Raw genomic sequence first — 72,089 nt, forward strand, 5'->3', positions numbered from 1 at the left:
ACAAGCGGAAGTGTTTGGAGCAAACGTATTCCTTTTAGAACGAAAGGGCTATAATTGTAAGTTAAGTAGGATGTGATAGAAGAAGGGTTCTAGCGTCTAAACTGAAGGACAATCAGATAAATTACACTAGCCTCTGATCTAAAGGACACTCAGAATAATGAAACTAGCCTTTTATTTCAATTTAATTAGCCTCTGAACTAAGTGAAAATCAGATGAAATCTCATGTTGCAAATAAGAGCACCTGAACCAAAGGAGAATCAGAAGAATTTTATTAGCCTCTGATCTGAAGGACACTCAGATTAATGTAACTAGCCATTTACGTGAATTTAATTAGCCTTTGAACTAAGTGACACTCAGAATAAATTTCATAGTGCAAATAAAAGCATCTCAACGGAAGGTGAATCAGAAAATTTAACTAGCCTCTGATCTAAAGGACACTCAGATTAATTAAAGTTAATACTGAAGAGATAGTAAGTTGCCTCTAAAGTCACAGGCACTCATGTTAAATATCATAATTGCAATAGGCGCCTTTTAACTCACTGACACTCTGAATGTTATGAAAAGTGAATAATGACTCTGCGAACTCGTGAACATAAATGTTATTTTTAAGGATTCACAACTTTGTTTGAAATTAAAGCAAAACCTGGCGACACTGAGTTGGGTGGCGACCAATGAAACCCCTTCCTCCGCGAAGGTAATACCGGCAATATATGTAAGTCCGGGGGGACCAGGTGCCTGTGCAATTACTTCGAAAAGTTACATGTGTGTGAAACCATAAAATTTAAAACCGTTCAAACAAGCATGTGTAGTAGTGCAATAGTTAGCGTGACAAATGATCGGCTGTGGGTTTCCTACCATACAGTTTGGGGAAGAACAGGGAAAACCGAAAAGAAAATTTAACTTCCGCTACATCCGGTTGAATATGGCCATTTACCCTTTTTTGGGAGGGTTTTGGGGGTTTGTTTGTAAGTATCCAGACGTGTTACAAGTGATTGGTTGTGGGTTTGCTATAATACAGGTTGGGAACAATAGGAAACCCGGAAAAAAATTGATCTTCCTCTACTTCCGGTAGAAATATGGTCATTAACCCCTTTTTTGAGGGTTTTTGAGGGTTTTGGGGGTTTGTAGGTATCCAGACGCGTGACAAATGATCGGCTGTGGGTTTCCTACCATACAGTTTGGGAAGAACAGAAAACCCGAAAAGAAATTGAACTTCCGCTACATCCGGTTGATATATTGCCATTTACCCTTTTTTGGGAGGGTTTTGTGGGTTTGTTTTTAAGTATCCAGACGTGTTACAAGTGATTGGTTGTTGGTTTCCTATAATACAGGTTGGGAATAATAGGAAACCCGGAAAAAAATTGATCTTCCTCTACTTCCGGTAGAAATATGGCCATTAACCCCGTTTCTGAGGGTTTTTGGAGGTTTGTAGGTATCCGGACGCGTGACAAATGATCGGCTGTGGGTTTCCTACCATACAGTTTGGGAAGAACAGAAAACCCGAAAAGAAATTGATCTTCCACTGCATCCGGTTGAAATATGGCCATTTACCCTTTTTTGGGAGGGGTTTGTTTGTAAGTATCCAGACGTGTTTCAAGTGATTGGTTGTGGGTTTGCTATAATACAGGTTGGGAACAATAGGAAACCCGGAAAAAAAATGATCTTCCTTTACTTCCGGTAGAAATATGGCCATTAACCCCTTTTTTGAGGGTTTTTGAGGGTTTTGGGGGTTTGTAGGTATCTGGACGTGTGACAAATGATCGGCTGTGGGTTTCCTATCATACAGTTTGGGAAGAACAGAAAACCCGAAAAGAAATTGAACTTCCGCTACATCCGGGTTAGGGTTAGGGTATTAGGTTTGTACGATGCACCTTTTGAAAAGATGCACCTCCTGCACCTATTGAACTTTATACTATGACATTTTTTAAAGTTCATATTTTAGACGTATTTCAATGTTCAAAGTCATGATGATAAATTGATCGATTGACTGATGCAGTGATGAATAAGTTCTCTTACCTTGAAAATCATTATAAATAAATGATTGATTGACTGATGCAGTGATGACTAACTTTTCCAACCTTGAAAGTCATGATGACTAAATTATAGATTGACTGATGTAGTGATGTCTAACTTTTCCAACACTGAAAGTCTTGATGAGTGAATGACTGATTGACTGATGATGTGATGAATAAGTTTTCTTTCCTTGAAAAGCATGATGTCTAAATGATTGATTGACTGATGCAGTGATGACTAAATGTTCCAACTTTGAAAGTCATGATGACTAAATGATAGATGGACTGATGCAGTGATGACTTACTTTTCCAACCTTGTAAGTCTTGATGAGTGAATGACTGATTGACTGATGAAGTGATGAATACGTTTTTCATCGTTAAAAGTACTGGTGACTAAGTGACTGATTGACTTATGAAGTGATGTCTAAATTGTTAACGTTGAAAGTACTGATTACTAAGTGACTGATTGACTGATGAAGTGATGAATAAATTTTTCAAATTTCATCACCCTAGATGACCTAATTAACAAGTTGATCCTACTGTTTCAAGTCAATTATTGCTTGAGATATGACATTTTGAACCGGAAGTGATATCGGAAAACGAATGACACCATCGAATTTGGCCATTTGACATTTGTTCTTGAAAAAAAAAATTCATCACCCTAGATGACCTAATTAACAAGTTGTTCCTACATTTTCAAGTCAATTATTGCATGAGATATGAGATTTCGAACCGGAAGTGATACAGAAAAATGAATGACACCATCGAATTTGGACACTTGACATTTGTTCTTGAAAAAAAATTTTCATGACCCTAGATGACCTAATAAACAAGTTGATCCTACTTTTAAAAGTCAATTATTGCTTGAGATATTACATTTTGAACCGGAAGTGATATCGAAAAATGAATGACACCATCGAATTTTACCATTTGACATTTGTACTTGAAAAAAAATATTCATGACCCTGGATGACTAATTAACAAGTTGATCCTACTTTTAAAAGTCAATTATTGCTTGAGATATGACATTTTGAATCGGAAGTGATATCGAAAAATGAATGACACCATCGAATTTGGCCATTTGACATTTGTTCTTGAAAAAAAATATTCATGACCCTAGATGACCTAATTAACAAGTTGATCCTACTTTTAAAAGTCAATTATTGCTTGAGATATGACATTTTGAACCGGAAGGGATATTGAAAAATGAATGAACCATCGAATTTGGCCAGTTCACATTTGTTCTTGAAAAAAAATTTTCTTCACCGTAGAAAACCTAATTAACAAGTTGATCCTACTTTTAAAAGTCAATTCTTGCTTGAGATATGACATTTCAAACCGGAAGTGATATCGAAAACTGAATGACACCATCGAATTTGGCTACTTGACATTTGTTCTTGAAAAAAAATTTTCATGACCCTAGATGACCTAATAAACAAGATGATCCTACTTTTAAAAGTTAATTATTGCTTGAGATATGACACTTCGAACCGGAAGTGATATCGAAAAATGAATGACACCATCGAATTTGACCATTTTACATTTGTTCTTGAAAAAAAATATTCATCACCCTAGATGACCTAATTAACAAGATGATCCTACTTTTAAAAGTCGATTATTGCTTGAGATATGACATTTCGAACCGGAAGTGATATCGAAAAAGGAATGACACCATCGAATTTGGCCAGTTCACATTTGTTCTTGAAAAAAAATTTCATGACCCTAGATGACCTAATTAACAAGTTGATCATACTTTTAAAAGTCAAATATTGCTTGAGATATTAGGGTTAGGGTTTAGGGTTAGGGTTAGGGTTAGGGTTAGGGTCCGCGTTATCCCGTATAGAGGCCCTCGAGTTTCCTATACAAAGACCAGGCCTTTAACGTAAAATCCCATATAGTGGCTTGCGGTCCCATATAGTGGCTTGCACACAGGGTTAGGGTTAGGGTTAGGGTTAGGGTTAGGAACATGCTGCACAGTGGCCTCCCATATGGGGGCTCCACAGCTATACAGTGGATCTGATTTTTTTTGTGCTTTGGGGGCTCCACGTTTATACTGTGGCTCTGGAATGTAATACCTGGGCTCTGAAAAACAACGGGAATTGCTGCATAGAGGCTCTCACTAAGCCAGAGTGGCTCTCAAAAGGCCCTTTTTTCAAGGGCGTGCCCTGGGCGACCCTTGACCTTGACCTTGATGAAACCTTTGCCAAAAAATTCAGTGGGCCTTATGGAACAACTTTTCCATTTGGACCTTCGTGATCAGACCGCAGACTAAAAAGTTGCAAAATTTTTCTAACCCATGTTAGGCTTAAGAGGATTATGTTACAAAGTGGCTCTTTGGATTGAAAAGGGGACTAAGAGGGGTTTCTTGGGGACTTTTTTTTGATGGGACTTGTTTGGCTTCTTAAGAACTGTTCATGATAAAAAACTGGACTCTGTTCGGCTTTAGGGTAGCTGGGAATTTGAGTTTAATTGAGACAGAAAGTCCAATAGCCTGTTTTGAGTGCACGTAACCTTGGTCCTTTATGTGCCTGGCGGTATTTTTTTGATGGGACTTGTTTGTCATTGAGGGAAGTGTCGATGATAAAAAATTCGATTGCTTTCAGCTAAAGATGACGTGAGAAGTAGCGATTATTAGATGCAGGAGCAGCTGTAGTCTGTGTCTTGGGTTCGGTGCAGTGACCCAAACGGTCGGAGGAGGGGCGCGGTGAAGGCAACTCATTAGTCTTGTCGAGAACTGTTGTTGTGAAAAGGTTCGATGTTTTTCGGCCAAAATTGGCGCCGGAAATGGGCCTAATTGCAGTGCAGTACCAAGTGTTTGCTGTATGGTGGCTCTGGGTTAGAATGGGTTAGAATGGGTTAGAATCCTACCCCACAATGTCATATGGTGGCTCTGTCATAGTGAAAAGTAGGCCCAGGAAGTTCAGGCCTAATGTTAGGCCCTAACCCATGGGGTAGAGAGCCACTGCAACGCAAAAGCCACTGTCGCACCACAAGTTTACTGGCAAAAATCCAAAGTGCAGAAAAACGAGAGCCCCTGTCCAGCAGTGTGGGTTAGCCTAATAAAATAATAATAATAATAATTATTATAATAATAAAACGTCTTCGTCTAACCCACGGGGTCAGAGCCACTGTACAGCGAAAACAAAATTTTGCGTACGGCCATCTGTACGTCTGTCATGGGTTAGAAAGCCGCTGTACGACATAATACAATAATAATAATAATAATGATGATAATGATAAAACGTCTGTGTCTAACCCATGGGTGCAGAGCCACTGTACAGCGAAAACAATTTTTTGCGTGCGGTCATATGTACGTCTGTCTGACCTTTGAGTTAGAGGGCCACTGTACAATATAATGGTAAAAACAGTTAGTGAAAAGTGTGTGTGTGTGTTTTTGTTTGTGTCTGCCTTTGTCTGTCAATGCCTGTTTTTCAGTCTATGTGTAGATATGCATGTATGTATGTATCTGTCTAGCTATCAGTCTGTATGTCTGTCTGTCCGTCTGTTTGTCTATCAATGTATTTGCTCGGTGAGGACAGTCCATGTCAGGTAGCTCAGTTGGTTAGAGCGCCCCAGACACGTATGTACAATGTCGTCCTGGAGAGGTCTCAGGTTCGAATCCTGATCTGGCACTTGTCTGTATAGCTAACTATCAGTCTGTCTGTCTGTCTGTCTATTGGTTAGAACATAGGATAGCCCATAGGAGAGCCACTGTACAGCATGATGGGTTAGAACATAGGAGAGCCACTGTACAGCATGATGGGTTAGAACAGAGGAGAGCCACTGTACAACATGATGGGTTAGAACATTGGAGAGCCACTGTACAACATGATGGGTTAGAACAGAGGAGAGCCACTGTACAACATGATGGGTTAGAACAGAGGAGAGCCACTGTACAGCATCATGGGTTAGAACATAGGAGAGCCACTGTACAACATCATGGGTTAGAAGTTAAAAACAGTCAGTGAAACGTGTGCGTGTTTGTGTGTGTGCTTGTGTGTGTCTGCCTTTGTCTCTCAATGTTTGTTTGTTAGTCTGTGTGTATTTGTTAGTCTGTGTGTGTATGCATGTGTCTGTCTGTCTAGCTATCAGTCTGTATGTCAGTCTGTCCGTCTGTATGTCTATCAATGTATGTGTGTGTACGTGTCTGTCTAGCTTTAGGTCTGTATGTCTATCTGTCCGTCTGTTTGTCTATCAATGTGTCTCTGTGTCAGTCAGTCTATCAGGAAAGTGTCATGCACTCATAGAGCCTCTGTCTTACAAAATGGGTTAGCCAAGCATGTTAGTATTAATAGTTAAAAGGCTAAGATATCTAAAAGCAACTATGAAATAAAGAGTGTCAAAATACGAAAGCCCCTGTACAACATAGTGGGTTAGGAAAGGAATTAGGTCAAATATTACGTCTGTTTGTTTGAAAAATATACATATGAATACATTTCTGTAATCAGCTCGAAGAGACGGAAAGAATGGTGTATTACATGACCCATATCTATAGAAAAAGTGTTTTCACTGACAAAATCGGACGATGTATGTATCAGTGAGTGATTTTTTTTCGACATTTTTGTTTTAGCTGCAATCGTGTTTATTTTGCAGGGAATCATGTTCAAGCCATCTCGAACCTTAACCTAACCATAATCCGACGAAACATGAGCATTTGAGGATATAGTGTTAAAAGGTGAGAGCCACTGTACAACAGAATGGGTTAGAAAAGTTTCCAGCAAAGAGTGCCAGTGTATGTGCCCAAGTGCAGAAAAATGAGAGCCCCTGCGCAACAAAATGGGTTAGAAATAGGGAGAGCCACTGTACAACAAAATGGGTTAGACCAAAATGTGTCCAAGTGTAACAATTGTAAGAGCCACTGCGCAGCAAATGGGTTAGACATAATTGAGAGCCACTATGCAGCAATATGGGTTAGGGTTAGAAATTGTTAAAGTGTAAAAAAGTGAGAGCCCCTGCCAGACAAAAGGGTTAGGGTTAGGAATAGATAGGAAATGAGAGCCACTGTACAACGCAACGTTTTGGGCTTGTCATACTGTGGCTCTACATAGCCACTATATGACACTGGGTTACTTTGCTACACTGTGGCTCTTAGGGCCACAGTAAGACAACATTTAGGTTTGTTGTACAATGGCTCACGGAGCCACAGTAAGACAACATTTAGGTGGGGGGTTTAGGGTTAGGATCCATTTGGGTTTGCTTTGTCGTGGCTCCTGGGGCCACTATAAGACCTTTTGGGGTTTGCTATATTGTGGCTCTTATAGACACTGTAAAGCACTGTGACCTTCAGAATGTCAAAGTGTCTTACCAGGGCTGTAGTGGAGCCCTCATACAACACATAATGTCACAGTGTCGTACGGTGGCTTCCAGAGCCATTGTATAATAAACTAATGCTGTATCAGGGCTCTTGAAGCCATCATAGGACACTGTGACATTCAATGTCATACAGTAGCTCCAGGAGCCACAGCAGAACAAATAGTACATGTAGTTGTACAGTGGCTCTCATATCAGAATTAGATAGGACAGGAGCCACAGTATGACAAAACCCTTAACCCTAACTTGTCGCTTGGTGGCTCTGGTGGACTTGTACTTTTTTCTGGGTTTGCCCATTTGTTGCACAGTGGCTCTGGCCGAACCTAAGCGATGGCCTTACTTTGAGTGCGTTTCCGGCGTTGTTGCAGTCGTGCTTGAACCTTGATCCCCACGTATGTTTGAGTCAGGACTATGGCCCGTACAACCCTGAAGGAGGTTTTGATCCTGACCGCTCCCTTCGCACAGGAGTCCAGTCTAAAAGTGGTGAATTATTAGTGCCAAAAGTTGACAAAAAACACCCCTGGGGCGAAAGTGGGTCATACTACAAGGTTGAAAATAGCAGGGATTGGTGTCAGGTATGTACTGAATCGATCCCCCCACTTTAAATCCAAATCTGAGACATGAGCTTTTGGCCCGAAACCTCCAACTTCAAACTCGCGTTATATGGGGGCTTGTGCCACAGGGGCTCTCTAACCCAACCCTAACCCACCGGGTCAAGGTCATGCAGGGCCACCATACAGCAAGAGATATATAGAGCCCCTGTGCAACGCAAAGGGATAGGACCTGGGTTAGAAAATAAATTCAAAAGTTCCAAGTGCAACAAAATGGGAGCCACTGTCCAACAAAGCGGGTTAGGACAAAAATGTGGCAATTATTTTGCTTTTTGGTGAATTTTTTCTTCGAAAAATGTGAAAAGGGTTAGTTTGGGGACTATTGGTTTGTAGTACGGAAGAAGATGAAATAAGATGCTCTACTTGCTTGTTTTAACTAGCTTCCCATGTTTTGACTTATCAAAGGAGTTAAGATAGAGGAAAACTGAGTTCAAAATCGAATTTAGTGACCTCAAATGAGTCAGAAATGTTCTTATTTTCTGAGCCATCGCCTTTGCGTGACACCTTTACAGGTAGTCAAAGTTGGTAGCCCCTGTATCACAAACATAGAGCCACCGTGCAACAAATGGGGTAGAAAATGACGACTTTCAAGGCTCGGAATTAGGTATTTTTAAATGTTTTTTCGAGACCAGATTGGTGATTTTGGATAGTCAGGCAACAACTGAACAGGGTGGAAACGGATTTTCAAATTTTTTGTTCGAGCCTTTGCAGGGGCGACCATTTTTTTACTGCGTTGAGATAATTAAAAATCGACTTCAAAATCGAGTTCAGTGACCTGAAAACCCCCGGAAAAGTGCTACACCGAAGAAACCATCGACGTCCTTGACCTATTTCTTGCCCGAGCCCCCATGTAACATTTCTAACCTATATAGTGGCTTGTTGTTCCTATTCAAAGGCCCCAGGTGACATGTAGGCATAGCGGTTGACCTTGACCTTGGGGATGTCCTCGTCCTTAATTTCTGGACAGTTTTGGACGTGCTCTTTCAAGGGTGGGTGTCCTTTTTGGGATTGGGGTAGAAACAAAAAAGTTGCCAAATATGACCAGATTTTTCTAACCCGTTGGTACTATATAGCGGCTTGGAGGCCCGTCCTATACAAAGGCTTTTCTACTAAGTTGTCTCCCTTCGAATTGTTCCCCTTGATTGAAATGGGGTAGAATTATTTCCTATACAAAGGCCTTCGTATTAAATTGTCTCCCTTCAAATTGTTCCCCTTAGTTGCCGTCGGGGTAGAATTACCTCCTATACAAAAGCCCTCAAAAATTATTTCTCTTTGATTATCGCCCTTGCAAACCTCTGGGGTAGGTATGTCCTATACAAAGGCCCAATTACTCGTGGGAGATAACAGACTTGGTTAGTCGGGGTTGGGGTCGGGGTTGGGGTCGTGGTCGGGGTCGTGGTTGGGGTCGGGGTCGTGGTCGGGGTCGTGGTCGGGGTCAAGGTCAGGTTCATGGTAGTGTTCGGGCTGCTAATGATTTTACATGTATTGTTTTAAGTGGCAAGATGAACCTTGGCGTGAGTTGACCTTGATCTTGACCTAGACCTACTTTCACATTTCTGTAGCTACAGCCTTCAAATTTAGACCACATGCATAGTTTTGTGTTCCGAAATAAAATTTGACCTTGATTTTGACCTAGTGACCTACTTTCACATTTCTCAAGCTACGGCCTTCAAATTTGGACCACATGCATAGCTTTGTGTACCGAAACAAACTTTGACCTTGTTATTGACCTAGTGACCTACTTTCATATTTTTGAAGGTATAGGCTTCAAATTTGGACCACATGCATAGTTTTGTGTTTCGAAATAAAATTTGACCTTGATTTTAACCTAGTGACCTACTTTCACATTTCTCAAGCTACTGCCTTCAAATTTGGACCACATGCATAGCTTTGTGTACCGAAATGAACTTTGATCTTGAGATTGACCTATTGACCTACTGTGACATTTCTGAAGCTACAGGCTTCAAATTTGGACTGCATGCATATTTTTGTGTTCTGAACTGAAATTTGACATTGATTTTTACCTAGTATCTTCTTTCACATTTCTCAAGCTACAGCCTCCAAATTTGAAGCACATGCATAGTTCTGTCTACCGAAATGAACTTTGACCTTGTAAAAAATGATCTCGTAACCTACTTTCACATTTCTCAAGCCACAGTTTTCAAATTTGGACCACATGCACAGTGTTTTGTAACGAAATGAAATTTAACCTTGATTTTGATCTTGAGCTAGTCTTAAAATTTGGAACATTTAAAAATGGCTCAGCGGTCAGAAACCAAGATCACTCTGTGATTTCTTGTTAGGTTAATAGATTAAAGGTCAAGGTCAGATTGGACCAGAACAGTAGAACTTTTGTTACCAGTGAGTTTATAATTTCTGTTCCTTGTGATGAATACATCAAGGGGGGGGGGGGGGGGGGGGGCATTTCGTGTTCGACGAGCTCTTGTTTGTAATTGTTTTTGTAATGGTACGTTTCGTTACTATTGTTGACAATGAAATGAAATCGTTCAAATTTTTTCCACAGTTTGCATATTGCAGGAGCAAAGTCGTATTGATTTTGTAGCCTCTCATAGCTAACAAGTTTTGCCTATATCTTAAAAGTATTGTAATGAGAGTCAGCACATTGCATAATCTCTGAAAAAAAAATCGATTCAGTTTTCTTTGGTCGAAAACTGCTTCGATAGAAAATCGTCCTTAGATAATTAATCTGTAGCCATTAATGTTTTGTTAAAATTTATACCGACGATAAATAAATATTTGTAATATTAAATAAAATGGTATACTTAATGGTACGGCCAAAGAAGTCTTAATTAAAGCTTGTATTGTAAGTCGAAATGTTGGTAAAATGTAAGTCAGTCTTAGTATGAGTAGTACTACCATGCCACATCATTATGATTTTGATGTGATCATTTACAATAGGCAAAATGGACAAGAGAAATCTCTCTTAGAAGATACATGACTCTTACTTTTCTTTTCTTTATGTCAGTTTTATTATACTTCTTTAAAAAGAGGTATAAGTTTGTGCTGCAAAATTAGTCTATCAGTGTTTGGTAGCCCTTTGAAAATTGTCTTATTTATGATATATAGGAATAGTATTTATGCTTATATGGCCTATAAGTAGATCGCGCGTGCGGTGTCGCAGCAATTTCGCCTATATGATCTTTTTTCTTTCTATATAAAACACAAAGTAAACGTAATTCATACCCCTTTGAACAGGCATATGCAATCGTTATGTATTCAGAAATTTATCATGCTCACAGGTTTAATTATAGTAATTGTAAAAATTCAGAAAAGTACTGATTACATATGATTAATTGAAAAAAGGTGTAATCGTTATATGATCACAATTTATGATTATGTATACATAAATACGTTTTTCAATACTGGGCTAGACTAAATGATTTATGAAGAATTAACTAATAATGATATGGAGTTTAGGTAAAACAAACAGATGTTTCCAACGCTTTTTTGCATTAGTGACATTCATTTCGTAAAAGGTGCGAAAGTTACGTCATCATTGCTTAGTGATAACCTGCCGCTGGGAGAATGTTCCTTAAATGACGTCCCAGTTATTCCGTCCGGTGTATATAATGTAAATATAAGAAATTAAACTATTTTTTCAGTGTACATGCGAAATGAACGACAGAAAAGGATCGGCAATTTAAGCATGAATCGCTAGCATGATTTGCCGAACCTATTCTGTCGTTCATTTCGCATGAAAAGCTAGAAAAATCATTTCATTTCTTAAGTGAATAAGACTAGAGAGGTTTTATACATGTATTCTGGTTGGATAATATCAGGAATGATCATACAAAACATTACAAAACAGGCACGTAACGTCACCGCGCTAAGGCGTCGTTCATCATAACGCTATTATAGATATTACACTTCTCCTTTTAATTAAAGATTGATTCTCTAAATTCTAACAAAAGTTTGAATTTTAAACAGAACACTACTATTTTTTCTTAATCTATTACCGGCAAGTGTAATCGATTTTTATGTAGATTAACGTAATATGTCCCTTTGACATCTTTAAATTTCTTTTAGATAATGCAGAGGTCTTATGCCATTATATAAATGTCTCTTCTGCAGAGATATATAACATTTGATCACAAATCGCGTTCTAAAAAAGTTCTTTTGATAGTTTGTTTACAAAGTCATTGTATCGACTTGGTTCTCCTCCGAAAAGTTTCGGCAATTCCCGTTTCAATCGAATTCCAGTGGCTGGTGTTTCTCTGGATCTATTTGCTGTGGCTGGCTGTTGTGGTTCATCTTAGCGTCTCCGTGTATTGTTCGGCCCTCGGCGGGTGCGTTGTACTTCTTCCCTTCAGGTGTCGTCTGTTTGTTTGCCCTTGATATTATTCGTAATTTTAAAATGTGTAGCATCTCTATAAATCCCGCGCTCTTTTGTTACCCTCCGTGCAGTTATACTCGATCCATCGAATGTCGCCTCATATGCTGTAGACCACTTATTCTTTTTGTGTTATCGTAATAATACGATATCTCCGATGTTCTTGGTTGCTGATTACGTTTCAGCTATTTCTGCTTATAGTGGTGATCTCTGTGCGTGATCTCGTGCTTCATTTTCACTGGAACCTGTCCCTGATTTCGAGCTATGTCAAGTTTTGTTCTAAACTTCCTTTCAATCAAGGCTTCATATGTTGTATATCCTGTCGCAGAATGCGATGTTGATCTGTAACCAATCAACATGTCTTAAATGGCATCGATACTTTTTTCTGTCATGCGCATGCGCTATCTGTTCTTTTTTGTTTAACATTCTCATGAAACTTTCGGCTTCTCTACTCTGTTTGCTCTATGGTGTGCTGGTATTATTTTCTAATGTTCATATCCCATTTCTTTGGCAAAGTGTGCAAACTTTGCTGAATAGAATGGTGGTCTATTATCACACTCTACTCTTCTCGGAACACCATGATTAGTAAATATTTTCCTTAATCGTTCCGCTGTGTCACTAAAAGATGTGAATATTGTCTACTCTACTTCCGGGTATCGTGTTCTTTTATCCATTACAACAAGGTTGTAGCGTTCGTCTGGAAAAGGTCCTTCAAATCTACAACTACTGTATTCAATCTCACGGAGCTCCGATGGTTTGATTGTTTCTTGCCTGTGTTCTTTTGTTGTGATTTGGCATCGATGTCATTCAAGACATGTTGATGGGTTACAGATCATCAACACCGCACCCTGCGAGAGGATATACACTTGATGAAAAGGAAGGTTAGAATAAAACATTTACCAGCAGTATGTTCTACAAGTACGTTTAACTCTGTAAGTCAATATCTAGCCCTCGGCATCTGTTTAGTTTTGTTAATCCTAGATGATCCATTCCGTGACCTGCATTTATCACTTCATTCTGCAGAGTTGCCGGTATAACTATTTGTCTGTTTCTGAAAATTAATCCCTCAGCAATACTTGATTAATTTCTGCTTAATTTCCGGGGGTTTTCTGCGTTTTCCCACTCATTGCTCTGTATCCTCTTTAGAACATCTTGTAATCTAACATCTTTACTCGTTTCAACTTGAATTTACGTCATTATGACAGCATGCTCCGACTAAACTACTACCCGGATCACTTGATCTGTTCCATCGTTGTATTTTTCTGGAAGTGGGTGTCGTGATAGGTAATCTAATGGGTCTGCTTTGCTTTTCCTGGTTCATTCATCAACTCATTTTGCATTTCCATCTGCCATTTCTCTATTTGTGGTGGTTGTTTGATCATAGTTTTGTTGAGCATTGGTAACAGCGGCTAATGGGAAGTAATAATAATAATAATAATAATAATAACTTTATTTAAAGAAGGTAACACATAAAGATATATAACAGTGTTAGAACATATTAAACATCTTAAATTTCAATGTGGCCTTCTATAATATTAATAAAAACAGTTCAACACACAAAAATAGATTAAAACCGATTATCTAATTATAATATAAGACAGAATTAGAATGATAAACATTTAAATACAGTATTCACTCTTGACAAACACTCCATTTAATTAGAAAAAAATATGTATACAATCATAAAAAGTAAAATCACTCAGATATGCATTCACCCATTAAAAGAAAATAAATAAATAGCAATTGCAGAAAAAAAAGTTGTAGCTTATTCGGGTCCTAATAAGTATCTTTTGAACTTGCTTTTGAAAGAAGTAAGTGAATCCACACAACGAATATTTTGTGGAATGATATTCCATACTTTAGCACTATTATAGCCAAATGATCTTTTCATATAATTCGTGCGACATTTAGGTACTAAAATATCATTATGTACAACTGATCTAAGGCCATAAATTTCATTGCTGGAAAATGTTACAATATCAGATATGTAAGATTGTACCAGACTTTTTATAGTTTTAAATATCATTACTCCAGTATGGTATTTGCACCGATCAGAAAATTTCATCCATCCGAGTTCTTTTAACATTTCAGATTTATTTGTCTGCAGTTCTTTATTTAAAACAATCCTAGCAACTCTTCATTGAAGTGCAAAAATCTTATTTAATGAGCCTTTACTGCATGTAGACCAAATTGTACAGCAGTAATCTAAAACAGACAAAATATATGCATTGCAGAATAATTTTTTCATATCCTCTGTTAAAAAATATACAATCCTCTTCAATAGTGCTATTTTTGAATTAACTTTCAAACATATTTTATCTATTTGTATATTCCACGAAAGTGTATTGTCGATATAGATTCCTAAAACTTTTTGAACTGTGACATTTTCTATGATAGATCCACCAATAGTTAAGTTCAAATTGCTGCAGTTGCGCTTCTTGTGTTTTGTACTTATAAGCATACATTTTGTTTTTGATGGGTGTAACAGCATGTTGTTTGAAAAACACCATTTTTCGATTTTATCTAAATTTTCTTGGAGTTTACTTTCAACAATTTTCATATCATAATCAGATTCATATATTGTCGAGTCATCAGCGTATAGATCAATATTACCTTCGTTTGTTGATAATGCTATGTCATTGATATAAAGTAAAAATAACAGGGGACCGAGAATTGACCCTTGTGGAACGCCGGAACTAACTGTCATTTGTTCGGATCTGAAGTTACCAACTTTAATCAACTGTTTCCTGTTGGATAAATACGACTGGAATAATTTAATTGTACTATCTGTAAATTTATATAATCTTAGTTTATGTAGTAAAATAGAGTGATCAACAAGATCAAATGCTTTCCTTAAGTCAAGAAATACAGCACCTACGTATTTTCCAGAATCTACATCTTTTAACCAGGCATCTATTAATCGCGTAAGATTACTTGCTTTGTTTACTTGTGTTTTTCTCACACCAGCATGCCGAAATTTTGCATAACATGGTGTGTGTATTTAAGTTGAACATCAATATGTGCATATGGTTACATAACAGATGAAACGGACAAGTAATGTTTACAAAATGCTGACTGATCACACTCATTGCACAGAAATTAACTCTACCAAGTAATGAAACTGGTAAATAACGTGTCAAATCGATTTGCAATCAAATAATGCATGTTGCTGTTTGAAATAAGCTAGCATACTCCATAAATATATTTAAATTAGATGTTGCATAGCTGATGCGTTTTTGAAAGAAATTACTTTTTACTTAGCCGGTAAAAATCATTCACTTAATTTTGATATTTGATCTGAACTCTTATTTACGGCTTAAGTATGCGATTCATGTCCTTAAAGGGCGTAAATGAAATAAAAATTCATACCGAAGTGTATCTATCGATCAGTCTTTATGTATATAATGTCATTTAATGTCGAATTGTGCTATGCATGTACTTATTCATAGGGGGAGGGGGTTGGGGTCTGTAACTACTTAACTATATAATGCAACTGAAACGTTCATGTAAGTATTACGTGTTGGTTTTACAAACATATACTCTCATAAATACAGAATTAGAAACCGAAAGTATACACAGCGTCCCTAATATGTCACGCAAAAAATTACCTTCTGTTGAATTGTTTTTGATGAAACTTTGCACGGATGTTTTTTGGATGGTCCTCTACCAAAGTTGTTCAAACAGTTTCGCTTGGTTGCACCTATGGGCCGCTAGAGCTAAAAATAGAAAAATCTTCAAATGACATCTTCTCCTCAACCAATGGTCCGAATTTAAAACAATTTCACACAAATGGTTCTTAAGTCACCCTCTGCTAATAATGTTCAAATTATTTGGATTCGTTAAAAACTGACACTGTCTTCCATTTTACGGCTTAAGTATGCGATTCATGTCCTTAAAGGGCGTAAATGAAATAAAAATTCATACCGAAGTGTATCTATCGATCAGTCTTTATGTATATAATGTCATTTAATGTCGAATTGTGCTATGCATGTACTTATTCATAGGGGGAGGGGGTTGGGGTCTGTAACTACTTAACTATATAATGCAACTGAAACGTTCATGTAAGTATTACGTGTTGGTTTTACAAACATATACTCTCATAAATACAAAATTAGAAACCGAAAGTATACACAGCGTCCCTAATATGTCACGCAAAAAATTACCTTCTGTTGAATTCCTATAGAAGTCCCGCGAAGAAATGTTCCTGCCGATTTAAAAATGTCGATGAGGTGAGACAGGAAGGGCTATAGGTTTACCCCCCCGACAGTCTGTCCGTGTTTCTGTCCATCCGCCAAATCTTCTGATTTCATATTTTGACAGCTTATTAATTGTAGTTTGCGATGATATATGGGTTTCAATGAGTTATAAGTTTAGAAAGTATAGTAAATGGATATAAGCGGTCGCTTCATTATACCCCCATTTCCGCCGTCCTGGACTAATTCATAATGGCAATCACATTTTTTAAAGAAATAAAACGTACAAGCGGGGACAATGCTTGCTATGTACAATAATTGTATATTAGGATGCGTGAACATGTAACATAAGTTACAGTACGGACACGAAAATCAACCCCTTATTAGCTCACCTGAGCACAAAGTGCTCATAGTGAGGTATTGTGATCACGCTGTGTCCGTCGTCCGTCGTGCGTGCGCCAAGTCGTCCGTCGTCAACAATTGTTTTTAAACGACATCTCCAAAACCACTGAATTGTTTTTGATGCAACTTTGCACGGATGTTTTTGGATGGTCCTCTACCAAAGTTGTTCAAACAGTTTCGCTTGGTTGCACCTATGGGCCGCTAGAGCTAAAAATAGAAAAATCTTCAAATGACATCTTCTCCTCAACCAATGGTCCGAATTTAAAACAATTTCACACAAATGGTTCTTAAGTCACCCTCTGCTAATAATGTTCAAATTATTTGGATTCGTTAAAAACATGGCCGCTAGAGGGCGTGGTCACCTTTCCCTATATATATATATATATATATATATATATATATATATATATAGTGAAGTCTTCTTGTGTGAAACTGCTTGCCCGATTTTCAAATATCTTTACACAAATGGTCCTTGTGTGACTCTACCAAGATTGTTGAAATTATTCCGATTTGTCAAAAATCATGGCCGCCAGAGGGCGTGGTCGCTTTTCCCTATATGTATAAAGTGAAAACTTCGTTTGACCCTCTACCAAGATTGTTCAAATTATTCCGACTGGTCAAACACGTCGCCACATTTCCTTATAGGTATACAGGTGAAAACTTTTAAAAAATTCTTGTGCGAAACTATTAGCCCGATTTTAAAATAATTTTGTTCTTGCTTTACTCTCTTCCAATATTGTTCAGATTAATTGGATTCGTTAGAAAACATGATCACTAGAGGGCGTGGTCACTTTTCCTTTTATGTATACAGTGGAAGCTTTTAAAATCTTTTTTTGTGATTAACTGTTAGCCCGATTTAAAAGTAATTTTACGCAAATGCTTCTTGTGTGACTTTCTACCAAGATTGTTCAAACTTTTCTGTGTCGTCAAAAAACATGGCTGCCATAGGACATGGTCACTTTTCATCTACAATTTCTTTAAACAGCATCTTCTTCAATATAGCTGAATGGATTTTAAAGAAACTTTATAAAAAGATATTTGGGAAGCTCTCTTTCACAGTTGTTCCAATAGTTCTTGTTCATTGAATATATGGGTCTTCATTGTTAAAAATAGATGTTCAGCTATCAGTCTTTAAAAATATTTTTCTCTAGTGCCTTGATATAGGCTAACATAGAAGAAACCAAACTTTATACTAGTTACACAAACACTCTTGAAGCCTTGTACACAGGTGAGCGCTTTAGGGTCAATGACACTCTTGATTTTATTTTCTAATCTTCACCTTGGAGCATGGGACCAGCTGGGGCCAGTATTATCATCGTACGACCATATTTTTGTCTGAACAAAGTTTTTTAAAGACATTATGGCCCGGACACGAAAAAGGAACTGACCCTATTTTTGAATTTTGACCTTGACATTGGAGCTAAGTACCTGTGTCATGTGTGCGACACATCGTCTTATGATGGTGAACATTTGTGCCAAGTTATTTTAGAATCCCTTAGTGCATAAAGAAGTTATGGTACTGACATAAATAATTGACCCTTTTTTACCTTTCACCTCTTTATGTCATTGACTTTGAAGAGAAAAGAAAAAGAAGGACATTAACTACATATTGCGTGCGTGAGTGCGTGCGTGTGAAGTTTGAGAGAGGTAGGTTTAATAGTAATTGCAGGACCAAATTTATGAGGACACACATACAAACAGACCGGACAGACAAACATTATGGTGATTCCCTCTCCTTTAAACGTTTTTTGTGGGTTAAAATTATGAAGAAATATTACAGGAGCAAGGGAAACGCCGATATTTGATAATAAAATCAGTTGTTTACATGCATACAAATCGCAAACATTTGTACAGTATTGCAAGAAAACAAGCATACAGTCAGATCCGCTTACAGGTATTGAAATAATTGGAGGTTTTAGCAATGATTTTATTTAATTTTATCAAACTAGCATTGTTTCTTTATGCACAAAATGGTCAGATTTATATGTAGATTCTTCTTCAAACAAAAAATATGTACTTTTGACGCCAACAATGTGCAATTTCTGGACAAAATCAGTAAAAAATCGTTTGTTTTTGTTTTGTTTTTAGCTCACATGCCACAAAGTGACAAGGTGAGCTTTTGTGATCACGCAATGTCCGTCGTCCGTGCGTGCGTCCGTCCGTGCGTCCATAAACTTTTGCTTGTGACCACTCTAGAGGTCACATTTTTCATTGGATCTTTATGAAAGTTGGTCAGAATGTTTATCTTGATGATATCTAGGATGAGTTTGAAACCGGATCACCTGTGGTCCAAAACTAGGTCAGTAGGTCTAAAAATAGAAAATCCTTGTGATCTCTCTAGAGGCCATACTTTTCAATGGATCTTCATGAAAGTTAGTCAGAATATTTACCTTGATGATATCTAGGTCGACTTTGAAACTGGGTTACGTGCCAAAACTAGGTCAGTAGGTCAAATAATAAAAAATACCTTGTGACCTCTCTAGAGGCCACGTTTTTCATGGGATCTGTATGAAAGTTGGTCTGAATGTTCATCTTGATGATATCTAGGTCAGGTTTGAAACTGAGTCAACTACAATCAAAAACTAGGTCAGTAGGTCTAAAAATAGAAAAACCTTGTGACCTCTCTAGAGGCCATACTTTTGAATGGATCTTCATGGAAATTGGTCAGACTGTCCACCTTGATGATATCTAGGTCAGGTTTGAAACTGAGTTACGTGTGATGAAAAACTAGGTCAGTAGGTCAAATAATATAAAACCTTGTGACCTCTCTAGAGGCCAAATTTTCATGGGATCTGTATGAAAATTGGTCTGAATGTTCATCTTGATGATATCTAGGATAAGTTTGAAACTGAGTCAACTGCGGTCAAAAACTAGGTCAGTAGTTCTAAAAATAGAAAAACCTTTTGACCTCTCTAGAGGCCAAATTTTTCAATGGATCTTCATGAAAATTGGTCTGAATGTTCACCTTGATGATATATAGATAAAAGTCGAAACTGGGTTACATGCTTCAAAAACTAGGTCGGTAGATATAAAAATAGAAAAAACTTGTGACCTCTCTAGTGACCATACTTTTCATGAAATCTTCATGAAAATTGGTGAGAATGTTCATCTTGATGATATTTAGGTCAAGTTCAAAACTGGGTCACGTGCCTTCAAAAACTAGGTCATTAGGTCAAATAATAGAAAAACATTGTGACTTCTCTAGAGGCCATAGTTTTCAATGGATCTTCATGAAAATTGGTCAGATTTTTTATCTTGATAATATCTACGTCAAGTTCAAAACTGGGTCACATGAGCTCAAAAACTAGGTCACTGTGTCAAATAATAGTCATACTCAGTTCAAAACTAGGTCATGTGGGGACAGGTGAGCGATTCAGGACCACCATGGTCCTCTTGTTTGCTATATTTTTACCTGAAGTCAGACTAAAAGATTATAGAAAGAAACGTGTTCGGCTTCCAATGAAATATGAAATAAAAATATACACACCAACAAAGCACATTAATTACTTTAAAATACGTTTTCCAATTTTTAGCGATCAGATTATAGTTTTGATCTGTCGCAACAGGAAAAGGGGGAATACAGTCGTTTATAGGGTGTAACCGTGTGAGGTTATATAAAGACCATTTGTGTGAAATTATTTCAAATCGGGCAAGCAGTTTCATACAAGAAATTTTAGAAGTTTCCACTATATACATATAGGGTCAAGTAACTATGCCCCCTGGTAGACATATTTTTTGGAACAATCATAATAATTTGAACAACCTTAATAGAGATAAGGACCATTTATGTAAACAATTTTTGAAACTGGACCAGCGGTTTGAGAGGAGGTGGTGTTAAATGATTTTTCTATTTATAGCTCTGGCAGCCCCTTTTTTGCAACCAAGCGGAACCGTTTGAACAATTTTGAAAGAGGAATTCCCAAGGAATTTCCAGGCCAACTTTCATCAACTTCCACCTTATGGTTTCAGAGAGATTTTGTTTGAAGACAAGTTTATTCAAACCATGTGACCCCTGGGGCGGGGCCATTTCTAACCCAGGTGGATAATTTAACAATCTTGGTAAAGGAATATTATATGATAATATTTACCAAATATCAAAGACCTAGGCCCTTTTTTTGTACACGGAGTTTTCCCTATATAAGTCTATATAAGTCTGAGGCGGGCTGTATTTGATCCTAGGAGGATAGTTCGAAATATCTTGGTAGAGGACTTCTAGATAACGCTACATACAAAATACCAAAGCCCTCGACCCTGTAGAATTGAACAAGAAGATTTTCAAAACTATTTTCCTATATAAGTCTCTGTTAACCATGTAAATCTCTGTAACGATGTGATCCCAAGGCGGGGTCGTATTTGGCGCTAGGAGATTAAGTTGAACATTCTTGGCTAAGGACCACTAGATGATGCTACGTACCAAATATCAAAGTCCTAGGCCCTGTAGTTTTTGACAAGAAGATTTTCAAAAAAAATTCTTTTGGTTGCCGTGACAACCAGAGTTATGAATGAATTCATTTGCAAAGAAGACTACCCAAGGTACATCCCTGGGAAGTTTCATCAAAACTGGCCTTGCGGTTTCGGAGGAGATGTTATTTAGAGGGAAGTGTAGACGGACGACGGACGAACGGACGCTGGGGGTGAGCGATCACAATAGCTAACCCGAGCACTTTGTGCTCAGGTAAGTTAAAAAGACGGCTGCTGGTCCTTTTTTGTTTTATGAAAGACTTTCTCCTCATTGTGTAGGTTTGTTTTCCAAGGCGATTCGTGGATGACAAAAGTGTTAAGGTAAGCCCCCTTGTTAAAACTTTGAAACCAAATTAAGAGACATGCACATTTTTCAACCCGCCGATCTGTAAATTAGGTTTAATGCTTGTACTTACTAGTATAATGTGAAGCAGAATTTTGAAGGACTGGAAGTAGAAACGGGGACAAATTGGCGAGCAAATAGACAAAACGAAATAAGGTGCATTTTATGTGTCGTGAAGAAAATTATTATTTTAAAACTTACCTCTCGATCCATCTTTAATTACTGACACATGGACAAAGTACAATGATATTCTCTGATATACTCCACATCTTCTTCTATCTGTCAACAAGGTTTTATCAAAGTTATCTTGATTTTTTAGGAAGACAGAATAAAACACATCTTTACTGACAGGAACGGGTTGAGAATCATATAAGATAAAATGATGTGCAGTTCTCTATACTGCATTCCATCTTCGTACATTTTTTTCAGGATAATATCTCTTAATTTGAATCTGTACTTTTCATTTGTAGGCAAATTGTGGCACATCTTTTTGTCTGAATTATGTGTTGCTATTGGACCTCAAATATTTAACGTAATAACACATTAAAAGAAATACGAAATCTCACCATGGTCCTCTTTTACGCTTACAAAATATAACATTGTTAAGTTATCGCGGGATCCAGATTTTCGGGGTACGAACATTACAGAGACGTACGGGCATGAGGGCGATGAGAAATTCTATAACCGCTCTAAATCTGAACATAAGGGTAACAGCAAAAAGAGTAATATATAGAGGATATTTGTTTGTTTTGAGTGAATATGGAATATATCTCACTGAGAAGCGAGAAAATTTCAAATATTTAATAAAATAAAAAGAAAATGTGTTTGTTTTTCGTGAATATTGAATGTGAAATGTGAACATTTTCTCACTTCGAGGTGAGATATATTCAATATTCACGAAAAACAAACACATTTTCTTTTTATTTTATGCTCATTTACGTTGAGATGTGCATTTTGCAGCAATTTTTAATCTCAGCCCGGGAAACAGACGCGCGTGAACAGAAATGATGTCAGACGTGTTGTGACGTTAAAAAGACGCACACAACATAAATAAAATCTGGAAAGTAGATCCATCGGAAGCACCGAGAACAAGGCAAACAGTGAAAATTGCAGACTCGGTTTGATTGAGTCTGTTCATGAGCAGTAATGTAAAATGCAACACTGCCCTAGATAAAGTTCCATTTTATTTCATTTTTTGCTGCATAACGTTATGAAATTCTCATTAAGTAAAATAATTTGAATCGAGAAATATACTATTAAGAACAAAGTGAGACTACAATTTTCATCGTGTTTTAAGCAAATAATTTAAAATTCATACACAATGTATGAGGGGGCGGAGCTATATCTCTCACAGTGTGAAAATATAGCTTTCATATTTTCACAGTGTGAGTGATGAAATATAAAAATATTTAACTGATAGAATACAGTATTTCATTAGTTAGCATAAAAGAAAAAAACAAATATTTTTGTTGCATCAGACTGAATACTAGTGGATAGATCGTCTGCATGTTAAAACAGTATTCAACAAAGCATACTGCCCTCATTTATCTTATCATAACACCTCGTGAAGCTATAAATTAGCTGAAAGTAGCATACATTTACAATTTTATTACCTGTCACCATTTGCAGGTCGAAGTTGACTGAAAGACGTTATGGCGAAGTTCTTAGAAGGTACAAAGCAAAAACTGGTATCTACTTTCAAATACGTGACTAGAACTACATGCAATGAGTGTCAGATGCCATGCGAGTCAGAGGTATTTGAATGCAAAAAATGTGAACAACGGCTATGTGGAGAATGCTATGAGTCTCATGAATTTGAAGACGGAGAAAGCAGTAGCGACAACGATGACGACGACCAGCAAACATGTAATACATGCCAGAGGAGCGGACAAGATAACTTCCTGTCCTCATTTTGCAGGGACTGTCATAAAGACATGTGCTCTGACTGTGTAGAGAGACATCGTAGTAATGGTGAAACTCAACACCATAGAATCTTTACTGAGGCTGTATCATCGCCGACGGCACAGTAAGTTTCACTAGAAAGCATGTGTATAATAATCATTATTCTAATTTTAGAAGGTTTTATGGTAGTTGATGGGAGTTTTTTTTATTTTTACTGTTCAGTATCTCCAGTTTTAAGATTGTACTTATATAGTTCTGTAAGTCTATTTTGAATTAAAGTTTGAACTTAGGTTAAGTTCTTGTTGTAAAAAGCTTATAACTGCTAACGATAAATAATGATTAAGTTCATTTATGCAGTAGACTTCATGTCATGTTTTTGAAATAATTCTTTGATTCAATTTTATGACAGTTTTGTAAGGTTGTTTGACCTTCTGTTATTGTACTTATAAGGGCATACGGAAACATGCTCCTCCTAAAATCTTTAAATAGATCAATTTGTACAGCTCATATATTGAAAATATGACATTTCTTTCATTTAGTTATGCCTTGCTTCGAAGAAGATAAAGAATTTCTTGCATACCAGACGGGGATTTCCGGTATTTTTACCGTTGCTGGAAAAATCCATCTTACACCCCGGGGTGTAAGATGACTCTCGTGCTTTAAATGACGTATTACGAACTACATATATGTAGAAGATTTATGTAGTTATTTATATTTTATTTCGAAAAACGGAATTAAAATCCAATACCTTGACAGTTCCTCTTTGTTCCTGATAGTATATTTCTCGATTCAAAACACGTTATTTTATTTAAGAAATAATAAATCTGTTCCTATATTTTTTCATTTAATAAAATATGGGCAGAAGTTTGGATGCGTAATAATTAAATCACGAGTACGTAGCACGAGTGATTTAATTTTTCCCATCCAAACGACTGCCAATGTTTTATTAATTGATAAAATTATTGGAACATATTTATTATTTCGATTCTAACAACGCAAATAATTCGCATTTTACAGTACTACATTTTCAGCGTAATACGTCATTCGGGTCATATGCTGTTACTATTTACCCCGTATGATTAGAAAATGTTGCATAGCCAATGGAACGTATAGATATTTGTTTCTTTTTTATCATAATTTCGAGAAGTATTCATAAATTAGTAATCTAACAGCTCGCAAACTAATTATGAACAGAATCATCAAATTAGGCAAGTTGACCCTGTGTTACGAGTGACGAGCTTAACTTTTATATGACGTCACATCATTATGACGTCATACTTTATGTCATACATTTATGACGTCACCGCTGAATCATAATTTAGCTAATCGCTCGTAGAGATCAGAACGTGTTTTACGGACCTATACATAAGTCAGTATGACTTTTTATTATATTTGTTTTTGAAATGCTATTTTCAACCGTTTGGCCCTGGAATAATTCGTATGTAATGGAACTGAAGTAGAATCTCTTATGTTACAATCATAGGGGGGTGAAATGTAACAGCCAACCATATTTTATGGTAGATTCATGTATAGGCGATTTCGCTATATGTTTATATAGCAATTGCTGCGGATCGTGTTAGAATAAAAATTCATAACGTTACGCTGGAACTGATAAAACAAAACCGGAACTAAACATTGTTATTTATCTTTGAAGCGTCATGACGTCTTGCCTGTTTACGGACGTTGATTTCCCGCGCTTTGTTTAAATACTCTGCTATAAGAAATAGTTCTAAAAAGAAAGCCGTTCCACTGATTTTATTTATTATTATATCTTAATATTGGTATGCAAGAAAAAGATTCTTTCACTGGTTATAGGTGCAGATGGGAATATCCGGCTCTCGGGTAACTGTTTAGGTGGTAACTCGGTAGGAACCTCGTTACCGCCTAAACAGTTACCCTCGAGGCCGGAAATTCCCATCTGCACCTATAACAAGTGAAAGAATCTTATAAGCTTTTATACATGTCCGCCGGTCAGTACGTTCATAGACATTATAACTAGAAAACTTCAAAGAATCATTATATGTGGTCGTCAGCAGATGATCCCTGTTGGTTTGAAGATTAATACATCAAGTTAAGACTGATTTTTAGACGATTTTCGTACAATAAATACAGAAGGTTTACACCTACATTAGTCAAAGTTCATCGAATGATGGTCTGTGGTTAGGAGATAATCCTACTGTTTTAAGGTCACAGTGACATTTAGACAGTAAAAGGTTTCTTCTCAATAATCGGAGAAGTCTTACACGTACTGTAATTATCCTTCATAGGATAATTGCCAGTAGTCATTAGATGACTAAGTAGGTCGAAGGTACAGGAGACAATGACCTTTAAAAAAAGGAAACAGTTTTCTCTCAATAACTGGAGAAGGTCTGGACATAAAGTAGGATATTGTCTGTTGTCAGAAATAACCCTTTTGTTTAAGAGAGGTCAAAGAAAAAGGTCACATAGACCATCATCTGCTAAGTTACCGGAGAAAACTGTGGCAAATAGAAATCAGACTTAGCGTTAATGTCTATTTATTTAGGAGTCATCGGGCCCGTCTTATCAAGATACTTACAAGATTTTTTGTCGTATCTTTCTCGTAAGTCTCTCGCAACGTTCTCGTAAATATGAACCTCGCAAGTTTCTCGTAAAGTTACGATGTTGATACGACGGCCCACAAGGTCCAAGCTAGTTCCATTACGTACATCTAGTTATCTCTCCTGACAGATCACACAAACAGCCAAAGGCAACGTATATTTAAAGTCAGCGTAACCGAGGTAGATTTCAGACAAGATTGTAAACACAAAGATGATTTAGTCGAAAAGAAAATATTATATATCTTAATAGCAAACTTTCTCTTGTACTTTGTTTTATGTTAACGCGATATATTGTTTCGAGAGCATTTCACATTACCTGAAGAAAGACATTCATTGAACAATAATTTTTTGATATTGGTGAAGTCACAGTTTTATTACTTAACTGGTGCACTTTATACAATTACCGGTTATACCTGTACCGGAAACAGTTATTTAGAAGCACAGAATCTAAGGATACTAGTAATTCTTAGTGCCGTATAATGGTGTCCGATTAGGGTCATCGCCGCATATTGCGAGTTCGCAACAGCAAAATACGACACTACATAATACATGAATACTGCATTTTGTAACCGATCTTTATACTTCGCCAGAGTCTTTATCAGCTTAAAATCTTAAATTGTAAATTGGTCACTAGGATGAAAAACTAGGTCACAAGGTCAGGTTGTTTTTAAAAACATTTGTAGCTAAACCATCTGTAGATGGTGTCTGTCTGAAACGGTGTGAACCCCTTGTTCTACTGTCGTTAAGCTGAAGTGCTTCAGCTGCCCCGGAGACTTCTACCCGATGATGATGAATTTTGAATAACATTGAGAGTCTTGCCACGTAACGCCGGTGTTCGAGTGACTCCCAGCCTGTCTTTTACCATCTTTGACATGCGACCTTGTGTATGGTCCGTGTATGCTGAATGGACAAACCTGGCGGCATTATGTTGGACATACTCCAGTTTGTGTTTCAGTGCTTGAGGCTTTGTGTTTCATACGGCGGACGAATACTCAAGGGTTGGCCTGACCATAGCTGTGTATGCAGTGCTCTTCACTTGCTTGCTGCAGTCACCAATGTTGCGGCGAATGGAACCTAGGGATCTGTTGGTTTTGCTAGTCGTGATGTCCACGTGCTTCTGCCAGCTCAGATCTTTACTAAATGTGTCTCCTAGGTATTTGCTGCTGTCGGTGGTCTGCAGGACTTAGACGTGTACAATGTATGTGGTGTTGATCGCTCTGTTCTTGTTGGTACATGTTCTGATGACAGTGCACTTTTCCGGGTGACATGGCATCTGCCAATCCTGTTCCCATTTCTCAAGTGCTGCGAAATCCTTCTGTAGGCGGTCAGCGTCTTGTTGGGACTTAATTTCCCGAGAAAGAAGGCTGTCGTCAGCGAACAGCTTGGTGTCAAACGAGGTTATACAGTCAGGAAGGTCATGACTGTACGTCAGGAAGAGTAGGGGTCCCAGCACAGTGCCTTGGGGTACGCCTGATAAAATAAATCTTTCACTGACGACATCTCTCCTTCAAACAGGACTTTTTTTCCGAATGCTTAGGAACAACTGGATCCATCTGACTATATTCCTTCGTATTCCGTAGTAGACCAGTTTGTACATGAGGCGTTGGTGGGGTACTCTGTCGAACACTTTAGTGAAATCCAGCAGTGTCACGCCGACTTGGTTCTTGCAATTCAGTTTACTGGCGGTCGATCGCATTGTTCCAGTAAGTTGGGTCTCGCATAATCTTTTGGCACGAAAACCCGTGTTGGCAGTCCTGAAGTACTTTATTCAGCTTGTAGAAACGTATGATTGAGCTATGGATGATGTGTCCCATTATCTTAGAAACCACTGATGTCAGTGACACCGAACTGTAATTGCAGGGTAAGTGCGTTCCTCCCTTCTTGAATACAGGGACGACATGTGCGTCTTTTCAGTCTTGGGGAACTGTACCATGGTCATGGGGAAATTGATATAACCTGGTTATGACTGGTGCTCGTTCGTCTGTGGCCAGCCTGAGTAGTGCTGAGCAGATAATATCTGGCCCCGATGCTTTGCGAGTGTTCAGTTGTGACAGCTGTTTATGTACTCCGGTGGTGTTAAATAAGATTTCATTAAGTGGAAGTGAGTGGAAGGGGCCTGGTCCTTTATTCTTCCCTGATGAATACTGATTGAAATTGTGTGTTTAGGATTTCTGCTTTACTTTTGCTATTACTGTGGATGATACCATCTTGGTTCTTCAGTGGTACTACTCCAATAGATTCCTGTTTCTTGGCATTCACATAGCTCCAAAAAACGTTTCGGTTTGTCAGTCTGATTAGTTGTCAACATATCTTTCATGTAGTGTTTGTGGGCAGATCAAATTTCCCATTGAGTCGTGGTTTTGAGATCAGCATACCTGGACCAATCAGCTGGACTTCGTGTACGTTTGGCCTTCTTATATGCCCGGAATTTGCGCTTGGAGAGTCGGCGTAGTTTCGTGTTTATCCAGGGGTTGGTGAACCTTGATGCTGTTCTGCGGTTAGGAACATATTTCTTTTTGAAGGAGTCTGTGGCGTTCTTGATCGAGCGCCACATCTCTTCCACTGTCTGGAACTTTGCTGACATGAAATATTTGTTTCTAAATGCAGCGAGGATGTCCTTGATCCCCTTGATCCCCTTGATCTCCCCACTCAACCATGTTTCTGTGCCGAGGATTATGCCTGATTCTGATGTTTCAATAAGGGTGGTGATATACTTGCTCGTTTTCCTTTCACTTTGGAAATTGATGGCCAAGATTCTCAAGGATTTCATGTTTTTCTGTCCTTGGACCGGACATTAAACAATAAAGAATTCTGGGCTTTGATGGCTGTTTCGGATAATAAAAAATACCAAGCCTATATTGGGTTTTGAATGGTGAATTACTTTTAAATCCTCCTGGATTTTCTGAAAGTGTGTTTTTATGAAAGGATAACCTCTCATGAGAAAGAAAAGTATCATCCTCAAATTTTCATGTCTCTTTCTTGAAAAACAAAATTGCCGCCGTTTTTACCTTCTAAATATTAAAGAAGAATGGTTTAAATGTATATGTGTGCACAGTTACCTTATTTTTAATGATACTTCTAAGCTCAGATACAATGTCAACGTTTTTTTTATCAATTTTATAGATCATTTCAGCCATTGTGTATTTCAAAGTGGTCGCCATCTGCTTCAAAAGACCCTGATTTTTTTCATTATTTTTCTAACATTGCATCTTGAATAAACAAAGGATTAGTTTTGGCTCGGTATAATGGCTAATTTATGATATGTGGTATATTCAAGATATTTAAAACGTTTAACATCCCTATATAACTGCTGTAATTTACACCACATACATCTATGTTGTACAAATATATGTTTTTGTTTTAAAATAAAGTACATACTTACTTTTGCTGATGTTCAGAAGACTTTGGTGGTGAAACAATCAGAGGTCAGTTTCTCATACCACCCATTTTTGACTGAATTCGAGCCTGGTATCTGCTAGATATGACCATAAACAGATAAAATATCAAGAGTAAGCAGTGTCTTACCTTTCATTTGGTACCATTTGACAACTTCACTGACTAAAACTTACCAAGAAATAATTGTATAACTTTCATATATGAATTCCAATTTTTAGCGAAATTTTGGTCATACTTTTACAATCTCATTAATATTCATATATATGCTAATTAATGTACATAAAATAACTAGAAATGAGATGGCAATGGTTTAGGAGCATTTTGATAATCTTTAGGTTCTTATATATCTAAAATTGACCAAGATATGATGATACAATGGATTATCGTGTTCAGGGGTCAATTTCTTACCCCTCCCACTTATGACTGAAGTCAAGCCTGGTATCTGCTAGATATGACCATAAACAGATAAAATATTAAGGGCACAGTGTCTTACCTTTCATTTGGTACCATTTGACTACTTCACTGACTAAAACTTGCCAAGAAATAATTTGTATAACTTAAATATATGTCCATTTATTTGCGAAATTTTGTCATATTTTTAGCTTACCTGAGTTTTTCTGATCACTCGATGTCCGGCGTCCGTCATCTGTCTGTCTGTCGTCTGTCAACATTTAGCTTGTGTATGCGATAGAGGCTGTATTTTTCAACTGATCTTCATGAAATTTGATCAGAATAATAGTCTTGATAAAATCTAGGATGAGTTCGAAAATGGGTTATCTGGGGTCAAAAACTAGGTCATTAGATCAAATCAAAGAAAAACCTTATGTATGCGATAGAGGCTGTATTTTTCAATTGATCTTCATGAATTTTGGTCAGAATAATTATCGTAATAAAATCTAGGCCGAGTTTGAAAATGGGTCATCTGGGTCAAAAACTAGGTCACTAGGTCAAATCAAAGAAAAACCTTGTGTATGCGATAGAGGCTGTATTTTTTAATTAATCTTCATGAATTTTGGTCAAAATGATTGCCTTGATAAAATCTAGGTCAAGTTTGAATATGGGTTATCTGAAGTTAAAAACTAGGTCACTAGATCAAATCAAAGGAAAAGCTTGTATATGCGATAGAGGCTGTATTTTTCAATTGATCTTTCTGAAATTTGGTCAAAATGATAATCTTAATAAAATCTAGTCCGTTTTTGAAAATGGGTCATCTGGGGTCAAAAATTAGGTCACTAGGTCAAATCAAAGAAAAATATTGTGTATGCAATAGAGGCTATATTTTCCAATTGATCTTCCTGAAATTAAGTCAAAATGATTGCCTTGATAAAATCTAGGTCAAAATTGAATATGGGTCATCTAGGGTCAAAAAGTAGGTCACTAGGTCAAATCAAAGAAAAACCTTGTGTATGCGATAGAGGCTGTATTTTTCAATTGATCTTCATGAAATTTGGTCAGAATGATAGCCTTGATGAAATCTAGGTCAAATTCGAATATGGGTGATCTGGGATCAAAAGGTAGGTCACTAGGTCAAATCAAAGAAAATACTTATTTATACTCAAGATTTTTGCTCCAATTTTAATGATTATTGGTCAGAATATTTTTTGCCATGAAATCACTAGGTCAGACATGTTTATACTGTTATGGTGTGTTTCTCAGGTGAGCGACCTAGGGCCATCCTGGCCCTCTTGTTTACATACTCATTAATATTCATAAATATGCAAATTAGTTAATTTACATAAAGTAACTGAAAAGGGAGGACAGTGCTTTAGGAACATGTTAATACTATTCGGGTTCTTATATACCTAAAATCAACCAAGATGTATAGTTCTTATTAGTTATATCACTAAATTCAATGGCCGCCATTTTGAATTCAAGATGGCCGCCAAAATATTGACATGAAAATTTGAGGATAATACGTTTCTTAAAAGAGAAGGTTCATAGAACAAAATAAACTCAATTTCAAAATATCCAGGATTTAAAAGTAGACCCCTAGTTTTAACCATTGAAAACCCACTATTAACGCAAATAGACTATATCAATAATTTTAAAGGTCATCAGGTATGTAAAATTCATATATTTTGATATATTTAGGCAAAAAATGATGCGCAAACCATTGTTTAAATCAGCAATTGTCCTAACTCCATGGACTTAGAAACCTTGTTACATAACTCCATGGACTTAGAACCCTTGGAACATAATCGACAAAAACAAGATGTTTTGTTATAAAAATGATATAAATAGTGCAACTACACGCAATTCGGTAATATGACTGTTTAAATCGTATACAATCTATAGCTGCAATTATTTTGGGAAATGTCGCATTTCACCGATATTTTACAATATGGCTCCAAACACGTGAGCCAGACATTTTTCGCTATACATACTGATGATTATAGGCACTTTGCAGTATATTCGACAAAAATAGACTACGCTTTGGGTACCTTTTTGAAGGAATTCCACAATGGAATAATAAGTTAATTGCATGTTTCTTACAAAAGCAATTCGGATTTAGATGTATATTGCTAGTTCCATTAAAATAATGGTTATATACACTGATGTTGATAAAATTTCAGGCAAAACAGCAAGGTGGAAGCACGGAAAAGAAAGCAAAGAATGACAAACAGGTAAATACCGCTTTTCAAATGTTAACATAAGTAGTTGTAGTCAATTTGCTGAAGAAGATAATGAAAGTTAATGCTATAACAATTTCATAATCTCATTTAGCCATACCTTATGTGTATTAATAGCATTACCGAGCGCATTAAAATTAAAAACTTTATTTCAATCTCATTGGAAAAAAACATTTTGAATTGTTTTCCGCCGCCAAGGTGTGCAAAACATAATCTTCAAAATTGATATTGTTCTAAATGTTGCATGGAATATGAAATGCAAGGAAAAAAATATAAGTTGGCCATGATGGCCATATATCGCTCACATGAGATAAATTGCTTGCTTGAACAAATTTCCCTTCTAAAGCTAAAAAACTAGTTGAGTAGGTCATGGTAAAGATTAATCAAGATAACTGCTGAAATCTGTTAAAAATTATACAGGTTGTCCAAATCTCTTAGCTGTAGCTTCAAAAACAAGAAATTAGGTCAGTAGGTCTGGGTGAAGTATATTTAAGATGAGTATTGAAATCTGTATCAAAAGTTATACACGTGGTCCAAATTTCTATGCTGTACCTTCAAAAACAAGAAAGTAGGTTAGTAGGTCACAATTAAGACTATTCAATATGAGTACTGAAATCTGTATCAAGCGTTATACAGGTGGTCCAAATCTCTTTGCTGTAGCTTCAAAAACAAGAATGTTGGTCAGTAGGTCAAGGTAAAGAATATTAAAGATGAGTATTGAAATCTGTATCAAAAATTATACATGTGGTCCAAACTTCTATGCCATTGCTTCAAAAACAGAGAAGTCTATGTAAAACAAGGGACCACCTGGGCGTGACCTATAATGACCCCAACGGTCATAACTTGAACAATCCTGATAGAGAACCAAATGAGCATGTCATATACCAAATATCTAAGCTCTAGGCCTTATGGTTCCAGAAATGTTTTAAAGATTTTTCCTATAAAAGCCAATGTAAAAAATTGGTGACCCCAGGGCCATTCAATTTTGACCCCAGGGTCATGACTTGAACAAAATTGATAGTTGACTACTACACAATACTTAAAACTAAATATCTAAGGTTTGGGGCTTATGCTTCTGGATAAGAAGATTTTTAAATATTTCCCCATAAAAGTCAATGTAAAACAAGGGACTCCTTGGGCGTGGCATATTTTGACCCCAGGGTCATGATATGAACATTCTTGGTAGAGAACTACTAGAGCATGCCACATACTTAATATCTAAGCTCTGGGCCTTATGGTTTAAGACAATATTTTTAAAGTGTTTTCCCTATACAAGTATATTAAATCCATGTGCCCCGGGGCAGGGCCAGTTTTAACCCCAGAGGAATAATTTGAACAATCTTGGTAAAGGACTACTACACAATGCTACATACCAAATATCAAAGCCCGAGGCCATGTGGTTTTGTACATGAAGATTTTCAAAGTGTTCCCTATAAAGTTTATATAAACCATGTGACCCCCAGGGCGGGGCCATATTTGACCCTAGGGTGATAATTTGAACCATCTTGGTAGAGGACCACTAGATTATGCTACGTACAAAACATCAAAGCCCTAGGCCCTGTGGTTTTGGACAAGAAGATTTTCAAAGTTTTTCTCTCTATAAGTCTATATAAACCTTTGACGCTAGGGCGGGCCATATTTGACCCTAGTAACATAATTTGATCAATCTTGGTAGAGGCCCACTAGATGATGCTACATACCAAATATCAAAGCCCTGGACCCTGTGGTTTTGGACAAGAAGATTTTCAAAGTTTTTCAAATATAAGTCTATGTAAACCATGTGACCCCAAGGGCGGGACCTTATTTGACTCTAGGGGGATACTTTGAACAATCTTGGTAGAGGAACAATAGGTGATGCTACACAGGGTTTCAGAAATCCGGAGCCCGGGGGTTACCAGAAAATTCTACTAATTTTTTTCAGAGCGTGCCCGCCGGGCTACCTTGAAACCCTATATCAAGTAGCCCGGAAATAAATACTCTAGTCTTCATGCAAAATTTTGACAGTTATCTTTAATCCTCTTGTTTATCGACTGATACACACCGGAGGCATTAATTTTCTTACCACATATTGTCACAGTCTGCAAATAATTAACAGTTTTAATCATACCCGGAGGCAAATGTTTGTGTGCACACAATATTTTAGACTGATCCAATAGCATCTGAGCCGCTGATCCGTAGTGTTCAAAACAATATGCAAACCTGTCTTAGAATTACGTCATTTTACCGCCACCTGCCAAATTGTACTTTCGTTTTCGCTGACCTCAATATTTATTGAGTTTTGAGAGGATATTCAGGGATCAGTGACATTTTATTATGAGGGAGTTTACTGCTTACATCGACTTAATGATTTTTGATTTAAATACTTGCACAGAATGCATGAAAAAATCGACCATAATTTAGCAAGAAATCGGCGAGTTCATATCAGAAATTATACAGGGTTTTGGACAAACATAAATTCGGATAAGGGATTACACAGTGCCTAGAAAGAGAGAGACGTAATTTACTCGGACTTAGTCCTTTTATTAAAGTGCTTATTTAAAGATGTTATTAAAAGATGTAAAGAATCACACAGAATTATTATATTGCAATTAATAAGAATTTTTGCCTATAAAATTTGATTAATTTTCTTTTTATGACTGTCATGTTGAAATAATTAAAGGGAGAAGAATTCCCAGTTTAAATAGTTTTATCTTCTAAAGTGAAAAAAGGAGAAAAATGAGAAAAAATGAGTGATGATTGGTATTTTAGAGATCAAAACCCATAACAACATATGCGTATGGCTAGAATTATGAAATCCTTAATTAATTTAAGCATTCCATCCGAACTGTAGACTGTAGTATACAAGTACTTACCAAATAATCCAAAACGGACATTGCCAAATAAACTAAATTAAACTAAAATGTTTGGGCTACCTCACAACCAAACAAAAATATTGGTAGTAAAATGGGCTACCAGTAAATTTGCAGATTTCTGAAACCCTTTGCTACATACAAAATATCAAAGCCCTAGGACATATGGTTTTGGACAAGAAAATGTTTAAGTTTTGCTTTTCGGTTGCCATGGCAACCAGAGTTCTATATGGATTTCAATACTTTAACATTTTTAAAGAAGACCTTCCAAGGAACATCCCTGTGAAGTTTCATCAAAATTAGCCTGGTGGTTTAGGAGGAGATGGTGTTTTAAGGAAAGTGTTGACGGACGGACGACGGACGAACGCCGGACGTTGAGCGATCACAATAGCTCACCCTGAGCACTTTGTGCTCAGGTAAGCTAATAAAGGTTAATCAGAGCACAAACTCGAATATTTGTTTAGCAGTAGTCATCTGCTACTACAATATTCTAAATTTCAAGCTTCAAGTAGCCACTATTTATAAATACGTTTAGCTAACTGCATCAAAGTTCACGATCTGAAAAAGAACGAATAAAAGCCGAAAACAAATGATCATGGGTAAAATATTTGGCTCAACTGGAGACAACTCCGTTAAAAGTTTGTTATAAGCATCCTTACTGCGGGTAGATTTTGGTATCATTTTACTTGCTCAGTGAACTGCTATTTGAAAAAAAAACTAGCGATCAAATAAAAAATGCCCTGCGGAAATTGTGATATTTCTGTAACAAACAGGTGTGTCCTTTACATACAAGCCTGTCCGGCTAACTTAGCCTAGCTTTTTGCGAAAAGACAGTCTGGTTCTTTAACGTGCCCGGTGTATAGCAGCGGTACACGCAAAGCCGTCTTTTCTGGGAAAAACCAGCACTGGCCTCACTTGTAAGGTGGGAGACACTCAAGAGAATCTCAGAAATTTCCAGTACCTAGACCGATAACCGGACACTGGACATCTATATTGAAAGTCAAGCGTGTTACCACTAGACCACCGGGCCACCTTTAAAAGTATTAGTGGTAAAACAAGCTCTCTTTTTAACTATGGCAACATTTTAACATAAATCAATTGCATCATAGTATTATAAACATGGAATTTTTGTAATAATAAAATGTACTTTTATAGACAAAATAACAAATATAAAACAGACTTTATAATACCTAAACTGATAAAATTATTCATGTAATGTAAACAACTACATATGCCTTTTCTTATCCAATTGCTGCCTACGTCAGTCAACTGAACCGGAAAGAACCTGTATGTAGGTAACACAGGCCTGTTTTGAGAACAAACTGCTGCCTAAGACAGTCAAATTGTCCAAAACAGATAAAATAACGTAGAAAATAACAGTTAGAATGACAATATGAACTGTCAGTTAGAGCATAAGTCCCAATACAAATACACAATACTGTTAGGTCAAAATGCCGCTGGAGTCAGTCACAATGACTTTGCAAATTAAAGTATTTAGCTTAAACACTTCATTAATGCAAACTCAAAGCTCAGGACATAAATAGCTGGCCAAACTGCCATTTTAAACAACAAAATTATCATTGCTGCCTGAGTCAGTCAATGAAATGGTTTGTTCATACTATGATACTAATACAGTTTGAGACACTTAAGAGTACTAAATATTGTCTGTGTATCTTACTATGGCATTAACAACAAAGTTTGCCTGTACCAGTTGCAAAACACAAAAACCTGAATGAAATAACATAACTCACAGCAACAAGGTAACAAAGGACAGTCCTGAATTCCCTAGAACTGAACACAATTAGGCCGCAAATATGACTGGAAGGCATTTGGGTGTCATCTTCCAATTTTACGTATTTGTCAATCTGTGAAGTTGTATGAATGGGCTAGTGTTGCACCTCCAATGCAAAAGCTGTGAGGTGTGTACTTTGGGTCTAAACCTATCTTAGTAATGCATTTTTATTAAAATGTGACTAAATTGTTTGGTTGTGATCGGTATTCCCGATTCATTAAGAAAAAATGACCCGCTTTGTTTGGGTCGCCCTTTCAGGAATGCGTGTTTCGCAAGAACAGGACATTATTTTGTTCGCTTATGTGGCATTTAAGTAATAGTGAAAGGCGAAGAAAAGTGTTTGAAATGATTAAGGGAAACACCTAAATTAACCGGTTTGCCTTTTTTTCGTCTTAACTGAGATGTCTGTGACCAAAATATAGTGGTTCGCCATACTTGAAGTGCTTATTTCGCCTACACGAAAAAGTGCAAGAAATGCAAGTGTGAACATAGCTTGCTCTAGAGTAATGTTGTAGGCAGTGTTGAATAAGTTAGGTAATACAGCAATCAATTTCCTCAAAATCTCTATTGTTATTGGTTGTCTTTTGTCAGAACTTGGTGAAAAATATTTACATCATAAAAGGACACGTTTTACTAAGAAACTGTGAGTGTGACTTGTACTGCTTGCTCCCTGTATTTTATTTATATAATTAAAGGCTGATACTCTAGAGCATATCCTGGTGCATTTCGTGCCTGTGGAATGGCAGTTCGCTATGTAACTTGTTAATATGTTGTTTGTTTGAAATTATTGCCTCAGGTTGGGTACGGTAATAACTGATGTGAAATAATAGAAATGTTTAAAAGCTGTTCGATAAGAATATCTCGTGCTTTAAGCCAAAGATCCTTCTAATAAAGAGCTGACCACTTGTTTCAATGATGTTTGAGTAATGCCTTTGGAACACGTATGGCTACCCTGTCTGCGAAAGGGGCGTTCTTCAGGAATTATTCTGTATACGAGAAAGCATATTTTGTTAAAGTGTTCAGTTTTCCCGGCTCGTGCTCTGAGCATACGAGGATATTGTGTTTCATACAAGCATGAACCATACGTCTTACTAGGTACATGATTTGAGTATCCTTACAAGACTGATTGTTTATGATATGTACAATAGCACTATTGTCAGAATGTAATACAATGCATTTGTTTGCCAGTTGAAAGCCCCATAATTCAAGGGCCAACGTTACAGGAAAAATATCCTTGTACGTAATATGCGAATTAGCCAACGTTATGGGCCAAGTCCCGTAAGCACACTGTGTGTTTAAAATAGCTCCATACCCAATTGCCCCTGAAGCATCTGTAAACAGATGTAAAGCCTCATAAGTTAACCATTTCTGATCAAGTAAAATGTGCTTCCCATTGAAATATTCGATGAAATAGCACCAAGCTGCCAATCGCGCATCCCTTCTTCAGTTATAGATATACTATAGTGGGGTTTACAAACACCTTTGTAGGGATCAGTTAAACGTCTGACGAAAGCCCTACCTGGCACACTACTTTGCAGCAGAAGTTAAGCAGACGTAAAAGGGGATTAAAAATCTCATACTTTAATTTTCCTACGCGATTTGTAAGACACCAGTAAGTGGTGAAGTATAGTAAGTTTGTCTTTAGGTAACCTAGCTTCGATTTTGTTAGAATCAAGTTCCAGATCCATGAATGTGATCACAGCTATTGCTGTGACCGTTTTCTCGTGTTTTATAGGAACTCCAATAGCTCTGCTTAAATCGAGAAATACCCTCAAATCAGCTTCACATTTGTTAGAATCTTTGGGTCCCATAATAAGCAAATCATCCAGAATATGCAGGATGTGAGGAATTGAAAGCTTCCACTATCCACTTCAAACCTGAACTAAAACGATCAAAGATGGCAGAGGAAGAGCTAGTACCCATGGCGAACGGTCATAAAAGTATGAAATCATTGCATTTGAAACCCAGAAGTGGATAGTCAGTCGGATTAATGGGTATGATACGGTAAGCAGAGTCTATATCTGTCTAAGCCATCAGGCAGCCCTGTCCCTAATCCTTTACCATGGCAACTGCTGGGTCACAAGTTGAGTACTGGACTGTGGCAAGATTTGGTTACAGAATTACCAAGTGGATAGCTTAAATGGTGAATTAACCTGTAAGCGTTTGGCTCCTTTTTAGGGACTACTTCTATAGGGCTTACCCGAAAAGGTTGAAGGTGCTACTGAACTGAAAGGCTCCTCTACCCTCTTTTAAAGCTACTTCTTTTTTCCGATTTTGCAGATACCACTTCAGGTAACTCAGAGCAAGGGAAGTTCTCCATACTTCAACACAGCTGCAGTTTCCAAAGGATATTTCATAGAGTATATGGCAACACATCTCATGAATGATGTTGTCCATTGATGAATATTGCAGATTGTTTTGTTGTTGTTTTTGTTTGGTAGTAGGAAGGATGTTGGTGTTTGGATTCCCCCTGAAATTATTGAACTGCAGTTGAATGGACGAATGGTCTTGGTCATGACAAACGTTGATAGGTAATAAGGCTCCAAAGTCCACATACTTGTGTTTCCAAATATTCCTTTGAAGTTTTTATTTATTTGTGTTCAAATTGGGGCATGTAATGTGGAAAACGACTGTCACATGATACCTGTTAATGAATTCGTATGGTTTTCCAGCACTCTGTCAAGTAAATTGTCTTCGCTGTCTGATGAAATGTTCTGGACATCGGCCTCCTTATCTGAAGTGTCTCAATCAGAAGAACCACTAGATATAATTGGAGACGGTGACCTTTTCTTGCGTTTGGAAGGGCCTCTTTCTTTGCCTTTAAGAATAAGATGTATCAACACTACTAGTGTCATTGTCTACGACTGGTTTACTTGGAGCTTGAGCAGCTCCTTTAAGTCCCTTAATTTCCTTTGAATGTACATTTGTCACTTCTTTAGTTGTATCACTGACCACGACTGGTAGAGGACAGCATGGCGATGTCGTTTCGCTTTGGTCGCATTTGCTGTCTTTCTCTTCCCAGGCAAACCTGGAATAAGAACTTTCAAATGAAACATGGTTTTGCTTTAAAGATTGCTTTTATCTTAACAAGCCAGAGTAATCTTCATTTTTATGTATATGATTGTCTTAAATAAACACTGGCCTATATATACAATAATAAATGATAAATGACAAATAGTTTGAGGTAAATGCTAAAGTCCCAGCCTGGGTACCAGTCAAAGTAAAAAATACTCCGGTACGAGCAAGGGCATGCCTCTGGTACTGGCCCGGAAAAGCTTAAATAACATAAAATAGCCTGAAAAAAGGATGACCTCGGGTACCAGCCCGGAAAACTCTCGGGTACCTGCCCGGAAAAATCTCGGGTACATGCTCGGAAAATCTCGGATACCTGCCCGGAAAATCTTTGATACCATAAAAAAGTTTTAGGAAATGGAATGCCCTCAGGTACCTGCCCGGAAAAAATCTCGGGGTCGCTAGCCAAGATATATACAAACACAATAATCACACAATTTATGTATCATAAAAGTTCGTGCTCCAGTCCGGAATTATTTAAAAGGTTAATTTCAAAACTGGCGAAACCACGGGTTCATGCCCGGATAGATTTTTCAACATAATATATTTAATAAACAATATGCACAAATGCATACATCATAAAACCTTTAAGCCTTTTCAAATGTTTAAAATTATCGGGAACATACCCCGAAATGTTGGTTCAAAACACTCAGCAAAACGAATGCCTCGGGAAGAACCTGTAAACTCAAGTTCAACAGCCCGGAATGTTAATATCTACGGCACACACTAATTGAAATAAGTAAGCTACACTCAACTACCTTAATTTGACACGAAGGACTTCTGACGTCTGCTATGCCCTTAAATTCGAATACAGTTTCTTGTTGCCTTCAACTGATAAATGCGTAAGGTCAGGTGAAAAGCTTCTTCAACCAAAATCCTTTTTAACGCCAGAGGGACGAAGAGATCTCTTTCAAAGAATGGTCCATTATCCTGTTTAATTCATCGACTTTGTCAACTTGATATTTAGTCGGTCTCAATGCAGGGACTCTGTATAAAGTTTGGCATACGACAACGTCTGGCATTCTACCCTAAAGTGATATCTCTACTTCCACTCTGCTGATATTTATCTTTCAACCACCTAGGAGGTTGATAAGCCAATCTACCCTTGAATACCTAGAGATGTTTTGAGAGATAACATTGATTTTGCAGTTTTTTGTTTGGGATATTGTTATTAATTAGTGACATATGACATCAAATATGTGTTAATTGGTATGGAATTTGCACTCTTTGTAAGTAAATTGAAGTAGCTACACAACAAAAAAACAAAGACAAATATCAAACAAGGAATGCCACGCACCAAAAACGCAGCCGCCTCAAAACGAAACCCACAGCACGCAGACGCGTGCACCACACACACACAGCCAACACATTAGGACAAAACGAACAAACAAAGGAACACACACACACACACACACACACACACAAAGCCAACACATCAGGACAAAACGAACAAACAAAGGAACACAGCGGGGCACCGCCTTGGAACGTTCAGTGGCAAAAACACCACTGGGGAGCTTAAATCGGTTTATGGTGCGCACCCAACCTCACTCTTACCCCCACCATGTTCCAAAGACACGGGACAGTGTAAATAAAAGTAATCCCCTCCAGGTGAATCTCTTACACACGTAATGGAAACAAAAAGGCGTAGCATGTAAAACACAAAAATGCTCGTGTATAAATATATAAAAAACAAACCTTAAGAACCAAAAACGTATGTACTCAATGCCTTTTCAGAAGACAGAGCAACAAGAGAAACACCCTTAAGGGCCCGACGAAACAGGCCAGAAGACAAATATCAAAACAGTTCAGTCCTGGTAGGATTTATAAACTGCTTATCATAGAGTCCCCGCCCCCCCCCCCCCCCCAACACCCCCCCCCCCTCTTCCGTCAGACACAATCAAAGAGGGAAGCGTAGTGTCCAACTATAAACGGGTTGAACACTAAACATGCGGTATGTCTCAAAACAGTTGGGTCGTAACCTCTTTTAATAAAACGTTTTATAATTTTACCAAATACATTTGGAAAATTACCATGACCCAATATCTTACGAAGTTTGTAAACCACATCCCCATAAAAAACGGGTTTAGAAATACCTTCTCGCAGAAGTGTCTTTAAATTACTATTGAATTTTAAAACTAAATCAGAATTACGATAGTAAAATTTAGCAAAATATTTACGCAATTTACGCAAAGCCAATTTCATGCAGCTGTGTAGTACAGTCATTTTTAACAGACTGTTGAATTAAAGACGCAATACAAATGACCATAATCTCTCATCAGATTTTGTTTTGGCTAAACAACATTTATAAAATTCTAAATTTATCATGCACAGATCTAAACAACAAATAAGAAAGAACAATTCTTAAAAATATTTTTAAATAAATATTATTGTCATTTTCTAACACTGATTTTACTCAGTTATATGCATACAGGCAATCAAAACGCATCAAAATAAAATTTCTCATAAAAAATAGTGTATGTATTTTGAAGATGTTATACAATGAAAATAAGTGAATATTTCAACTCTCTTAGACAGAAACTGTAAGTTTGAAAATGGGGTTATTTTGGACTAATTTTCAGATATGAAAATTTGAATTTTGAAACAATTTTGTAGAGTTTCTGAAGTGTCAAAATGATTATGTTATTATTAACAGTTTATTCTATAGATCAAGATTAACACCAAATAAATAAATAAATAAATACCCACGAAGATGATTTTACTTTTTCATACACGCATAAGCATTGTCATATCGCATAGGTAAAGATGAAATGTCTCGTGTGCATGAGTGGAATCTTACATGTAAAAGAAAATATTTTAGTTCTTTTCTTTTCATTACAATAATCATTATCCACAATTCTACCAGTTTTGTCCAGGATATGTTGTGTGCATCGTCACGACGAAACTATGCGGTATAAAAATGTAAAAAAAAAAAATATTTTTTTTTTTTTTTTTTTTTTTTTTGCATTTCGGTATGATGCGTACACATTATTTTTGTGCGGTAATTATGTACGTACGTCTTTATTGAAGTGTATTTTTATAACGATACCCAATTATTTACAATTCATTTTTTCCACACTCGAATGTTTAGATCCGTACTTATAAAGAATATACTCAACGCCTTTTCCAGCTCAATAGCTGGGTTCTTATTTTTATCTCTGCTAAATTTTGACAGATCTGAAGATCTCGCAGATGGAATTTTTTGCCGTGTAGCGACGAACGGCAAAGTATATATTTTTGGGTTGCGTTATTTCAGTTGTCATGGTTCAATGAATCTTCGTTGGTATTTATTTATATTATCTTTTTACTTATTTTTTTATGTTCCGATCATTTAAAGAATCATCAGTAATTTAATCACATATTATAACTTGAACGACGCTAGCTTTTACAGCTTTCTTCAGTGAAAGCATTCATTTTTTCACAACATCCGCTTTTATTTATGTTTTAAAAATGTTATGGAACAAAACATTTGATTGGTCCAAGTTGTTAGAAAGAACATTGACTTCTACAAAATTTGTTCAAATCATGACCCCCGGGGTCAAATTGACCCCGCCCCATGGGCTTACTTGATTGTACATAGAAAACTCTTCAAAATTTTCTAAAAATAAACCAGAAGGCCTAGAGCTTAGATATTTGACATGTAGCATTGCCTAATTGACCTCTCTACAATTTTTTTTTTCAATTCTTGATCACCCCTACCCCCGGGTCAAATTGACCCAGCCCCAGGGGTTATTTGATTGTACATAGGGAAATCTTCATAAATTTGCTAAAAATAAACCAGAAAGCCTAAATCTTAGATATTTGATATGTAACATTGCCTAGTAGACTTCTACAAACTGTGTTCAAATCATGACCCCGGGGTAAAATTGGCCCCGCCACAGGGGTTACTTGATTGTACTTTGGAAAATCTTCCAAAAAATTTCTAAAAATCATGAGTTTGACATTTGAAACATATAGCTCATATTACTCAGGTGAGCGATCCTGGGTCATCATGACCCTCTTGTTTAATCTTTCTGTTTATTAATGTTGTCCAAAGTTGCTTGTAATATAATTCTGACTTTCATTCCTAGGCAATAGTCGTATTAGGTATCCAGATGCCATATTTTCTCCCTTAGCTGCATTGACGTTTCTTTCTTTCTTTTTTTGCATACAATGCAGAATTTTGCAAGATTTGGCTTTCTTCTGGACAATATTCTTAATATGAAATTATTTCATTTTTACCCAATTGGTGGATAAAATTTATCCGCGGGGTCTCCAGTTAATTTTAACTAACAATTCGGATACTACTGCTTCATTTTAGATAGATTTACCGCCCTCTATATAATATGGTGGCATAAAACTGCCACCACTTAGTTATCAGGTTTCACGAACACTTTCACGAAAATAATTTCGGTTTTCACGTTAATAATGGAGGATTTCATGAAAACAGTAAATTATCACAAAGGCCACTTAAATATCTTAACACAAAATTATGCTAGTTAGTGCTTTGAACTGACACCACTTAAAGAAAATTTTCATGAAAAGTTTCGCGAAAACAGATAATTTTTCACGAAAGCAGATAGTTTTTCATGAAACCAGATAATTTTTCACGAAACCACGAAACATTTCAAGAAAAGTTCTCATGAAAAGTTTCGCGAAACCAGATAATTTTTAATGAAACCAGATATTTTTCACGAAACCAGATATTTTTCACGAAACCAGATAATTTTATAAATTTATGGAAAGAAAATTGTTTACCCTGTTCAGTGTTCCTGAACCACGTTACCCCAAGACAGAAGAATCGTTCCAAATATGTTCGGTTTCTATTGTTAGTTAACTACTTTCATGAAAAGTTAATTGGTATCATGTAAACTTCAACTGTTACGATGTGGCAGTTTGAAGCAGTAAAGAGCAATTCTCATGTTAAGATATTTATCTTGCATTCATGAAATGTTTATCTGTTTTCGTGATTTTTTTTTTTTTACTTTTCGTGAAAACCTAAATTATTTTCGTGAAAGTTTTCATGAAACCCGATAATTAAGTGGTGGCAGTTTTATGCCACCATATATAACAATATTATACATACCAAAATTTATGATAAGTAGGATGAATCTAATTTTATTATTGTATATTTCTCTCATTTGGATAGAGATGTGCAACGGGCAACATCTTATGGGATATGAATTTATCAGTTAGTTTTTTTTACCATTGTGTGATTGCAATGTATCTATTTATTTCAAATAAGATTATTTCGTAAGGTTACCGTTATTACAAACTTACTTTGATTCTGGCTAAATTTAACTACCGTTATTCAGATTTGGTCATTGATTTAATAGTAATTTAAGGCACTTCTGCGAGAAAGTATATCAAAACCCGTTTTATGACGTTGTAAATTAATTTCATAAGATTATTGGTCACGGCGATTTTCTAATTGTATTTAGTAACGTTATAAAACGTTTTATTAAAAGGTGTTAAGTGTTCAACCGTTTACAGTTAGACGCTACGCTTTCCTCTTTGATTGTTTCTGACGGAACAGGCAGTTGAATCTATAAATCCCAACGGGATTGATCTGTTTTGATATATGTCTTCTGGTCTGTTTCGTCGGCCCTTAAGGGTGTTTCTTTTATTGATTTGTCTTCTGCAAACTAATTAATAAATACATGTACATGATATATTTGACATGGCGTCTGGTTAGTAATGAGCTTTGTTAAGCTAAACAATGTTAGAAGTGGTGGTGACAATAGACATTTGATTGTCAGAAAAGGTGAAGTTTGATTGACAGAAAAGGTGAAGTTTGATTGACAGAAAATGTGAAGTTTGATTGACAGAAAAGATGAAGTTTAATAGACAGAAAATGTGAAGTTTGGTAGACAGAAAATGTGTTGCAAGGGTGCGTCTAATTTGTTATGGGTATGAAATGGAATGCATTTGAGTCATTATCATCATCATCATCATCATCATCCCCATAGTCATCGGTCATAATTATCATCATCGTCATTATCATTTATTTCATTACCACCGATTTCATCATCATTAACATCATTTTCATTTTTATTATAAAATGGTCATCCTGTTTTTCGCAACAGTCTTTTTTAGCATTATTTAATTAAATATATTCACATCTTCATCATCATCCTTTTTTGTTACCGCCACATCATTTTTATCAACAACATCACTTTATCTTATGCTAACTGGTGGAATACTGAAAATTATCAGTAGATATTCCCTATCTCACTTAAAGTGCCGAAGTTTTATTTTACAGAAAAGTTGTCTCCCCTGCCAAAACCTTATAATTACCTCCCTTTATTGCCTTTGGAAATACTGGCCACTCTATTGCTATTCTAAATTTCAAGTGTACACAATTCATGTACAACTAGACAATCCTGTATATAACAGCTTGGCTATATATTCTAAGAGATAATAGTAATGCTCTACATAGTTACCTTCATTGCTTTTATATCTTTCACATTTTTCAGCTGTTTACTATCGTACGGTACCTTATACTGGCGACAGCACATTGTTAGTTGTTGTCATAGTTAATTATCAAAAGCCAATAACTCAACCTTACGTAACTTGCCAGCATTTTCGTCGAAGTCGTTTTCCAGTCAGGACCAGATTTACTAGCATTTAGGAGCGACCTGTCGCTTTTATTAATAGATTTGAAAGGTTATTGGAATAAACCACTTCAGTTAAGGAGTACCCTACCTTTTAATAACTTATTTCTATAATAAATATTTAAATGACTGCCTTCTTCGACAATTAGACGCCTTGGTGCAGTGGTAAGCGTGGCGGCTTTAGAATCTAACTTTTGTGAGTTCGAATTCCAACGGAGATCGATATATTTTTTTTCATTTTATATTTGTTTCATTTTATATTTTGCTAACATACATTTTAAAATGATGATAATGTTAAACATGTTTTTGAATCGCATTACTTGTATCCTTTTGCTATTTTCGCATATAACATAGGTTTTTTTTCAAATATCTTTTTGATTGCGAATTATTCAACTTGGTTGACATACCTCTTGACAATTTGGTCATTCAATTAGCTGATGACACTGATTCGGAAGAAACCAACACCGCCAGCGAGTGTGAAGATGCTCCATTGGACGTGTGTGTTTAAAATGTATTGAATTTAATGAAATTGTACCAATGAAATTAAAAATGAATAATTTGAAATGATGAGATAAAATGAAATAAAAAAAAACATGAAAAATATAAATAAAACAAATTCAATCATAAAACAAATCGCCCTGTGTGGGATTCGAACCCACAACCTCCTAATCGCAAAAGTTAAATTACTAACAAGAGTCCTCAATTGTACCAACTGAGCTACCGATGCAATTTTAATATGTACATTATTTGAAATATATTTATAGTTTTAAAAACGTCAAATATCTTTCAAACCCTTATTTAATAAATGGAACAGTCTGGAAAATCCAAATCTAAAAATAAAAGCGACAGGTCACTCCTAATTGCTAATACTACCGTTGACGTTGTCAGTTGTGTTCTGTAGGTCCACAGTGCTTTAGGGTAAAGAGGAAAGCAAACGAACTTTTCCTGCATGCCAGTTCAAAGAAAAATTATGTAGTAATTCTTCTTATAAACTTGATCAGGATGTTTGTCTTGATGATCTCTAGGTCAAGTTTGAAACTGGGTCATACGGGGTCAAAAACTAGGTCAGTAGGTCAGATCAATGGAAAAGATTGTGAACACTCTACAGGCCACAGTTGTAACCCAATCTTTATGACACTTGGTCAGAATGTTTGTCTTGATGATCTCTAGGTCAAGTTTGAAACTGGGTTATGTGAGGTCAAAAGCTAGGTCACCTGGTCAAATCAAAGGAAAAGCTTGTGAACACTTTAGAGGACACATTTGTGACTCAATCTTTATGAAACTGGGTAAGAATGTTTGTTTTCATCAATTTTATGTCAAGTATGAATCTGGGTCATGTGGGGTCAAAAACTAGGTGACTAGGCCAGATCAAAGGAAATTCTTTTCAACTCTCTAGAGACCACAATTTAAGTTTGAAACTCACGGGAATTAGTCAGAATGTTTGTTTTGATAATCTTTAGGTCAATTTCGAATCTGGGTCATATGGGGTCAAAAACTAGGTTACCGGTCAAATCAAAGGAAAAGCTTGTGGACATTCTAGGGGCCACAGTTGTAACCAAATCTTTATGAAATTTGGTCAGAATGTTTGTCTTGATGATCTTTAGGTCAAATTCAACTCTTGGTCATGCGGGGTCAAAAACTAGGTCAGTAGGCCAGATCAACTCTGGTGAGCGATGTATAGGGCCATCATGGCCCTCTTGTTCTATTTAGTGTCTGTATGCCTTTAATAAAAATTCGCAGCTTTGTTCTCTCCTTGGCATTGTTTACATACGCACTTATTTAGTGTGTGCGGGATAGCTTTGGTCATTGTTAATTATTAATTATGAAAAACCACATCTGAATATACCAACCAGGACATTTTTTTCTATTAATCAGAATAATAGTGTGTATTCCTTTCAGAAACATTCAGCTTCTTATATTTACATGAAATACTTTTCATGCACTGATGTTTCTTACATACACACTGCTTTAGTCAGTACAAGATATTTTTGATTTTAGTATGACAAATGAAAAGTAACACAATCAAAAATGTAAGATGTATGTTAGAAAGAATGAAATGGAAATTTATACAATAGTTTATGACTAAATTGAAAAACTATCAATCTATCCACCATGTCCTAAAACCCGCTATACCCTAAAGCACTGTATTACATTTTCGCGCCATTTTCGTTAGGCTATGCAGCTCCGAGAAGAATATTTCCTAGCTATCTGTATTAAATCCATGAAAATATTAAATTCTGCAGCTTGATTTTCATTTAAAAACAAAATTTTCTTCACAACAAACTTGTGACACTTTAGATAAAGATAGAAAATTCTTTCTCTTAAAATTCAGCAAAATACAGGATTTAGCGTTTAAAATCCCAAAATTTTGTAGGCTGGGGTTCCCCGTCCAATAGTCTCCCCCACCCTGTCCTCAAACTTTGAAAACATTCATATCTATCAATCCATCTATCTATCCGTACATACATACATACATAGTTCACCAACCTTAGCCTGAAATTCAGACCTCTGAGCATTTTTTAAAAAAAAATTATGCTCGCTAATCTTGCAAATCTCGTATCAGTAGTATCATATTAAGCCAATGTCCAGAAAGTATCAGACAAGCCACCCAGGTGTGTTAAGGTAGCTGTAAGAATAATTACCTATAAGGTCCAAAGACACGGCATGCACATGATGTTCACATGTGTAATCTTTCATATTAATGATTCCGAAAATGAGGAAATTATATATCTCCAAATATACATAAAAATGCACCAGAGCTGTTTTTTTTCTTTGACTTTTGACCACTTCAGTTTATTGGTCAATTCAGAGTTGTTCCCCTTAGATTTTCTTGATAGGTACCATCTCTATTTGTGGCTCATTTATCTCATAGGTATATACATTTGTATATATATATATATATATATATATATATATATATATATATATATATATATATATATATATATATATATATATATATATACTTACAACCTTTGGGCGTAACTGAAGAGGAAAGAATTTTATGATGAAAAATCCCAAGTGCCTAAGGCGGGATTCGAACCCGGGTCGCACGGGTAGAAGTCCAATGCTCTTACCACTGAGCCAAACAGTCGACTCTGACACATTTGCCAGAGATTGGTTTACGAGCTTGCGTAAGCGACCGTAACAGTATATTTTGGAATCAATCATATGATATATACATATGTATTACTTAAAGAAGTATATAACGGTGCTCAAAATTAGGAACTACAATCTGGATCAAACTGCTGCTTATTTAAATTGATATTTTAAGAGACTTGCATTGAGCTAGTTCATGCGTATATAAGCAAATTACTCAATGCAGAATGTATACCTTTAGCGTAATTATTAGTGTTTGAATAACAAAAGTAATAACAAAAACACTTTGGAAAAAAGTGTCTTCGGTTTACTCTGAAAAAAAATTCGGACCTTCAAGTTCTGAAAAATAAATATTCTGATTTTTGTAGGAGGCAAAACAAAAATTTTAGCACCAAGTAAAACCCCAGCCCCCTCCCACAAATGGTCTACCTCTAAGGACCAGAAAGATAACAAAACCGATGACACAAGCTCAAAAGTCAAGGTTAACGTTACAAGTCAAATATTTTAAATATTAAAACCTGTCTGAACAGTGGACATTCAAATAATGTTGGATAAACATTGAAAATAACAAAACAGAAAGCCTATTGCATGAGTTTTACCTCTAAATCAAAGGCCAAGGTCTCAGTATGAAGTTAATTATTTTAGCCATTATTTTTGTCCTGTCTATAACTGTTTTATGCATACTGACCTGACAAAACGTTCTTCATAATCTAACCTAGAAAGAGGTCAAATAAAGTATTCAGTTTCTTGATACATAGTTAGTTAGCGGAATTTTCACTACAACAAGACGACATGTCCCTTTCAAGACTTTTTACAGAATTTGATTTTATTTTAAAACCCTGTGATCAAATGTCAATGTCATACTTGGAAGTTAAAAAGGTATATTTTAACTTTATCGGATTAAAACGTTTCATACTACTTGACACAAATAAAATACAACAGAAAGACTGAAACATACATTGCAAGTGTTTATGATTATTTTTCTTTTCTTTGATTTTTTTGCCCCTTTACCAGTAAGAACATTGTTTTGTTTAACAGTACTTATTTTAAGTCACATGCGAATTTATAGACGCAGCAGATAGGTCCCATTTTTAACAATTTCTTCAACATTTTGTCACATAGGTTACCCCTGGAAAACCAAAGATTTCCGAAGTAAAGGCCGAATCAATTTGGATAAAGTGGAGGAAACCAAGAGGCATGATACAGAAAGATTTCTACAGGCTTAGCTATAAAGAAGGGAATAGTGAAAGTGGTGTCTGGTCTTTTTGGAAAAAAATATTGAAAAGAATAAAACGCAGCTCATTGGATTGAAAAGTAAAACAAAATACACATTTCGAGTAAGGGTTATTCATGAAGGTGATGAATGGCCATATAGTAAGCAGAGCGAAGTTATTGAAACTAAAGAATCAATGGCCGCAACGCTGGTGGGACAGTCACGGCTGGCAAAACGTGGAACCCCTTCTGTGTACTCTTTGCCAGCAAAAGAAGATACGAATGCAAGAAACAGCGAAAAGAAAACAAAGAAGTATGAGTTAGGTGAGTTTTGTAGATTTGTTCAAAATTTGACTATATAGTTAAACGGTAGTAATAAAACGTCTTCAGATAAGAATCAGTGTGAATTCAGCGAGTTATGCCATTTACTCGAGTGGATTAATTTGGGAAAGAGCAAATACACATGTGTTTCAAAACCTATAAAAAAAGAAATTGGGTACTTCTTTTCTAGCATGTAGTTTCAATCTGATACGTGTTTAACAGTTTAAGCAAAGAAACTAGTATCTGTAATATTTGAATACGCCTTAAATTTTGTTTTTTTGTAATAGGCAATTATTTCATTTAGCATACTTTTAATATTTTACCTACCAGAGTTATCGGTTTTATGTCATAGGTACGTGAAATATGAATGATGTTACCAAGTTTAATCTTGTTAATGTGGGAAGCCTTTCATTTTATTAACAGGTACAAAAGATAAAGGATATAATCGACGTGAGAAGACAATCATGCTTGTAGGGGCTACTGGTACAGGAAAGACAACCCTAGTAGACGGAATCGTTAACTACGTTCTTGGTGTTAATCTGGGTGATCCATTTCGGTTTACAATTGTGGAACTAGAGAAAAGTGAAAGAAATAAGCTGACAAACCAGGTAAATCACAATGTTGTTATTTTTTCTTACATTTTACATGACTGTCTATTGAAATATAGAAATATATGAGAATGCACTTTTCAAAGTTTCAAAGTAGCAAAAAAAAATCGATACCATTTTCCAGACCTTATACCTGTCAGAATTTAATATATGTAGGAACACACACACGAGCCTTTGTGAATTGTTAAATAATCCAAACAAAATTAGGAAAGGTATGTTCTAGCTACACAGTTTGTTCAAATTTGATTCATTCATTGCACCAGTGGATTCATATCTTACATTTTATATTTAATCAAACTTATTAAGCGATATACAGACAATAATATAAACATTCGGTCATGATACTATTATCAAAAGCACATTATTTGCGAAAGGTTAAAAATTTAGATAAATCAGCATGTGCTAAAACCAGTATCCTGTAACCCCAGCGGGACATTATTGTTGTTGTTTTTTGTTCAAGATCCACAACTCAGACTTACATCAGACTTTTATCGCGCACAGGACCATATCAGACCTTAAGGGAGTTTGAATAAACCTAGCGTGCATGATTACAAATGAACAGTCTAAGATGTGTTGTGGCTAAGTTCAATGTTTTAATGTCAAATGTGTCACCTTTAAATGCCAACTGCCGGTTGCCATGTTCAATGTTTAACGCTATGCAAGAAACGATCTAAATATAACATAGTTCTACAATGATTATTTTAAAATGATCACGATTACAAGACGGTAGTGGATTTTTTATTGATAGTGTAGATAAAAAAATGTCAGTTCTATGACTAAAGATGTATTTTACTGTGTTAAAATCTGGTCAATGAAAATTTTGAAAAATAACTTTTTCCGAAATTTTACAAAATTTAAAGCATTTTGGTGTCCAAACTAGCAGAAATTTACAATGGAAATATCCTATCAAAATCTTTTTAAGAGATTTATTCAAAACTAATTTAGATATTTTATTTTAGACTTCAAACATATTCCTATTAATATCCTTGCAGACCTTCAGAATGATGCCTTGTTTAAATGTTAATGTCTCACATTTAAAGAGAAATGAAGAAAAAACTTTGTTACGAAAACGTTGGATCAAATTAAATTTATATGAGGACCCTTTGGAAGCATAAAACGCAACCTAGCAAATGATAGTAGACTCGGTTTGAATCTGCACGTGAGAGGTCTTCGTGAGAGACATTATGAAACACATTCACACCCCTAGCACATTCTATTTTAGTAAAACTGAATGTACTCCATGATCCCAAAGGACTAGAAAATATAACAAAACTTAATCCAACATTTATATACATGAAGAAATAAACATTTTTCTTCGATACATTAAAGGCCGAATCCCAAACGGAGTGGATCACATGTTACACGATATATTCCTCCAAAAATGGCGGACGTTTAGACTTCACACTGACGATTGTAGATACGCCAGGATTTGGAGATACTCGTGGGATAGGATACGACAAGAAAATAGTTTATCAAATCAAACACCTTTTTTCTGAACAAGGTCCCAGGGGTATTCTGTCACTTGATGCAATTTGTTTTTTGAACAAAGCACCTGACGCCCGTCTTACTACTCAACAAAAATATGTTTTTCAACAAATTCTGTCCATGTTTGGAAAAGACGTGGAAGAAAATATCTGTTCACTTATCACGTTTGCCGACGGTCAAGAACCGCCGGTTTTTCATTGTTTGAGAGAATCTAAACTGCCTATAAATAAAGATTTCTGTTTTAACAATTCGGCTTTGTTTGCTTCAAACGGTACGGAAAGCTCATCAGGTTTTTCGACAATGTTTTGGAATATGGGTCATGAAAGTTTCAAAAAATTCTTTTCTCACATACAAAATCTCAAACCAAAAAGTTTAGAGATGACTAGGAATGTTCTCCATGAACGCGAAACTCTAGAAAATACCATAGAGAACATACAGCAGCAGGTGAGTAGTGGCCTTTTTACTATTTCCAGTCTACGCGAGGAAATCCGTATTTTCAGGCAGCACAAAACAGACGCAGAAGCAAATAAAGACTTCGAATAAGAAATAAAACACGAGGTAATAAGGCATAAACCTTTGCCTGCAGGTCAACACATCACCAATTGTTTACACTGCAATCACACCTGCCACCACCCATGCTATATCCCGAATGACGACGGCAAAAGGGGATGTGCTGCCATGGACAGGTCAGGAAACTGCAATGTTTGTAAATTTAAGTGTCATTGGTCTCAGCATAGAAACACGCCGCAAATCATATACACCGAGATTGTTGTAGAAAAAGAAACGTATTCAAATAAAATGAAAAAATTCCAAGAAGCAAAGAAAAAAATGGTAACTCATGAGGAAGCTATTGGAATGCTGAAAGAAGACATGAAGAATATGATGTTGGCCGTGCAAGAAAGAATGGCAGTTGTCAAACGTTGCAATGAGCGCTTGAAAGAAATGGCACTTCGCCCAAATCCACTAAGTATGGTTGAATATATCGATATTATGATAGAAGCTGAAGAGTTTGAACCAAGTAATGGGTATAGGGAGCGAATTACAGAACTGAAATTCTATAGAGAAAGAGCTACTACAGACAAAAAAGCAGAACAATTTCTGGCTATCAGACTAGATGAAGAGCTTAATATGGATTAGATAAATGCATACCTCACTTTGGTGCCGTATTTATTTGGAAAGCTTTTAAATGATATAATCTCTTCTAAAGACACTTATTATTTTCTAAATGCATGTCAACATGACCTCAAGATTCTTCTCACTTAACTGCAGCAAACTTAAAGTAAACTATTTCCGGGATAGTGATATAATGCACCGGTACCGTTGTTGCACACTTGAAATATAGAATGGTGGAACCTATGCTCGCGGTGTTTTGTACATATATAATTTATTTAAGAGGCAAGAAATATTTACTATTTCGACTTGCCAATGCAAAAACATAAAGTCATCCTCATTTTGTCGAAATATGGTGTTGATGTGCGTCATCACGTGACTTAGTCGTCATGTGAGCTATCGACATATATTAACATATTTGTCAGAGATTTGCGCGACGAATACAGATTGCGTAAAATGTATCTGTTGCGGTATACGTCACGTGAGCCGCACGCGCGGCTATCGCTACGTTTGTTGTAAAGGCATATCAGCACTGGTCGGTGTTGAATATAGCATGAGGAATAAGGTCAGTAATTTGTTCGAAAATTGGTGTAGGAAAAAGTGATGTTCTCTAAAGATACGTAAAGACGACATGAAGTTGTCGTTTTTTATATGAAACAAAGAAGGATTTGAATTACTGACCTTTAACCATGATAAAATATTTTCATCTGTACTTCTGCAGAGAGCGTATTTATAGAAATACTGCGAGCATAGGAATACCGCGAGCATAGGTTCCACCACTCTACAAATATTTTCAAACATGCTAGTTAAAAATGAAAGTAGAAATAACATCTAAGTAACCTTAAATATGTAATATCTTCCAACAACTTTTAATATTTTAAACAAAATCTTCAAGAAGATTCTTTGGAAGAATAAGATGCGTCCAAGCAAATTGATAGCAGACTCGGTTTGATTGCAAACATAGAACTTTTAATTGGTTTAATTCATACGTGAACTTAACATCTCGGACTGGACTGTTTATACTTAATGTTTACTTGTTTAAAGTCAAAACTTTTAAACGATAGTATATATTTATATCAATTACCGGTCGCTACTCAGTTTAAAAGTCAATATAAAGGATATAAGAATTTCTGATAGACAAATCCACGTCAGAACGTCAGAATGTATTCTAATGATGCCTTGCTTTTCCATATCGTCTTTACTTCAGTTTGTCAGATCTTCCATCTCTTTGAAACGTATTCAACCAAGTCCATCTATATCCATAATTCCTTATATAAACATTTAAAAGTAGAAATCAGTCTGTGATAAAAGGTCTTATTATCTTTTATTTTAGCCATGCTAAGGTAGTGCATCAGTGTATAGGCTAAGAGTAAAGGTATGCAGTGGATTTTAGTTTTCGGTGTAAAGATTTGTTTTGATCATTGCTTTCTCTTGGCCCTGCCAAATACTTTTCTCTGTTACAACTACAATCAGTTTCTGCTGCGTAAAAAGACGTTGCAAACAGTGCTTTGTTCAAAATACTGTATGATTTGGAATTATATTGATTATGTATATTTTATGTTGATGTTCTGTTATTAATTATTTGTTTATTTTTTTGTTTGTTTTTCTTACTTTCATATATAAAGTTAACCGGGGTTAGATTTGAAATACTGTTGGTGAATGTTTCAGGGCATGTTTCCAAATTTCTTATATGTTTTTAATCATTGTCTCTTATATCATTAAACCTCATTAGGTTACTATAGATAAAATCCAAAAAACAAACACATGAAATGTTTTCTTTTGTTTCTTGGCCATGATTTCTCATTTTCTTACGATACTCAACAGTGTTTCTCAATCACTCTTTCAAAACGAAAATTAAAAAGGAAATGCTATTCTTTCTCCAACGCAATCGTGCTGTTTCTAAGTAAAATAGGAAAAGTGAAAACTCCACAGGTTGCCTTGCGCGACAAAATTGCTGAACAATTTAACTTTTCACATGGAACAAACAGTCGTTTTTATTTGATTGTTATATGTTTTGCCTAATCCGAACATACATATATTCTATCCTGTTCTTATAATACTTCATATTGTTTCAATTATTTTTAAATACTCACTTTGTTACCTCTTCCCATGTTTTATTTGATTTTTTTTTTCATGTGCTTTTCGCTTTCAGTTCTTTTTTTGAAATTCACTAGATCTATATTGTTATTTAATACCCACTACCAAGTTAAACAAATCCGATGGTAAACAAAATCAGTATAAATTTTTATTCCGTTTCTTTTTTTCTGTTGAAAGAAATTTTTGATTCGGCCAGCACGCTGTCTTGTTATGTCAGTGGTAACTTACTGTATTTCTAAACTTCATATCTTGATTTACATGTAAACATCGATGTCTTATGCAAACATGATTGTGTTGTTTTTTAACGTTTTAATGGTAGGTATTTTGTAACTAAAGTCTATAGATGGTAGAGGGTAGGTATTTGCGAGTGATTTTACTTTTGTTGTAAATATGTAAAAAGGGCCATGTTGTAGGTATATTCTTGCCTACCTAGCGGGTAAAGTATACATTTATCCGATCACGTGCCGGGGAGAGATATTCCTGTCTTTCCCTAGGGAAAAACCTTGTCTAAAATAGCGTGCACTAAGGTGACGTCACATAGCACTGGTACCTTTGTGACGTCATAAACTTTATAAATAATGTCAGGAAATATCCAAACCTATTTGTCTCCACGATCTATTTTGAACATGATAGGCAAGAAAAATGATCTAACATGTCTGCCTGTGTAAGACAGCTGTTTTCCCTACCCTCGGGACAGCATGGATAAAAAACCTCGCTAACGCTCGGTTTTCCATTCCACACTGTCCCTCGGGTAGAAAAAAGCCCGTCTTACACAGGCAGGCATGCAAGATCCTTATATTCTTGCCTACCTAGCGTGGAAAGTATACATTTGTCCGAGCACGCGCCAGGGATAGATATTCCTGTCTTTCCCTAGGGAAAAACCTTGTCTAAAATAGCGTGCACTCCGGTGACGTCACATAGTACTGGCACTATTATGACGTCATAAATTATATAAATAATGCCAGGAAATACCCAAATCTATTCGTCATCACAATCTATTTTGAACGTGATAGGCAAGAAAAATGATCCAACATGTCTGCCTGTGTAAGACAACTATTTTCCCGACCCTCGGGACAGCTTGGATAAAAAACCTCGCTAACGCTCGGTTTTTCATTCCACACTGTCCCTCGGCAGTCGGGTAGGGAAAAACCCCGTCTTACACAGGCAGGCATGTAAGATCCTTATATTCTTGCCTACCTAGCAGGGAAAGTATACATTTGCCCAAGCACGCGCAAGGGATTTCCCTAGGGAAAAACCTTGTCTAAAATAGCGTGCAGTCCGGTGACGTCACACAGTACTGGCACTATTGTGACGTCATAAACTATATAAATAATGTCAGGAAATACCCAAATCTCTTTGTCTCCACGATCTATTTTGAACGTGATAGGCAAGAAAAATGATCTAACATGTCTGCCTGTATAAGACAGCTGTTTTCCAAAACCCTCGGGACAGCTTGGATAAAAAACCTCGCTGACGCTCGGTTTTCCATTCCACACTGTCCTTCGGGTAGGGAAAACCCCGTCTTACACAGGCAGGCATGCAAGATCCTGAAAGTGTCGCTGACTTTTTCATCGACTCATAGTCATATCATTTAATTTCTCCATATCTTGTTAACATTTTTATTTGACTCTAGATATTATCACACCATTTTATTATTCCTCTAGATAATGAGCTGTAGGCCTACGTATATTGTGAGAATATCTTTATTGTAAATATTCTCGCTTTCACTTTTTACTGTGTTGTCCTAGATTAACAAACATTCATTATGTACATACCAACCATGACCATCCGTTCAAAATTGTGTTTCTTTAGCAGAATATAGAACGGTTCTCTTAAAAATTGTATTATTTTAGCTTATGCTTTTTTACTAAGGAAGGAAACACTGATATATATTTCTTTTTTGTGAATGTGTAACTGTTGTCTAATTGTAAATGTTTAGTTGAAAACATATATTGATAGAGTTACATGTGTATTGAACATAAATTGTGAATTCGTATTGTGTAAATTAATAGCACGATATATGTTGTTACAGACAATATGACAGTGAAAATACTTTAAACTATTCTTGTTATGATTTGCTTAACGAAAATTGTTTGTGTTGTTTTTACTACGAAAAAAAGTTGAAGAGCGAAAATGCTAAAAACAATGTGTACATGTTTTTGAAAAATGTTTGTCATATTTTACATATAGGATGTATGATATTTTGAGGTTTGCATCTACTTCGTTTGCTGTGACAACTGTATCTGTGTGTCAGCAGCCCTTTAATTTAGTTTAAGATTTGTGATATTGGTCAACATGTACTCTCTTCTTATTGATTGTCACAGTGTATATTAGGTGGTTCACTATACCACGAAACTAAATGTTGCAAAGCGAAAATGTTGAATGTTCGTCATATTCTAGATTTACGATGTATAATTTGAATCTGGTCTTAGTCTACCCCGTTTGCTGTGACACCTATGTGTATTTTTGACAGCAGCCCTTTTATTTAGATTAAGTTTTGTAATATTGGTCAACGTGCACTCTCTTCATATTTCATGTAAGCATAATATTTAACATGCAGAATGTGCTATGTTTACAGAATGGTCTTTAAACACGCATTCACAGAACAGAGTAAAATAAGTCTTTTTAAAGTCGAAAGTGCAAACATGACTACTAGTATGCTACACATGTCTTCATTGTTCTTGCATTCGAGAAAACATTTATTCCAAGTCATATTCCACGTTTAAGAATATTTTATATATTTTATTTTTGATGTAACATTGTATCAGCAGTGGACATTGGTGCGACGAAGGGTATGGGTTGGAGGAGTTTGCCTCGAACTGCTGAGACCACGACTGCAGCCCCCGCGGCTCCAGCTCATACGCCCCGACGTAACATCTTTGTTCTTGGTATCATTGAATTTCACTTAATTACTTTTTCATAATTGCATATGTAGTGAAACATTTAATTTTTGCCGCAAAGGATTAGTTATGTTCTGAAATGTACAAAATTAATCACGTTATTTTAATTCATGGTTTTCATTTAACATTTAATGTAATACAGTTGAAACTCGGTATCTCGAATTCCAAGGGAGCAAGCGTGATATTTCGCGCACATGTTTTCAGGACGGGACTTGAACTATCTTCGAAATAGCCAGAGCTTTTAGATCAGCGAGTTTGAGTTTCAATTGTGTATATTACTGACAGAATTTTAAATTTTTGAGTTTTGAGAATAATATCAAGAGGTAGAATGTGTAGAGTATCTAGCGGTAGTGCAAGCGTGAAAAATAGTTTTTCTTTTTGAATGTACTGATATGTTTAAAAAAAAATATTTCGTCAAAGCAAGTGATTTCTACTTTGTCCATATTTTGCAAAGAGACGACAATGACTTTGCTGTTTAATTTGTATCAAAACAGAGAGTGACATGCTCATAATGAAAAGATTTTAAAAGAAATTTGTTTATTTCAGTTAAAAACATATTTCATATTTCAAGTTTTCAAAAACACTAGATGTAATACTTTCAAAAGATACGTGATATTTCAACGTTACATGTAAAACAAACATGTTTCATTCCAAGTCTTTTTTAGTTTTTACACGTATTACACATGCAACGGAATGGCATCAGAAAAAAAGAATAGCTTTACGAAATTTGAATGTATTTGTTAAAATTTGATTATGAATTATAGTTTTAGTTTTTGTAAGATCTTATGTTTATTAGAGTCTTTAATAAAGTGTATTTATGACTGAAAGTTTATTTAATGTTTTGCAGCAGTTTTATAAAACTATATAAAAAATAACTGTGAATTACACTCAAACATTCATTCATTCCAGTGTGTTTAGTTTTAAACATCAACAATATTTTTTTCAAATTTTCAAGTAGTGAAAGACACGAAAAATGATATTTTTCACTCCTAAATATCAGACTTTAGTGGCATATCACACGATGAGAGACTTTAGATCATCAGTTATATTTACCTGAAGAAGTTTAAACTATTAATCTGCATACTAGATTTTAAAATTATGTAAGAAAGATATTAATTTCTACCGGGTAATGGACATTTTGTCATCATTAGTCATTTGACAATATTTAAAAATCATGTAATCGGACGTTTTTATTTTGAGTTTCAATTTCCTGTAATGTAGACAATTCTTTTATTTTATACTAAAGGGACTGGGCGACAGATGTTTTGGCTAAAAAAGATCATGACATTAGAAAATAAGTTTTTGTTTAAAATATGCCATATCAGGAAAAAGCACGTTAGATTCGGGAAATAAAACAGGGTTGCCGTGACAATACAAATCATGACCGCGACCTTTATTTAAAGCCTTATAGTTAAGGCAGTTTACCTTCGTTACTCCATGACAAACACTTTTCAATTTTACATGGAAAATCTTGTAAAACCAAGTAATTTCCTTGTGTTTTCATAACATTCAATCTGTTAGAAGCTAAGCCAAGTTTTAAAGCCTTCTTAAGAAAAATATAGCAATGATTTCCTGATATCTTGAATTTTTTATTTCTTTGTTGTCAGTCCCTTAAACAAATCACGTATTTTACTGTTGTTTCCTTAATAATCAGAGTAAAAATAACATACCGAATGTTAAAGCAAATAAAATTATGTTTGATTTATAAATATCATAATAATTATCATAGATAATTTCAAATACAGTGTTAAAGGCATTAGGCGACAACCAGTTTTGATAATTAGTAAATAAAAACAAAAAGATTACAAGATACCAAAACTGTATATCCGTATATATATATCTGTATAACTATATAATATGGAAAGATCTTAGTAGAAAATGTATAAAAACTTGAATTACTAAGTACTAATTGGAAAATTTGGAGTAACTAAGTCCAAATTAGAAGATATTTACTCTATTTTTCTTTTACCCATATGACAATAGGATGCTTTTATAATATCAGACCGGATGGAATCTTATCAAGCAATTCCTGATGGTTACTTTGGATAAATGCAGTTTGTTCTAATCATGAAAAAATGTAGAGAGAGAGTGACCTGATGTCTTTAAGTAATAATAAGGATTGCCTATGACAAAACTGTAAATCTTGTGTTCAGATTTTTGAGACAATTAACCTTCGTGAGGATGTAATACATGTTTTTGGTTCTCCACTTACTGACAAATACTGTGGCAATATAAAACAATCCCATAGTTACCTATTTGTCATGGTTATGTTGTTCATGAGTCATAAACTTTCATGATCTTAAAATGAACTGTTGATAAAACAGAATTTGATTACCATGACAAAAGTCATCAAAAAACTGGTTTTTAATACGAATGTTCAAGTAAATGTTCGCTTATTAGTTATTTACAACAACACAAGAGAAATTCAAGTGCATCGAAACAAAATATTTACGCATGTCTTTCAAAAGTAATCTTCATATTTGAAAGACTATGATGTAGGAATGTTATAAAACTTACAACACAACAATACTAACCTGAAATAATATGCGCATTTCTTAATATCTATGTAACGTCATCGGTATATGTGTGAATGCATCATATAAAAATATACACACTGATATAACTTGATAAGTTTCAGATTGTTTACAACTGTTACAGGTGGATGCATACTTTTGTTTTACTGGAGCAATTTCATTAGTTCAAGTTGTTTGCTAATTAGTGAAAATCAATTCTTACACACTGATATTGATAAATATGCTATTGCATGACTACATGTATATAAATTTCAAAAAACAGGTCTTAGCATAAGCATTCTCCTTAAAAAATTCAAGATCTGGATTGTTTAGCAACTAAGTTTTTGTACCCTTTAGACAGCAGTTTGATGTTCAATCTAATAAGAAAGTATACGCATTATTATTTGATGTTATTGTACATGCACATTAGTTTTGAATGTAAACTGTATTAATTGTATTAACATTTGTCTGAGAACCAAGCTCTGTTTTACTTAGACAGGAATGAAAATGACTAGGAAAACAAAAAATACACCAACAAATTTTATTTTGGCTAAAATGCATTTCAGATAAAATGCTGCACAACTCATACTTTCAACAACTTCGTGAAATAAATTGCTATCCTTGTCATTTTCACTCCGCTGTTCCTCAACTGTATTTGAAGTTAATCTTAGATTGTGTGCTGTGTCAAATAAAATAATCATAAAATACATCTTTGTTTTGACTATAAACCAATGAGTCTGGGCCATCATTCGTTAATTTTGAATCCTTGCCTCAATTGTTCGACAGCTTTAATCAAAATTTAGTTGAATTTCATTGCATAATTTTGAAATTGTCATTTAAAGTCAGTTTTACCAGTCCCCTTCTTGCCCTTAAGGATCTGAACTATCATTCTACAAATTTGACTTCCTAGTTTCCAAAGATGCTGGAAGCTCAATTTGATTGCAAGCTTTCGAAACCACAGCGAGTCCCCTGATCATGTTTACATTGTATTTAAGGTGGAATGCGCCTAATTTGAAGTTATTGGGTTTCGTTTCGAAATTTTGATTAATATAAAATTCACCATATTTCTCATCGACCGCGTATTTTACTTTTTTGATATTTTTTTTTACTTTTTTCTCTGCAAACCTTCAAAAACAGCCATTGACGTCCATTTTTGATGAACCGCGAGAACAAGAACAAGAACAAAGATTATTTTGTAAATAAAGGCCTCCGGCCCATAATACAATATTACAATAAAACAAATATAATAATAAGAGTTGTGCACAGAAATGTAACTATTCATTATCCTTTAGCTTCATAATAGCGTTAACATAAAAAGCAATGTATTTAATTCTATCATCATTTAAAGATTGCACGAGATTAATAAAATGAGGGAATTCATTTCCACCAGCATACCAGGAATATATAAAAATTTGTCTTTCTTGCCTATATTTGTAACATTTAAAAAATACGTGGAATTCATCTTCTATGCATTCAATATCAAAATTAATGAAACAGTATCTACATATTCGATCTTCTCTTGGAATTGCAAAATGGCGACCAGTCTCGATAGCAAATTTATGGCTAGAACATCTAAATCTTGCAAGTGATTGCATCTTCTTACCATATGGTACGATTTTAGATGCTAGAAATACATCAATATTTTTTTTCACGTCACTCCTTCGTACCTGATTTTCGCTTTACTCTTTTAAGCTTGAAGGTTATCCCAATAAGGGAAAGTGTAAAGCAAATAATGGAATATGTCATTTGTTGATGTCACAAGGTAGATATGCAGGTTTGATAAATCGGACGTAATGGCATAACGTCATTTATTCTGATCACCTAGAATAAAGCCAGGACTCGCCATACAGAAACGGAAATCTTTCTATGAATTGATGGCAACCCCTGTGTAAATTTCTTATATAAGTAAAAATATTACTACATTTTTTAATATAAAATATTATTCCAAATATTGCCTTACAATCAGTTTGGAATGTGCCGATCTGTGCTAGGATGGACAATATCTTAAAAACAAACAGAACATACCTATACATACTTCCACCAAATTATAGGCTATATATTAATGTACAATTGTCAAAATATTGATTAGAATCTACATTGAATAAAAAAAATGTTTGCGAAAATGTCATCAAAATTGTGATTTTCCCATAGACACCCATGATGAGAACTTGTGCACCATCCAAACTTTTCAAATAAATCTAGCAAAAATTCAGTCGGACGACCATATCTTTTTTTGTTTGCCCTCTGACCAAGTATAGTCTGAGTTTTTGAAAAAGAAATGATCTGAATGAGTACTACCTTAACTAAGGACATTATGGAAATTATGTACGTTCACAATTTAACCTTTGTGCAATACACAACCAGCATAACTGAAATGTCTACCAGTACCGTAACTCATTTTTTTAAAGAAAAAAAAACACACAAAAACTTAAGCTTTTAATGCTGATTGGCCTACGTGTACATCATTGCTCAAGTAGTTTGCATATCCCCTGGCAACCTCAAGCAATCGGATTCTTTTAAGAAATTTGATAACATCACACCAAACAAAACTTGTGTCCTTTTAACTTTTTATGCACAAAAATCGAATAAAGTTGATTACAGACAGAAAGAGAAACACTTTAAGTTTTGATAATTTATTAACTAGTTCATCAAAACATAAATGTACAAATCAAAGATCTACATAAAATTCTTTGAGTTGATCAATACACCAAAAATGCTTATGAACACATTTCTTCTAGTAATGAGAACTTGTCACAGAATGTCTGAGTTTTCAGGATCTACCCAAAACATATACAAATGAACCAGATCTTTAGGTGTTTCTAGAAATGCATAAACATTTGCATTACTTTTAGACAATATCTATTTTCCGGTTGTGTGGTATAACATTGTCTGATCTATTATTTTGGGGAAACCTTATCCCTAATCATGTTTTGTAGTGCCTAAAATACTCAAGATTTTATGGCATTTAACTACCTGGCAAGAAAAAATGATTTAGTTATAAGAATTAAAATCTTAATAACATTTGACTACTGCTTTATCAATTATCACTGTATATACATATCACTGATGGTCAAGATATATTGAGGTAAGTGGATGATTAATGAACACTAGAATTTGCATTTGTGCTACGGAAAATAACTATCCTGCCACTGAATAATATAATATGCCAACAACAAAGTCCCTGAAAATGACCCCAGTTTATCCCACATGTACACTAAATGTGTATACTTCCAATGTTTTCACTTTCTGAACTTTTTAAACAATGGATGCATATGTTTATTGGATGATTTTCTTGACAGCTCCATGTACACATTGTCGTCTGCTCCAGACATTGAACTCATACTGCCAACTTTTCTTCCCATCTGTAAAAGAAGGCACAGAAAAAAGTTCTTGATTATTTTTATGCAACAAATTCCCAAATCGCAATCTTTACAGTAAGTTAATATACCAACAAGAGCTCGTCGAACACAAAATGCCCCCTTGATGCATTCAGTAATTGCACATTGAAATTATATGCTCACTGTAAACAAAAGTTCTACTGTTCTGTTCCAATCTGACCTTGACCTTTAACCTATTAACCTAACAAGAGATCACTGAGTGATCTTGGCACCAACCACTGAGCCATTTTTTAATGTTCCAAAATTTCAAGACTAGCTCAAGATCAAAATCAAGGTCAAATTTTATTTCGGTACAAAACACTGTGCATGTGGTCCAATTTTGAAAGCTGTGGCTTGAGAAATGTGAAAGTAGGTCACTAGATCAATTTCAAGTTCAAAGTTCATTTCGGTAGACAGAACTATGCATGTGCTTTAAATTTGGAGGCTGTAGCTTGAGAAATGTGTAAGTAGATACTAGGTAAAAATCAATATCAAATTTCAATTCCGAACACAAAAATATGCATGCAGTCCAAATTTGAAGCCTGTACCTTCAGAAATGTGAAAGTAGGTCACTAGGTCAATCTCAAGATCAAAGTTCATTGTAGCTTGAGAAATGTGAAAGTAGGTCACAAGGTCAAAATCAAGGTCAAATTTTATTTCGGAACACAAAACTATGCATGTGGTCCAACTTTGAAGCCTGTACCTTCAAAAATGTGAAAGTAGGTCACTAGGTCAATCACAAGGTCAAAGTTTGTTTTGGTACACAAACCTATGCATGTGGTCCAAATTTGAAGGCTGTAGCTACAGAAATGTGAAAGTAGGTCACTAGGTCAAGATCAAGGTCAACTCATGTCAAGGTTCATCTTGCCACTTAAAACAATACATGTGGTCCAAATTTGAATGATGTAGGTTATAGACATGAAGATTCTAGTCTGCCTATATATCCAAAAAAGAGGCCTAGAAAATGGCTATGATGGCATTTTTTGTTAATGCCCGACAGCCATGTTCATTGTTAACTTTATAAAAATTGGAAACTTTTCAGGGGGGCTGTCGCCTTCTAAGTGTCATAGTAAGGTCACAGCACAAGGTCAAAGGTCAGTAAGTGCATAAACTTCAGATATCTGCAAATTTTGCTACATTCTAGTACAAACTTGTAATTTTTCGGTGATAATTTTGAATTTCAGAAGTAAAATAAATTACTTCAAATAGATTTATTGCATTTAAGACTGGCTAAATTCAAAACAACTAAAGGTATTTCTATAGAATGAGCTTAAATTGTCGTATGCACGAATATTTTGTTCATTTATGAAAGTTATTTTTCTCATGCTTCTAAAATTTCCATTTTCTGGCTAACAGTTTCCATAATGGCTGGTTGGTTACCTGTATGGTTGTCTGTATGAACAGTACAGGTAGAAAAATTCTATGGCGCGTACAGTCAAACCTGTGCTAAAGACCACCTCTGAACAGAAACCACCTGGCTCTAAACACTACTGGTTTTGTTTCCTATTTTGACATTTACACTATGTTTTACCTGTGAACAAAGACCACCTGTCAATTAAGACCACTTTTTGTTTCTCCCAAGGGTGGTCTTTATAGACAGGTTTGACTGTATTTTATAAAGACTAGCAAAGTCAAAGTTTGCTCGCTCGAACTCTATGTAAGGTCTATATAATGTATACGTCACGTTAGCTTGTACTACTGATATCTCGAACACATGTTGCTTGTCCTATCAAACTCTCGTGAAAATAGTTTGGCTGTACTAACTGTTGACAGATCTATAGGTTCCTTCGGCGGCATAGAACTCCAGAACGCAAAAATAGCAAACTCGGTTTGATTAAGTCTGTTTGTGAGATAAAATGAAATGTGAAATTTTTCTCAAGCATTATCTTAACTGTCCATGGTGTCAATCAAAACTCTATTCCATTGGTTTACTGATGATGATCAGCATGAAAAATGGTACTTTTCATATTTTTGAATCAGCTAAAAAATTATTCCTTGCACTCTGACATTAGGCTATTATAAGAACTTGTAACCGCTCTTCAAGTGTTTCAATATCTACAATTTTGTAAATATTTGTTTATGTTGGTTCTTAAGATGTCATAACTTCAAAAAGGCTTGATAATTCTCAGTGAATTCGATAGTATATCGAATGTTATTAGTATGATCTTTATGACCGTGAATATAGGGGCAAAGCATGTTTGTTTTCCTGTTACAACACCTTTAGATTTCCGAGTGATTGGTTGGTGATAGAATCGTGTGGAGAAACTTACCAATGTATCAAGAAGGAATCTACTGTTGTTATAAAATAAGCAATTGTGAGCTAATGCTATTGTAGCCTTAAACGTGTAAAATATATTGTCAATTAAATTCAGTGCGGAATGTTGGAATGAATTTCCCTTATATAGAAATAACTTCTTACCCTTGTATAAAAAATGAATAAACTCGATCACTTCACAAGCTATTGACGGGTTAGCCTGACATAATATATCAATCGGCATTATTTGTTTATTATAAATCCATCATTTTGAATTTCAGATCTCTTCTTCATGCTCTTCTCATCCTACAGGAAGGTTATTTTTACACTTTTTATATCTCGTGGTAACTATCGAACCACAATATTTCATCATTTTGATTAGTTGAGCCATCATAATTATGTCAGTAATCATGAAAATATCGGAAGGTATAACTTCAATGTATCACTGTTTTCACAATGTTGTCAAGGACATCCTGTCTGAAACCATATGTCGGATCTGTTAATTGTTACGATCTGATTCGTTTTTCAACTTTGATTTAAATAAGAAGTGAGAGTGTAGAAGCAAAGCCAAAGATAAAAAAGATCGAAACAGAAATAGCGTGGTGAATTTTTAGATTAAAATGGCGCAAATATCGCATTAAGAGCTTCGATGATAAAAAATCTAGTTCTTGAAATGTGCTACTTAATTGGAAATACCTAAAATATGATGATAAAAGCCTGACTTGTAGTAAAAAAAAATAACTATATTACAGTGAATCAAGGGAATAGTGTATAGATTAACTAGTTGAAATCATACAAATCTCTTCTGATTAGTTTATTACCGTACATGTACTGTGACAGTGTAAACCTATGCTCTGACCAATATTTCAGTTATTCTTCTAAAATGTCCCATTTAAACCAGATCTGAAATCATTTCTTTAGGGGCTGGAGAAGTATTTCATATAATATTATAAATGTAACGGCGGTCAATTAACTTATTATTATCAATTAATCAGTGTATCTGGAGTCTCTACAAGTAGCTGCCTTTTCCCTGCAAGTAACTGCCCACATCTCCAAATGATTCAGAAAGTGGAGGACGAAATCACTCATGACAATGTTTATTATCAAACTGTCATGGAGAACATTCACCACTCCCAGGGGTCGAACTCATGGCCCCTTGATCATTAGATATGTGCTCATCTGATTGAGCTTAAGTACTATTTACGTATTACTAAGAAGTTTATACATTTATATGTAATTCATTTTCCGCTTAGTATTCTTCTGCAAAACCTATCATATTTTGTCTTTTGCACTCATTTCTCAAAAATTGTACAATATGTTTATAGTCAGTTCAAAGCTTAAATTCAAGTTTTATTGCTGCCTGAAATGAAAGAAATGCATTTGCAGTGTCATTTTGTAATCATTTGCTCAACAATTTTTCTAACTGCACACCTGACTTTTGTTTTTATCTCTGCCAAACTGTGACAAATTTGAATGAAAATTGGACACACTGTTTAATAACCAGTTCAATTAAATAAACATAACAACGATATCAATTGTTCATACATTCGTTGTGCCATGACAGTTTAAATAAGGTACCCCACCCCTCGTCCCCCTACAAAAAATGTCACTGAATGAATGCAACTTGGTGCTGGTCTGTATACGGCAATACTGTCATAGGCGGGATTAAACAATTTTGTCATTAATTTGGTGTCATTAATGACGTCACAAACCTGATGAAAATTAATATGTACAAACAGAAAATATTAACAGATGTTCCGTTACAACTAAACAGAGTTGAACATTCAGAATATAACAATTTTAATATCATTGAATTAATAGGGTCAAAGTGTACTACTGTGAGTTGGAATTTACTAATGTGACTTTTAATTTAAGGGTTACCTTATTGTTACCATAACAGTTTAATGAATTTACAATAGGCTATGGTGGTTTTTATGTTATATTATAATAGAATAATCATTTAACATTGTGTAAAACATTCCTTCAAATCTGTCAAATTTGGCGATAAAGGGAAAAGCAGGTGTGGAGTCAGAAAAGTTGTTGTGTATATTGTTAATATACGCACCATTTTGCTACCGTAAATAACTTAGCAGTCATTTTTAAAAGTTCAGTTTTGACCTTGACGTGTCTGTGACCTTGAATTTACATTGAAATAACCCTTTGATACAACATTTTCAAACCATATTTCACTAGTTCATCCACATATAAAGATTAGCAAACATATCAAGTAAACATACTTTGCCGTCATATTTTCCCAGATATATTATTCTATATAATATTATATATATATTAGATACATATTTTATATATTATCATCAGTTTTATTTACAAAATAGTAAAAGGCATTGAGACACAGTATTTAAACCAATTTAGATGGTATATGAAAATAAAACGAGTGCACAGCGGCATAATTTATTTGTAAATGCACTTATTTGACCTTTGACCCCATTGTACTGTAATGAGGAACCCTAGAAGGCGACAGCCCCTTTTAAATTTCATGTTCGATTCTAAGGAACACTTTAATACTAATATCCGAGCATTAACAAAAAATGCCATCAGAAGTCACATTTTCCCAATATATTGGCAGACTATTCAAGTTTTTCCCTATATAAGTCTATATGAACCATGTGACCCCTAGGGTGGGGCCATATTTAACCCTAGAGGGATAATTTGAACAAACCTGGTAGAGAACGACTAGATGATGCTACATTACAAATATCAAAGCCCTAGTCTTTTTGGTTTGGACAAGAAGAGTTTCAAAGTTTTTCCCTACATAAGTCTATGTAAACCATGTGACCCCCAGGGTGGGCCATATTTGACCCTATGGGAATAATTTGGACAATCTTAGTAGAGGACCACTAGATGATGTCATATACAAAATATCAAAGCCCTAGGACCTGTGGTTTTGGACAAGATGTTTTTCAAAGTTTTTTCCTATAAAAGTCTATATAAACCATGTGACCCCCGGGATGGGGCCATATTCCACCCCAGGGAAATAATCTGAACAATCTTGCTAGAGGACCACTAGATTTTGCTACATACCAAATATCAAAGCCCTAGGCCCTGTGGTTTTAAACAAGAAGATTAGAAACCGTTTAACTGTTCCTAGCAAATGTGACCTTGACCTTTGACCTAATGACCTCAAAATCAATAGGGGTCATCTGCTGGTGATGACCAACCTCTCTATCAACTTTCATGATCCTAGGCCAAAGCGTTCTTGAGTTATCATCCGGAAATGGATTGGTCTACATACCAACTGACCGACCGACTGACATCTGCAAAACAATATACCCCTCCTTCTTCGAAGGGGGGCATAAAAACGAGAAAGGATGATCCATTTGAATGAACTAACGTCGCACCAACACAATTATAGGTCATATGGCAACTTTCCAGCTTTTATGGTGAAGTAAGACCCCTGCTGCCCCTCCGTGTACTATGTCATCATGGGCGGGCACCTGGGTAGAACCACCAACCTTCCATAAGAATGCTGGTTGGCTTTGTGACATGAAGAATTCAACGCCCAGAGTGAGGCTCGGACCCACATCGGTGAGGGGCAAGTGATTTAAAGTCATCAACCATAACCACTCCACCATGGAGGCCCCATACAAATTGTTTGAAGACGTCAACTTAAAACAGATTTCCAATCTAAACCTTAAACAGAAGCATTATAAATTGTTTGCAGACAACAGCTTACAATGCATTTCCCATCTAAACCTTGTACAGAAACAGTGCAAACTGTTTGAACAAAACAACCTACAAAATATTTTCCAACTTGAGTCTTCTACAGAAACAATACTAATTGTGAGCAGACGACAACTTACAACAGATTTCCCGCCTAAACCTTCTCCCACAATTCTCTCCTCCTCAGCATCCTGGTCTGATGCAGCTATCACCTTCTGTAACACTTGTGCCTGTTCCTCTTTGGTAGTATATGCTAGTTCCTCCTGCAAGTTACCATGGTAATCAATCAAACTATGAAAAATTATTTCAAACTCAATCATTTTACTTTTATAGTACAGTAAACAAAATTAAAATTGTCTGATTTTGTTTGTTTTGGGTTTAGTGCTATTTTTCAACATTATTTCTTTTTATTATGATAAAATTTTAGTTATATAACAGCAGGCAGTTAAAATAACTAGTGTTACCAGTACGTACCTGTTCTCCACAAGTAAATGTCAACTTCTCCACAGAGGCAGAAGATGAATGATTTCAGATACAATGTCTTCTATCAAACTGACACCAGAGTACATATATTCCTCACCTAGGAATCAAACTCCCAGAACCACAAACTAACAGGGCCAGCTATGCCTTTGACTGGCTCAGGTTTGTTGACTTACCTCTTCCATTCCAGCAAGCTTTGTGATCACTTTATAGCTGTATCCCTGGTTGATGAGAAATCTCTGCCGCTTGAGGGAGTACTGCATCTCCATTGTATCTTGTGACACCAGCGAGTAGAAAAATGCATTATATTCTTCAGCTACAGCTCCTAAAACAGAATACAGTGTAAATGTGTCAACATGTTTTGTTTTTGTACAGTTACATCACACCATAACAATTATATGTCATCTGACAACTGTCCAGCTTTTTATGGTGGAGGAAGACACCATATGGCCTTCAAGG

At 35.7% G+C, this 72,089-nt stretch overlaps 2 protein-coding genes across 2 annotated transcripts; one reads left to right on the plus strand and one right to left on the minus strand.

Annotated features, from left to right (window-relative positions):
- The first annotated feature begins 31,052 nt into the window (after positions 1-31,052).
- Positions 31,053-54,355, plus strand: LOC123543430 (uncharacterized). Its single transcript, XM_053518244.1, has 7 exons — positions 31,053-31,074; positions 31,533-31,618; positions 32,134-32,184; positions 50,843-51,128; positions 51,549-51,733; positions 53,063-53,740; positions 54,062-54,355. Exons 1-7 carry the CDS (start codon positions 31,053-31,055, stop codon positions 54,353-54,355), a joined length of 1,602 nt encoding a protein of 533 aa, XP_053374219.1.
- Positions 54,356-64,455: 10,100 nt separating this feature from the next.
- On the minus strand, positions 64,456-71,951 carry LOC128546688 (general transcription and DNA repair factor IIH helicase subunit XPB-like). Its single transcript, XM_053517933.1, has 3 exons — positions 71,807-71,951; positions 71,291-71,413; positions 64,456-65,200 (listed from the first exon to the last, which is right to left on the minus strand). Exons 1-3 carry the CDS (start codon positions 71,897-71,899, stop codon positions 65,078-65,080), a joined length of 339 nt encoding a protein of 112 aa, XP_053373908.1. The 5' UTR covers positions 71,900-71,951; the 3' UTR covers positions 64,456-65,077.
- Positions 71,952-72,089: the final 138 nt, after the last annotated feature.

The sequence above is a fragment of the Mercenaria mercenaria genome, chromosome 11 (assembly GCF_021730395.1).
Source record: "Mercenaria mercenaria strain notata chromosome 11, MADL_Memer_1, whole genome shotgun sequence".
NCBI lineage: Eukaryota > Metazoa > Mollusca > Bivalvia > Venerida > Veneridae > Mercenaria > Mercenaria mercenaria.

Bases quoted from the DNA above. Each gene is read 5' to 3' on its own strand.
- LOC123543430 (XM_053518244.1), top strand. From the start codon at position 31,053: ATGGGTGATCTGGGATCAAAAG. The intron at 31,619-32,133 runs GTATGTAAAATT...ATAAAATTTCAG, and splicing joins ATAATTTTAAAGGTCATCAG to GCAAAACAGCAAGGTGGAAG. The intron at 32,185-50,842 runs GTAAATACCGCT...GAATAGTGAAAG, and splicing joins AAGCAAAGAATGACAAACAG to TGGTGTCTGGTCTTTTTGGA.
- LOC128546688 (XM_053517933.1), bottom strand. From the start codon at position 71,899: ATGGAGATGCAGTACTCCCTCAAGCGGCAGAGATTTCTCATCAACCAG. The intron at 71,414-71,806 runs GTAAGTCAACAA...GGTAACTTGCAG, and splicing joins AGCTTGCTGGAATGGAAGAG to GAGGAACTAGCATATACTAC. The intron at 65,201-71,290 runs GTAAGTTGTCGT...CTTCTTTTACAG, and splicing joins GTTTAGGCGGGAAATCTGTT to ATGGGAAGAAAAGTTGGCAG.